At 26.3% G+C, this 72,089-nt stretch overlaps 5 protein-coding genes across 5 annotated transcripts in view; 2 read left to right on the forward strand and 3 right to left on the reverse strand.

The window, feature by feature from the left end:
• LOC100211376 (mitochondrial dicarboxylate carrier) overlaps window positions 1-6,880 on the reverse strand; it is a 26,192-nt gene extending 19,312 nt beyond the window's left edge. Inside the window, exons 1-4 of the mRNA XM_065803367.1 lie at window positions 6,723-6,880; window positions 6,533-6,652; window positions 3,078-3,147; window positions 1,941-1,985 (exon numbers count right to left, since the gene is read on the reverse strand). Of these exons, the coding sequence (XP_065659439.1) occupies window positions 1,941-1,985; window positions 3,078-3,147; window positions 6,533-6,652; window positions 6,723-6,827 (340 nt within the window). The 5' untranslated portion in view covers window positions 6,828-6,880. The remainder of the gene's footprint in view (window positions 1-1,940; window positions 1,986-3,077; window positions 3,148-6,532; window positions 6,653-6,722) is intronic.
• A 7,660-nt stretch (window positions 6,881-14,540) lies between these two features.
• LOC100202076 (ubiquitin domain-containing protein UBFD1) lies at window positions 14,541-45,895 on the reverse strand. The gene is made up of 8 exons (XM_065803368.1): window positions 45,609-45,895; window positions 45,207-45,242; window positions 35,102-35,248; window positions 32,247-32,281; window positions 30,386-30,451; window positions 30,197-30,302; window positions 21,904-21,986; window positions 14,541-14,901 (listed from the first exon to the last, which is right to left on the reverse strand). The coding sequence occupies exons 1-8, from the start codon at window positions 45,826-45,828 to the stop codon at window positions 14,791-14,793; spliced, it is 804 nt and encodes a 267-aa protein (XP_065659440.1). The 5' UTR covers window positions 45,829-45,895; the 3' UTR covers window positions 14,541-14,790.
• A 4,118-nt stretch (window positions 45,896-50,013) lies between these two features.
• On the reverse strand, window positions 50,014-51,010 carry LOC136083218 (zinc finger MYM-type protein 1-like). Its single transcript, XM_065802622.1, has 2 exons — window positions 50,104-51,010; window positions 50,014-50,027 (listed from the first exon to the last, which is right to left on the reverse strand). The coding sequence occupies exons 1-2, from the start codon at window positions 51,008-51,010 to the stop codon at window positions 50,014-50,016; spliced, it is 921 nt and encodes a 306-aa protein (XP_065658694.1).
• Window positions 51,011-53,158: 2,148 nt separating this feature from the next.
• LOC100201825 (dehydrogenase/reductase SDR family member 7B) lies at window positions 53,159-61,236 on the forward strand. Its single transcript, XM_065803369.1, has 6 exons — window positions 53,159-53,356; window positions 56,431-56,531; window positions 56,842-57,055; window positions 59,444-59,536; window positions 59,771-59,923; window positions 60,578-61,236. Exons 1-6 carry the CDS (start codon window positions 53,215-53,217, stop codon window positions 60,787-60,789), a joined length of 915 nt encoding a protein of 304 aa, XP_065659441.1. The 5' UTR covers window positions 53,159-53,214; the 3' UTR covers window positions 60,790-61,236.
• A 6,705-nt stretch (window positions 61,237-67,941) lies between these two features.
• LOC136083219 (uncharacterized) lies at window positions 67,942-68,940 on the forward strand. Its single transcript, XM_065802623.1, has one exon. The coding sequence runs from the start codon at window positions 67,942-67,944 to the stop codon at window positions 68,938-68,940; it is 999 nt and encodes a 332-aa protein (XP_065658695.1).
• The last annotated feature ends 3,149 nt before the right edge of the window (window positions 68,941-72,089 follow it).

Genomic DNA, 72,089 nt, shown 5'->3' on the forward strand with positions numbered 1-72,089 from the left:
ACAAAATGATGATTATTTTTGAAATTTTTATACAATTTCACTTTATTTGAGACCCAACAAGACATACTTTAAAAAAAAATATATTGTTATTAACATTAGGGACCCATTAAATGTTCAATGGTCTTGAGGCACTGCTAAAAATATATTTTATTCAAAAAACTTTTAAATCCAGTGTTATTTTATCATATAAAACACATTAAGGTGCGAGCTGCAGATATTTTTCAAAAATATTGTTTTTGAACCACCCTAATTTATGTTGTGAAAAATCTTAAATCATACTAAAGATTGATATAATTAAGTAAGGAACACAAATGTATTATTAATGATTGCACAATTAAGTGCAACAAAATCAGGGTGAAACCAAGTAAAAAAACCACCCAAAATCAAAATGTCTGCTTTGTAGATTTATTCATATTTTAATAGTATTCTACTGGAGAGTAGTCATACAACTATATTGTTGCTTTTTACCTGTTTTTTTTGTTGTTGTTGCTGTTTTTTTACTTTAAAAAAATGGTTCAAAAAGACTACTCATTCATTTTTTTAAACAATTGTTACAACCCTCCCTCACACTTTAAACTCTGAAACTGGAGCCTTGATAAACAAAACTGCTACACAAAAAAACAATTTGAATATGTACCACTAGGAGTAAGGTGGGGTCAAACTCAAAACTTCTGACTAATGAAGCAAGCGCACTACAAATAAATTATAATAAAAACACTGCAACATTTATAGGTTATATGATATATATATATATATATATATATATATATATATATATATATATATATATATATATATATATATATATATATATATATTTTTCAACAATAATCAATTTTTTTTCTGAACAATCAAATTTAATTTTTGTAATTTTCACCTAAATTATGCAACTGTAACACTTTATGCATTACAATTTTTGAGCAATATTTATAGGGTCATTATAATTTTTTTTTTAATGACCCTATAATTGTATAACATTGACCCTATAATTTAATATTGTTATAAAGCCTGATAATCCACAAAAGACAGTGATTTAAAAAAATTATTATTTAAGAATTATCTTTTAATAAAGATAAATTTTCATATTTTTAACTTTAAACTCTCCATTAATCTTTTCACTTTTCTGTAAAGTTTTTTTTTTAGTTTTAATACACCCAAAACAAATGATTGTTTTTCAGCAAACCGCTTTTTTTCTGACTTTAAAGTCAGAATGAAAAAAATGATCTCAAACTACGTTTATTATGCCAATCAAAAATATTTGGCATTAATTATCATTCTGCATTTTTGCTAATTCAATATTTTTGCACTATTTTTATATTGTAAACTAAGAATTATTTTGATCTCAAAAACATTGCTAACATAATAATTTAAACTATTTGTGTTTGAAGGTATTTAAATTTTTAATACTAAGTTTGCCTTGCGACTTTTGCCCATCAAGTTTGATTGACTAGAATTGATATTGAGAGATCAAAACATTATTTTTTTCAAAAGTAGATGATCTTTAATTGCTAATCAACTGTTATTTCCAGCGCTAAATATACACACACACACACACATATATATAAATATATATATATATATATATATATATATATATATATATATATATATATATATATATATATATATATATATATATATATATATATATAAATATAAAAGCTAACAACATAATCCTTAAATGGAGGGGAGACCTCATATTTAAATTATGTCTCAATAGAATTAATATATTTTTTTAAATATTTAATCAAAAAATATATTTAAAGCCCATTCTAAAACTTGTACAAAAAATAAAAATAAAACTTATTTTTATTTGCTTTTTAAATTGATGGACTTGAAAAAGCAATGTTGACAGATGTATATATTAATATTGGTTTATGAAACTTGATAAAAAAATATATGAAATCAAAAAAAAATTATGAAATGAAATTTTAATTTACCTGCAAAACATCCCACTGTGAACTTCTGATAAAATGGTAAACAATCTATAAATGTATATATATATAAATATATTATATATAAGTGTGTGTATATATACATTATAATGTGCATTTAGATAACCACTCTGACATCATACTTAAATAGTGTGCTGATAGGTAGTACATGCAAAGAGTGCTGCTACATTAACAAAGGGTTTGCATGGCAATTTTTTCCATTTTTATTGCTTTATTTTTTTCTGAATAAGGTGTATGTAATAAAGTAACCAAAAAAAGTGGACTTTGGTATATCTATATATGCTGTAGCATATATATATATATATATATATATATATATATATATATATATATATATATATATATATATATATATATATATATATATATATATATATATATATATATATATATATATATATATATATATATATAGCTTAGTGGACACCTGGTTTACATAAATTTTACCGACTTTGGTAAAGCAAGATTCATTCAGATTGCAGCAAGATGCAACTCAGATGCAGCATTATTTAAAATATATTTTATTTTGAAATTACATGGATGTGGGACATAAAAGAACAAAAAAGTCACATTAACAAACATGTTTTAGTACTATGTATGGGTACCTGGAACTTCTAGAACAGTCTCAATTTTTTGCAGCATTGAAGCAACGAGAGACACATTATTTTAGCATGAAACCAAGCTTTCATTGTGGTTCTTCTCAATTCTGCTATTGAGGTTCTGTTTAGATATTTCTGCTTTTAATTTTACCCCACAGTTTTGGATGGGGTAATAATCCAAAACTTTACATACAAATTAAGTGAACTTCCCATTCACAGGACAAAAAAACTTTTATTTCACAGAACCTATGCTTTTTGTGTTGCTTTTGTGTCACATGTCAAAGATATTGCAATGGTTGCAATATCTTTGACATGTGACACAAAAGCAACACATCATATTTGCAACTATGTTTATGTTATAACTATAAGGCTATATAATAGTGGATGTATGTACTGAAGGTCCCTGCAACAGGCTATTTCAGGTTAAGCATTAGCATATTTAGAAATTTACTATAAATAATAAACAATAATTTAAAAAATAAAACCAAAATTAAAAATACTTTTGCTAAAAAAACAAAACTACCATCTCGTCCTTCAAGCAGTTTCGATGTGATAACTTCGTACAATCCAAAGCGAATGGTTGTGTATGTCATCTAAAGTTAATACAAAAATTTTTGTTTTTTAAGCATTTTAGTTTGTTCTGCTTACAAAAACTTTTTTAAAGTATACTAAAAGTCAAGATCTTTTCACATTGGTATAAAAAAGGTTAATTTATTATACTTTTTATAATTTTTTTTTTTAATATACCTTTATAATTATAAAGGTAAATAACTTGATATCATATACTCCTTATAAGTTTTCTTTAAAATACCTTTATAATTATAAAGGTAAATAACTTGATATCATATACTCTTTATAAGTTTTCTTTAAAATACCTTTATAATTATAAAGGTAAATAACTTGATATCATATACTCCTTATAAGTTTTCTTTAAAACAATTATAAATAACTTAAATAATTTTTTTAAATGTGAACAATTTTTTAAATAAAACTAAAGCATGATTATAAAATGAAAATGTCTTGTTTTCTCGAAAGATTTTTGTATTCCATTTTAAACTCTTTTCTTCAAAAATCATAAATTTTATGTGATGATTCCTGAAAACAATATAAAAACACTAAAAGTTTAAAAAATTGTTAAAAAGTTACTCAATTGTTCATGCTCATTTTGTTTAAAAAAAAAAGCCTGTTATAAATAACTTTACCTAATTATAATGCTTTCACAATCAACAGTTTGTATTAGAAGCTTATTGATCCTAATACAAAATTTGTGTTATAATAAATTGGTATTAATTTTGTTGTTGTTTATGTTGGGTGTATCTTTTTATTATTCAATATTTTAAGTACCAAGTAATTTTTATTTTTTACTTTAAATTATATTGCTATACTGTAAACAAAAAACAACTATTTTTAAAAACAATAATCTTATCACCTAAATGTGTTTTACACATGAAAAAAAACACACTGGATCTTAGAATAAAAAATATTTTTAGGGGCTTCCCAAAGTCCTTGGATCACTAATACTATTAAAAAAAATACTTTTTATAAAAGCAAAATTAGATAAAAATTTCAAAAATTTTAACAAAAACTTTGAAAGCAGAAAATCTATATTAAAAAAACTTAATAAAAAGGCACTTGATTCATTTTTAGTTTGAAAGGCCAATTTTTATGCAGTAAAATCTAAAACAATGACTTTTTAAAAATTGCTGCTTCTTGAGCCACCCCAATGTATATATATATATATATATATATATATGTATATATATATATATATATATATATATATATATATATATATATATATATATATATATATATATATATATATATATATATATTAGGGCGATTTAAAAAACAATTCTTTTGAAAGATATCTGCAGCTCTCAACCTAATGTGTTCTATATGATAAAATAACACTGGATTTAAAAGTTCTTTGAATAAAATATTTTTAGTGGCATATAGAGCACATTAAGGTGTGAGCTGCAGATATTTTTCAAAAATGTTGTTTTTTTTAAACCACCTTAATATACTTGTAATAATTGATATCAAATTTTAAAATTGTTTGTCACAAAAATAATTTTATTAAAATGTACTTATGTTTTTAAAATGAATCATGCAAAATATATAATATTTTCTTTATTTTTGTATTATAAACTTGCTCAATCTTACTTGATCGCAAAATTTGTATTTTTAAAAAAAATTCAATTACATTGGGTTTTTTCACCAGTAATTGAATTAATAAATTAGCTCAGTAAGTAATTTTTATTGATGAACTAAATTTAATATTATTTTTTAATTTTTAATATATAAATATATATATATATATTTTGACTATTTTGAGATATTAAAGAGTTAGAAAATATTATAAAAAGTAAAAGAAATCACTTCAAGTATTTGTCAACTTTGTCAATTGCAATTGTCAATTTGGTAAATGATGGTCGTTCTACCAGATATATTCAAAAATTGTTGAAAATACAGCAGTCAACAGTGATTGATACGATTCATCGATTTAAATGTACAATTACAAATAAAGATAGGAAAAGAAGCAGATGGCCTTATAAACATCAAAGGCTGAAGACAAGTCAATTATACTCTTATGTAATTATTTCAGAAAGGACTGTACAATAAACAAGGACAAAGCAGCTTGAATAGTGTTGGCTCAAGTGGTAGAGATTCAAAAACCTCATTTAAAAGCAATTAATTAAAAAAAAAAGCTTCAATATGCACGGGCTCATATAAGTTGGACAAAATAGACTGGCAAAATGTGCAGTGGACAGACAAATCTAATTTCATTGTTTTCGGAATGAAGCCATGGATCTATGTGTGACAAACAGCCACTGAAAAATTTCATCCACTGTGTACACAGCCTACCGTCAAAAATGGTGAAAGTTTAGTAGTGGTATGCTTCTAATCAGGTTGGTAACCTTGTGAAAGTAAACTGATTTCTTGACAAGAAGGGTTATCAAAAGTTATTATCATAGACCGTCCAGGTCCTATTTTAAAAATCCGGAAAATTGTTTTGGTAAAATATCCGAAAAAAATCTGGAAAATATTTTCCCTTATTTTCCTCTTAATTTTACTTTTAGCTAAGATGTTTTTAATGTTTTTTTCTTCAAACTTTTCTTTATTTTTTTATGAGTGATGAGTGAAAAAGCTTAAAAAACAAATATGTCACAAAAATTATACCTAAACTTGTATGTATAGAAAATGTTTTGAATATCTGGAAAAATTAAAGGTTGAAAAAAATATCTGGAAATCCACAAATATGCGGAAAAGGATAATCCCTGTATTATGTAAAAATGCCATATCATGTGTAAAACATCTAATTAGGAGCAGATTCAACATTCAACAGAATAATGACCTAAAACACACATATAAATACTGTAAAAACTATTTGGAAAAAGAAAAAAAAAAGAAGCTTGCAGAGAACTCAAAACTATGATATGGCTGCCACAATTGCCAGATCTCAACCCAATTGAGTTGCTATGGGAATAACAGGATTGTGATGTACGAAAAGAATGTCCTACATCAACAACTCATTTGTGGTCAATTTTACAACACCTGTGGATAGATATTTCTCCAATTTATTTAGATAATTTAATTGAACATATGCCAAAACTTGTATTTGGAGTAATGAAAGCCAAGGGTGGATTTTTTAATAATAAAAAAAAGTTATAATTATTTTTTTCATAAACTTTTAAACTTTTATTGTAGGTTTATAAAGGTAGATTTGTTTGTAATGAAATTTGGCTTAATGTAATTTGTTTTTTAACAAATTTTTTATTTTTTCCGAGTTTATTTGAATTAGTTTATTTGTTTTTTAACAATTTTTTTCATTTTTGCCACATGACCGCAAACTTTTGTCAGGTGGTGGAGGTGTGTGTGTGTGTATGTATATATATATATATATATACATATATATGTATATATATATATATATATATATATTATATTGTGAATAAAACTTGTATATAAACAAACCTGTCTGAGGACAGAAGCACTAATCCCACTATAAAAACCCATAATACCATCTGTCTTCATAACATTAGATGCTAAATTAAAGATGCCTTGTGAAGATTTATTTTGAGTTTGCAAATGAACCTATAGAAATATTTGAAAATTATTTGAAAACTATTTAAAAAAACTTAATAATTAAAAAATTATAAATTACCTTTATTAAGTCAAGTGGATGAGTCACAACAACAGCAGCAGATCCAGCTAATCCACCAAGATACCATCTTTGCTTTTTAGGTTTATTAGCAACACTTCCAGACATGTTTTAATACTTAATACTTATATAATAATAAATTGGATAAAAACTATTAGTTATAATAAAAATTTTATTATTTTTGTGAGAGTATAAATATATAATGTACGAAAACAATACTCTCATTTAAGACATAAACTATTAGAAGAAACATGAAATTATATATATTAATTCTGGTTTAAGTTAATACAAAACACTACTGATGGAGACATTTACAAAACACAACTGATAATGTCATCAGAAATAACAAGGCTAAAATGAGAGTACATAAATTAACTGATGGCTTAGGGTGAGGAGAGGTCTATACATAGAAAAGATGTGTAGAAGAAATGAACTAAAAAATTAAAGTAGCTATCAAATACTAACAGCAACATACAACAATCAACATAGTGTCAAATTATAATAATGAACATTGCGTTAACCTATAATAACACAATATGAAAAATTTTAAGATTTTTTTCTGAGTCTGGGGAATGGTTGTGTTTATTGATTTTTATATTTAGAGTGACAACAAAATGTCAGTAATGCTGTTAAAGGTTGCTTTTGCAGCCTGTGTCTAGCAAAAACCTAGCTTTTGCTAGGAACTATTATTTGAAATTTGAATACTTTTCAATTATATCATATCATAAAGTACATTATGTGATACATATAATCAGTGCTTGACCGTATATACATATGACTCCAATAATCACATGCTTGGTTTGGGGGTATACTTACACATCAATTGGGGTATACTTACGCATCATTTAATGCTCATTACACTAAGTGGCTTAGCTCTAACACCATTGACTCCGCTGGTACTAAACTTCATAACTTCTGTATTTCTCAATCTCTTACACAGATAGCCAACTTTGTGATTTGTTTTCTAGATAACCCTAATCACTTACTTTCACTCCTTAATTTGTGTCTTGCCTCTGACCCTAGTTTGTGTTGAATTTCTACTTTTTCTCCTTTAGGTGGTTCTAAACATGCAATGATCTCTAGAAATCTTTTATCTGACCATGCAATGATCTCAATAAAACGCCATCTTTGGACTCACTCTACTACTACCATGACTACTTGACTACCATAACTACTACTACCATGACTACCTACTACTCACTAATTACTACCATGACTGACTAGGATTCTTTTCATGATTTTCTTTGACAGTCCTTGGGGTGATTTCTTTTATCTTGCTACTGATAAATGCGCTTCCTACGTAACCTCCTGGATACAGGCAGGTTCCAAGTTACATGCCTCATTCTACTCCATAATTTTCACTTTCTTGTGTAGCTGCTATATCTAATTGCAATTATTTTTTTCATTTTTTTCAAAAGAACAACTCTCTTGAGAACAAACACCTATTTATGATTGCAAGAAATGTAAAAAAGGTGCTGTCTGATGCTAAGCTCCATTATTCCCAGTTTACTAAACCTCGTACCTTATCTATACCTTATAAGAAGTTAGACAATTTAAAAAAATCTTCAACAGCTTCATTAACAAAGAAAAGTCTAACATAAAATCTCTAATTCATTGAATTGATCTCATTACCTCTCCCAAGGATAAGGTAGAACTATTTGCAAAGAACTTTTTTTCTAATTCGACTCTTGAATCTTATAGCCATACTCTTCCTGCCATTCCAGTTAAACAGGTTAATCCAATGATAGACATTCAATTCACTCTAACCTCCATTGCTAAAGTCATATCTTAATTAAAATCTTCTACAGCTTGTGGTCCAGACAACATTCCTATAATAGTCTTAAAAAAGTGTTCTCCAGACCTCTATTCAATTCTCTCTAAACTATTTGATAATGGTTGACTAAATCTTGTTTTCCTGCATGCTGGAAAACAACATATGTGGTTCCAATTTTTAAAAATTCTGGAGAACATTCTGACCCTCCAACTATCGTCCGATTAGTCTTCTTTCTGTTATTAGCAAGATATTTGAGTATTTGATCAACAAATTTCTAATACCCCGACTTGAATCAAATAAATACAGTAGACAATAAATACAGTTTTAATCTTCTTGCTCTATGACTGACTTGCCAACTGCTGTGACTGAAAGGTTCTATTGCGCAAAAGATGGAGATGGCAAGGCAAGGGCTATTGCTATTGACATATCTATAGCTTTTGATAAAGTTTGGCAGTTTAGTTTTCTCCATAAGCTTGGTTCATGTAAGGCATCTGTAAAAATTAATTAAAGTTATCTCGAAGGCCAACACACATCTTCATTTCCAGTAACTTCTGGAGTACCTCAAGGTTCTATCCTTGATCCTGTTTTGTTCCTTATCTACATTAATGACCTTTTGGCAACTTTACATCTAAAGTGGCTCTTATTTGCATACAATTCAACTTAATATTCCTGTCTTGACAAAAAGTCTTTTTGATTGCTAAGAACAGGATGTTAATCTTGAACTTGACCTCACTTCTGTAACAGATTGGGGCTTACAGTGACCAAAGAATATTAACTCTAAAAAATGTTTTTTGCAGCAAACAACTATTGCTATTATGTTGACATTCCTATATTAATAAATAGCAACCCTCTCACTGAGTCTTCCTTTTTTACGCCTTCTTGGATTATTGTTCACTACTAACCTCTCTTAAAAACCATATATATAATTGATTGAAAAGTTAGCATCTGCTAAGGTGCTATCATCCTTCTACTGCATCTGTTCCTGCATGCTCTAAAAACTTTTGTCTAGTTCCTTTCCCTGCACTTTTACCCTTTGGAACTCTCTCCCATCTTCATGTTTGTTCTGACTCATAAAACTAACAACTTTTCAAGGCTTCTGTCAACTGTTTTTTTTGTTTCGTTTTCTAGTAACTCTTACCTTAATAGTGCTTGCTTGCAGACTTGTTGGGAGTGAATTAAAATTAAAAAAAGAAAAAGAAAACACTATAATGGGTGTAATCAACATCATGTCTACCTACAACACTATTTTGTGAGTATTCAATAACAATTTAGTTGATGTAATTAAATAATACAACACAATGTGTAAAAAACATTATATATTATTATTGTTATATAAATTTTTAGTTTAAAAAGCTAAAAACGTTCAACAAAAAAAAATTATTAAAAAAGTTTTTGGTGCTTATTGGAAGTAGTTAACTACTTCCAATAAAAATAATGTTTTTACTTACAAATGTAATTTTTATTTAAAAATTTAATTTCAAAATCTTGGAAACATTTCTACAAAGAGAAAAATTAACCAATCAATGGAAAAAGAGAATTTTTTAGACAATATTCAAAGTAAACAATAAAGTAATTTAAAGAAATCTTTTTTTTTTAAATATTATTAAAACAATACGTTTAGGTACTAACAAATACTAAACAATATATTTAGGTACTAACAATATATTTAGATACTAACAATATATTTAGGTACTAACAATATATTTAGGTACTAACAAATACTAAACAATATGTTTAGATCTTAGCAATACATTTAGGTACTAACAACTACTAACAAGTACTAAACAATATATTTAGCTTCATATCTCTGATATTTATTTCCAATATTATTTCCAAAAAAATATTATGGAGATATTTGTTTTCATAAAAAAATGTTTAACAAAATTCAAACTTCTTATAATACCACAAACATCGAATTTTAATACACAGAGAAAACAATTTCATTACTACCTGAATGACAGGATTAATAAAGACACTGACATATAAGACAATTATACATTATAAATACCAAAAAATCTCAGGCTATTCCATAAGCTCGTTGAGTTTTATTTCATTATTATATAGTGCTTTTTCATACAAAAGCATATCTTCATGTAGACTGTGTTCTTTGCAATATTCTACTATATATTTGTTACGAGTAAACCCAACCATATTTCCAAATAAAACTCTTGCCTCGTCATCCAATGCACCTAAACGAGTAGGATTATAAAGATGATCTCGGTTTGTATTCAACATCACTAAGTCTAAAACCTTAAATTCAATGTCATTTATAACTTGAGAATAAAAATTTAAAACTTGGTAAAATCCCCCTCGCAACAAAACTTCTTTTTCTTGTTTAAATTGAGATATTTCTCCCACATAAACAGCACATATCGTACTAACAACACTTTCTGTATACTTTTTGCAATAAAATTCTAAGAGTTTTTCTTCCAGATTCAAAACACGGATTTTTAACAACAGCGGTACATTTTCTAAATTCTTCTGGAGTTCATCTTGAATGAAATTAATGGCAACACTTAAATCATAAGTAGCTGACCATAAACCTAATGGAACTGATATATATCTATTTTCAATTGGCTGACAAGTAAACTTTTTAAATATATCAAGACTGTCCTTGGAACACACCATGCCTCTGTAGACAACACCTTCAAAATTTTGGAACTGCGGATACTTTTTAACATAATTATAAAGATCAATATTAATCAGCTCAATAAGAAATACTGCACTTAAGATTTTGTCATTAATATTGACTGATAAATCATCTTGAAATATATTATTAATACCCTTAAAAACTTCTTTGAAGCCGCTAGATGTTGTGTACGTGTACAATACATTAAACTCATCTTCTGGGTTGGAGAACGACTCCTCTTTTTCAGTGAAAAATAACTTATCTTTTTCTTCAACATCGCACCAGTTGCGTTTCCTTCTAAACATATGCTTCACTGAATCAGATAGTCCTCCAAATGGCTCAGCCTCCTGAGTTAAAAAATCTATTAATTTTCCCATAAACTGATCAAACATATTCCAGTTTTTACGAATGTAATAAATTGACTTCCTCACTTCTTCTGTGCGTTTATACACCAAATCCCCTTGATAAAAGCAACGCAGTTGAGTGAGATTAAAGTCATTATTCTGACTTAAACTTGTGTCAACAAATCTTTCCGAGTGACTTTTTAAAACATTTACTTTTTTGAAATCAGAATTTTTGTCAATGTCTTGCTCATGGTCAATCATGATCATAAATGTAACTTTTCTAAAAGTAATGTTAGTAAATATATTTTTTACTCTTCAATTTTTAAAAATTAAAGTAGAATAGAAGTAGTAGAAAAGTAAAAACTTATATTAGAAATGTGTATGTGCATAATTGCTTATATATGATGGATACTCTGTATCCATATGGTGGGGCTGTGTATGCTATAAGATTTGGAAGCTGCTAAAGTGCTACCCAAAATTTAACTAAAATTGTTTTACTAAAAAAAGCAACTGTATACACAACTGAAAATTTTAGTCTACTACAGAGTTTTAAAACAAAAAAGGTTAAAAAATGTGAGTATTTTATAGATTTTTACTTATAAAATATATACAATAAAAAAAGTATTATCAATAGAAATTATTATTTAATTTAACACAATATTTTACTGAACAATTTTTCAATGCTATATTGCTAAGAGATAACCTTAAACAACAGAGTGGACAATTTTTTAAAGATCAGTTTAGTTTATTACCTTTTGTACATGAACAAAGATAAGCTCAATTGACTGTCATTCTAATTCATATGTGTATATATATGTGTTTTATTTATATAAACATAACGTATTATATTTTTATACATAAATTATATATATATATATATATATATATATATATATATATATATATATATATATATATATATATATTATGTATATATACATATGTATATATATATATATGTATATTATATATATAAACATATTATGTTAATATATATAATATATATGCATATGCACATTATATATATAAATATATATATACATATATATACGCATATATATATATGTGTATATGTAAAATATATATATACATATACATATGTATGTATATATATATATATGTATGTATATATATATATATATATATATATATATATATATATATATATATATATATATATATATATATATATATATATATATATATATATATAATTTATATACAACCCTCGGAATTAGGGTCTGCATTCGGCAATGCCGACCTAACTGTCTACCTAAAAGTATTTGAGGTTGGCAAAAAGTTGCAACCTCGTTTCTGTGTTTTATGGTTAGACCTTTGTATCGAATAATTTTTGCCGACCTGATGCCGACCTGATGCCGACCTCAAAAAGATTGAGGTTAGTAAATTATTGCCGACCTCATTTTTCCTAATTCCAAGGGTTGTATATATATATATATATATTATATATATATATATATATATATATATATATATATATATATATATATATATATATATATATATATATATATATATATATATATCTTGGCAATTGACAAACCAAATATATTGTTTTAATTTTAATTGTATTTTGAATATATATATATATATATATAGGTTTAAGAAGATTTTAATATATTATAAAAATAAATGTTTTTATAAAAATAAATTGTTTATTTTAAAAATGTTAATAATAAATGTTTTTATAAAAATAAATTATTTATTTTAAAAATGTTTAATAGATGTTATTTTCATTTTAAATTCATAATATAAACATAAAAAGGAAAATGATATATTTACTACAAAATAAGTTTATTGTAAACAATTTTAATGTTTTTCAAAAAAACTTTATTCAATAGCAATTTATGCAATTATGATATCAAACTCATTAATCCAAAGTTTAAATACTAATAATTTTTCTTTCTCTTTTATTTTAAATTTCTAAGCAAAGAGCAAGTGACACAATAAAAATGTGAATGTTTTTTAAACATACAACAAAAAATGTGAATATCTTTTAATGCAACAAAAATAGTTCTTAAAACTGTAATTTGTCTTGTAACAGCTCAGGATAAAAAAAAAAAAAACTTTTTTACAGTTTTATATTTATCAAATGTAAAACTATATTTTGTGCCTGCTGAAGTTTTTAACCTGCAGTTTAGAAAAACTAAATAAAATAAATAAATTTTATGTATTAAGAGAATTTCCTAATTTTTTACTTTTGTGCAAGTCAAGTACAGTTTGTGTAAACCAGTTTAGGGGAGTGTGTGCACAAGTGAGAGCTAAAGCTTTTCACTTTCGCCAAGGTTATATATATATATATATATGTATATATATATATATATATATATATATATATATATATATATATCATTTTTTGACATATATATCATTTTTTGTTATATATACATTTATATCATTTTTTTTGTTAGATTTTAAACTAAGTAGGGTCTAATACTTTTATATAAGTTTGTTAGAAAAAAACACACAAACTGAAGTAAATTCTAAATTGTATATCAATGGTTTATATCCTTTTTGACATCAATGGTTTTCTATCTTCAATTCATTGACTTAAAAAACACAGCTGTATAGTCAAAAAACTTCCTTTTTTAAACCATACAAAAGTTCAATAGGTCTCTTAGACATATTGAATCAATTTTTTTTGTTTTACATTTATCAGTCGTTTTAATGAACTGAGTATTAGTTTAATAAGTAGTTGAATGACCAGTGAGCAATGAACAGTGATCTCTTATTACCTCATTGTGGTGAATGCATGTTATGTATGTATGTATGTATGTATGTATGTATGTATGTATGTATGTATGTATGTATGTATGTATGTATGTATGTATGTATGTGTGCATGCATAGATGCGTACATGTTTGTATGTATTAACATACACACATATGTACACACATACATACATACATACATACATACATACATACATACATACATACATACATACATACATACATACATACATACATACATACATACATACATACATACATACATACATATACACATATTGTTAATCAATACAGCAAATTAGAAAGAAATTAAAAAACTTCAAATGAAAATTAAAAATTTGTAATCATGTAATAAAATATATGAAAATATTCTTATTAATATATTGTATAAAAAATATTTTAACATGGAGAAGATATTGTCTCCTAATAACTATTTCATATAACTCAATATTTGTCTTTTAAACTGTGAAATCTGGTTAATTAAATATTTTCTTTAATTTGATCACTCTTTGTTGAAGTGCACCAATATCAGACCTGCAGAAAACTTTACTTTGGAAACGGTTTTAGGTTTTTGTTATAATACCTGCCATTTTCCCAAAATGGTGTCTTTCACAGCATCAACATATTGAGCTGGAAACCAGTACATCCAGTAGCGTGAAGCTTCAGTTGGCCCCAATTGGAGAGCCTAGGAAAAAAAAACTTACATAAAACATTGAAAGCACATGAAAAAAATAAGTTTTTATGCTTCATCTAATTATTTTTTATAAACTTAACTCAATGCACAGTGCCTAGCAAAACTATGAACCCAAAGCACTGCACAGATATCAGTTGCATAACTTTCATTTTATTAATGAGATCTCTAAGTGCCAAGACAAGTTGTGTTTATATAAAAGAAAATGTTTTAAAAAAATGTTTTGGCTAAATTTTTTTTTGATTAAAACTAAATGATAAATAAAATATCAATAAAACAAAAACATTCATTTTAGTTGAAACTCATGTTCTCCATTTTTTCTTGGTTGTCAGAGTCTTTATAATATACGCTGCAATCTGCAGACTGCAAAACTTATTTTACGCGTGTTTAATTCATAACAGTTTCAGTATACGATGTCATTGTGGATTTTTTTTAAAGATATTGAAGTATTTTTTTTGCCACAATCAGCAAATCATTTTTATTTGTATAATTTTTTACCAAATCCCCAAAAAAAATTTTGCGATACAACTAAAAATAAAATAATATACTCGGTTTTGAGATTTCAGTAGTACAACTTGTTTTTAACAATTGTAAGAATAAATCTTTATCTAAAAATTAGCATCCTTTCACAATTGTTGAAATATATATTATTTATCCTTGTAAGAATATATTATATCAAATTTATTTTGCAAAATTTGTATTATATCTACTTGAAGTTTTCAAAGTGACAAAATTTTGTTTTACTTTTTAATTATTATTTATCCCTATTAAGTCAGACGGTATATGTACACTTGACTGCGACTACCTTAATAAACTAATATTAACAACAACACAATGCAATAATTTAAAGTTAACTTTTTGAAGGCATTCATTAATCTTTTTGGTCTATGATATTATCACTATTCCAAAAAATTTATATGAAATTCAAAAAAAGGCTCAAAAATTTCAAAAAGATTTAAAACAATCCTATTTTTACCTAAACTCTGTAGCCTCTATCTGATTGGAGTTAATGTTAACTGAAGTTCTAAAAATGTTAAAGAACTATATGATTGGAGTTCTAAACTCTGTAGCCTCTATCTGATTGGAGTTCTAAACTCTGTAGCCTCTATCTGATTGGAGTTCTAAACTCTGTAGCCTCTATCTGATTGGAGTTCTAAAAATGTTAACTGAAGTTCTAAAAATGTTAAAGAGCTTGATGTTAAGAAAAAATTGAAGTGATTAAAATTAATTTAATGATTAATTTAAAATAAATTTTTCAGCTTCAATTATCTAAACTCCTTTAATTTTAACTTATTTAATTATCAAAACATGTATATATATATAAGCATATATATATATATATACATTGATTTTTATTTTTCAAATGTAATGTTTTACTTTGTATTTACTTATTCGTTACATTTTTTATTTCAGATTTATCATATGATGTATTTATGAGATATAGAAGAACAAAATATTATAAATTTTTGTGAATTTTTAATAATAAATAAACAACAATATTAGTTAAAAAACAATAAAATTTAAAATTAAATAAAATAGTTTCTGATGAAGATTTGAACCTGCTACTTAGACAGCCGCACCTCAAAATTAGAACAATAGAACGCGCACTGCAATACACTAATTTTATATCTACTAGGTAAAATTAATCTAATAATGCTTATTTCAAAAAAACATAGCAAGTTTATAAATTTAAATATTTTTTATAAAATCTTTTTCTTTATTTGTTTTAAAAATTATCTTTTATAAAAGATACATAAATTTTAAAGTAATCTTGGCAATTGACAAACCAAATATATTGTTTTAATTTTAATTGTATTTTGAATATTTTTAGAATTTGGTGAACAATTATACAAAAAAATACTTTGATATCTTAAAAAAATCCACAACCATGCCATATACTGAAACTGTTATGAGTTAAATGCACATGAAATAAATTATGCAGCCTGCAGATTGCGGCATATATCATAAAGACTCTGAGAACCAAGAAACAATTGAGAAAACAAGCTTCAATGAAAAACAACAACTTTAGTTTTATTAATATGAATTTATTATTTAGTTTTAAAAAATTGTTTTTTAAACATTTTCATTAAACAAAACACATTTAAACATAATTTGTCTTGGCACTTGGGGATCCCTTTAAAGTATTTTAGTTTTAATTCAAAACATGTTCATTAAGTTTTGTAAAAAACAAATAGGTATTACAATATTTATTTTTTTTAAACCTAAGTACTAAGTTGTAAAAAAATATAATTGTTAATGTGTTTTTGACAGTTTGTGCTTTTAAAACAAAATTAAGGTTAAAAATATTTTTTAATTTTTTTTTTTTTAATGCTTTTCTGTCAGTAAGTGTAGTCAGTAAAAAACCCCATAGCCTGTTTTAGCATGTTTGTTCTGAACTTCTGCATTTTTCATTTTTACAGACTCTTTGGTGTTCGAAACTTCTTAAAATAACTTTTGTTCTTGCAAATATATATATATATATATATACTATTGCATGAACATTGAAATTGGTTAACACCTGGGTTTGTGCTAGGAGATTTTGTTGTTGACAGTATAACTATTCAAATTTGGAGCTAATCTAAATAAAACTCCATTTTTTAATGTAAATAAAACTATGTTTTGTTTTTAATGTAAATATAACTCCATTTTGTTTTTGTAAATTCTCTCTAGAGATTCAAATCAATAAATAGTTAATGAACTGTTGCTTATATATGTTGCTTAGATATTTTTAAGTCTGTAGTATATTATGTATTATTTATAGTGTATTACTTGTAGTACACTTATTATTTAATATTAGGTATTATTTATAGTGTATTACTTGTAACACGCTTATTATTTAATAACTCAATATTGTCTGTAGTATTTTTTTAAATCGTAATATATTTTTAAATTGTAGTTTTTGGCTACTTTATTAAAACTAAACTATTTTTGAAAAAATTTTAACTGACCACTTTTATATAATTTGATTGATTTTAAATTTTTTGCAATAAAATAAAAATAAAAATAATTTTAACTAGATCTTAGTTAAATTCTAGTAATTATTTATAATAATAGTTTTAAACTTTTTTCAAATAAAAAGATAATTTATAAATGTGTCATTGACAATTTGCTCCAAAACTTTAGTTTCTGTTTCTCTCTGAAGAACCCTTTGTTAAGTAAGTTTGTGTTTTGGAGTTTTTAACTTCTCTGAAATTTGTTTACTTAAATATAAATGGCAACTTTAATTTGAAGGATGACATAAAGCTTTCTGGGATAAAATTGCAACCTAAATTTTTGAAAAATGACATAAAGCTGCTAGGATCATTGGTTGGATAAAAAGTTATTCCATCACATAAGGGATATGTCTTTCTTAGTAAAATCTGCACATTAAACAGAGAATTAGTCTTCTTAAGACATAAGATACTAATATACACTACCATGATAATCATAGAATCCATAACTACATTTTTTGCCCCGATTCTGGTAGTGGCGTCATAGTAGCTTATTTGTGTAGCATATTTATTATAGCTTCACAGTAACCAGTATTTATGATAAAGACCCACATCTGTTTGTTGAGTATAGAAACCCTAACTAAAGAATTAATATATTTAAAACCATAATTATAATTGCCCTATCTACAAAGTAGGAGATCATTACTTTGATTGAAGGCCCTAAGGTTATAGAGCTTCCAAACTTAGTTTTAATATGTAGATAGGACTTAGATATACATAGACTCATCATATACATAGAGCTTTTGTTATTACACTGAAATACTACATACTGGCTGGTGATAATACTTTGAGAAAGTTTGTTTATGTAAAATTTTAAATATGGATTTAAATTTAACTAATTTACTTACTACTCTTTAGTGATTTCATATACCTAGTGATTCTTTACAAAACAAAGCTTAATATCTGTATATAGTTACTGTTACTGTACATGTTGGGATTATAATTCAAATAGGAGTTTATAAATGTAGCACATATTTACAGCTGGTTGTTATTTTATAACTTTTGTATTACTAGCACAACATTTTGGTTTTTTTCCTTCTAACAACTTATTTGCTACACAAATAGTTTTAATTATGTGAACGTTACATTTACTTTATTTAATATCTACAAAATCTGCTATACTAATAATTAGTGTTTTCCTATCTCTTTCAGACTAGTTATGAATATGCTAAACAAAACTTATTTTAGATTAACTCAAACAACATCAGTGTTGTTGACCATCCAGACATCAAAGTGGAACATTCGATTGTTGTAAAACCTTCAAAAAAAACACCACAAAATATATCCTTAGTGCCATTAAACATTTAGACAATTTTATTGAAGATTCGCCCAGAGGAAACATTCAGATATCATTGTGCATGTAATGCATTTGCTTGGTTCCATTGAGTATTTAGACAACACTATGGGAAACTCATCAAGTGTTGTTGAACATTCAGACACTATTATGAGCACTCATTGGACATTTAGACATAAAACAGTTTCTTGGTAGCACAAGAAATGTTGAAAAACCAGTTTTTCCAGGTGCAGAGAGACTGCAAGTTTAAAATGTTATCCATTAAAGCACCTGTTCCGAAGTATATACATATCATAATGATGATACACAAAATACAGAAAACAAACACCAGTGATTAACTGCTCGGTTTTTCTTGCACACTCAATTAGCAAACTTAGAGGAAACTTGCTTATCAAACGAGTCTTTCCAGAAGAATAGAATTTTGAGTTTGGAAGCTGATCTGTGAGGAACTAAAACATTTTAAAAATTATATAAAAAACATTGGTGATGTAAAAAATGTAATCATTATTTAATATCAAATTATAAGGGGGTTTTGTTGAAATTAAGCCAGTAATGTCTTCTGAGCAATTCTCCATTTGTAGGGAGCCTATTGGGGCCAAAATGTTTATACAAAACACAAGAAAATCAAGTCTCTGCTTCCATGCAGTCTTTAACACGCCACCAATATCTGTTCTCAGTGAAGTGTGACACTTTTTGTATAAAGACATTTTTTAAAATTAACTAATATAATACGAAAATTTAAAATAGTTTAACAAACAATTGGATCAAGTTAATAGAACTGTTTATCAAGATATAGTATGAAGCTATCTTTTGTTATTATTGCTGTTATACATAAAAAATAACTATAAACAAATTTTACTAGAAAAAGTTATAACATATCCTGTTCTTTATACTATATCTATAATAATTTTTTATAATATAGTAAAACCTAAATAAAATATAAGCTAACTACTTTATAATTTAATTCAGGTTTATTATAATTGAATAGACTAGTTAAGACTTGATTTTTTGAACAAATATCTTGATTTCTACTTTGGAACTTAATTAATTACATTTCTTAGACACACATAATTAATATTTATTGTTAACCACGATTGTTAAAACTTTGAGTTCATGGATATTAGAATTTTATCTTAAAACTTATTTGAAAAAATAAAAATAGATTCGCTAAATTACGCTAAAATTCTATTTGTGCTCTTTACAAGATTTTCGCAAAGGTTTAACGAAATATTTTCCCACTGTTCTTGAACTCGTTCATATAACACATTAATGGATGATGGAGAGTCAGAATAGTTATTAACGAGCGCTTTTTTTAATTGTGACCACAGATTTTCTATTGGGTTCAAATCAGGACTTTGTGCTGGCCATTCTAGCACTTGAAAGTCCTGCGAAGCCAACCAATTCTTAACCATTTTAGCAGTGTGCTTTGGCTCATTGTACTGTTGAAAGATGACTTTATTTTTTGGGTAAGACATATTTTCAACAGTTTCCAATAATTTGTGCTGTAAAATATCAAGATACATTTCCTTATTCATGTTTCCAACTATTCTTCGAATTGGTCCCAATCCATAAGCTGTCGTACAACCCCATAGTTAAATACTGCCTCCCCATGTTTTACTGTCTGAATAAAATCTTTTTGGGTTAATGGTTCACCTTCTCTTTTCCAGCTCCATTGGCGGCCATCAGTGGTATACCGATTAATTTTAGTTTCATCTGACCAAATAACTTTCTTCCAATCATCTTCGGTAAAGTTTTCATATTTTTTTACAAAGTTTAATCTTGCTTTGATATTTTTTTTACTAAGTAATGGTTTTTTTTTCTTTTCAATTGCTCGAAATTTACTTTTTTTGAGATCTCGCTGCACTGTCCACCTGCTCACATTTTTTCCTATATCACGTTGCAAAAGTTTAGCTGCATGAGATGTCGATTTTGCTTCTCCAGTAGTCAAATATCTGATTACTCTTCTACTGTCTACCGCACTCAACTTCTTTGGTCAACCGCCAACATTTTTTTTTAGAATATGTCCACATTTTTTTCTAATTCGTTGCACAGTACTTTGACTAACTTTTAATTTAGAAGCAATTTTATGAGTTGTATTTCCTTCTTCGATCATCTTTTTTATTAAATCACTCTTTGTCTTTGAAATTCCCATTATATTAAAAAAAAACTATCAAAAACAATAAATTTAAACAATAAAATTTATGAAAATAGAAAATTATTTTAGATATAAATATAGTCAATTGATTTGCACACAAAATTATTAAATTAATTTGAGAAAAATAATAAAGATATTGCCATCATCAAGTATGGTGCAAAACTGAGTCAAAAGATGTTTGTCACTAGATAAAAATACTTGTGCATTGGGGTAAAAGGAGGAGGCGTAAAAAGTCGTAAAAATTAGCACTTTACGACTGTATACTGTATTATTATATATATATATATATATATATATATATATATATATATATATATATATTTGTGTGTGGGTGTAAATATTAAAGTTAATATTACTTAAAATTATTATTAATTTTAATATTTAATTAACTGTAGGATAATGTCATCCAGTTATATCGTAGTTGTAATTACTAACAAAAGATAAAATTATATCTTATCTTATATTACTTTATATTATATTACTTGATATATGTTATCTATCAATATATCTTTACATTCTTGAACACTTGAATAATTTTAATTTTCAATAACTCTTACCAATATGTGATATTCTTCATGGCCTTCAATAGGCTCAGATATAACATTTCGAATAGAAGACATAGGTAGTTTTTCAGTGCGTTCTAAAAAATATTATCAATTTATAATCTGCATAAATGATCAATATTAATTTATTAGTAAATGATACTATTTTGCTTTCAATTTTATAGTTATTATATATATGTATATATATATATATATATATATATATATATATATATATATATATATATATATATATATGTATATATATATATATACATATATATATATATATATATATATATATATATGTATATATATATATATATACATATATATATATATATATATATATATATATATATATATATATATATATATATATATATATATATATATATATAGTATATATAAAAAAATGATTTTTTACCTTAACGTACTCCCAAAGGCAACAATTTATAGAACTATATATATATATATATATATATATATATATATATATATATATATATATATATATATATGTATAAATATATATATGTTTTTTCTGTATTTTGTTGACGCAAAAAAAAATGCAAGACCGGAATTTTTTTATTTTTATTATTTGATAGACTGCCTGCCCCAACCAAACCCTCAGTCAATGTAGCAGCACTCTGTTGCGAGTCAGGCTATAAGATAGTCAATATAGCAGCACTCCGTTGCGAGTCAGGCTATAAGATAGTCGATGTAGCAACACTCCGCGCATGATTTACAGTAAAAAAAATACAAATAAAAACATTTTATTAAAAAAAATAAAAAATAAAAACATTGTTTATATTATTAAAAACATTCAGAATTTTTTTAAAAACATTCTGATCAATTAAATTTGCATTTTCGCAGTTTTTTTTTAAAAAATAATTAATTTGTAATTAAATTAATGGTTTTAGCTTTCTGATAAGACGGAAATGTTGAATGAAAGTCAAAAGTAAAGTGACATATTTGCTGGCAAAAAAATGATTTTTTACCTTAATGTACTCCCAAAGGCAACAATTTATAGAACTATATATATATATATATATATATATATATATATATATATATATATATATATATATATATATATATATATATATATATATATATATATATATATATATATATATATATATATATATATATATATATATATATATATATAAATATAATTTATAGAACTATATATATATATATATATATATATATATATATATATATATATATATATATATATATATATATATATATATATATAAACATAACGGCTATTTATTTAAAATTAAATAGCATTACAAGTAATGAGTTGTACAACTTTATCTATCATTAAATACTAAAAAGAAGATTGCCAAAAATGCATGCAAACATTTATGTATAGAAAAGGTAGTGGAACTGCCAATGTTTCGTGGCAGGTAGAGGTCGGTCCATCACGAAGAACAGACATATTTTTGAAAAAAAGATTGTTGATAGGCGGTGAACTTTACAGTGTTCAGACCAAATGGGAATCTGAGCGTGTCCAATTTGCTTAAGGCATTTGAGTAGATATGGTACTGATTTTATATCGTAGTGCACTTTAGTCCATTGTTCATCCCAATCAAGATTCTCATTGAGCATGATTCCAAGGTATTTGTGGCTGTTGAATTTTTCAAGTTCAGTATTGTTGAGTACAAGAGAAGGTATAGCATGAATTTCAGAGCAACTAGGATTAATTCTAATGATTTTATATTTAGAACTATTAAGCTTCATTCCATTGACAACAGACCATAGTGCAACACCATCTACAATGGATTGAGGAAAGTTGGCAGGATCTTTATCATAGATTATATAAGTTAGGATGTCTCCAGCATATTTTTGGAGAATGGTTTCAAGTGGGAGTGGCAATAATGTCAGAAATGGCGTTAATGCCAAAAAATTAAAAAAAATTGGACCAAGAACCTTGAAGTACTCTGGCTTCAATTCAGTGGGGAGATCATTTGTTTTAACTTTTTGGCAACGGTTAGATAAGTAAGCTGCAATCCAGGAAGTGAGTCAGCTAGGTAGAATATTTATTAACATTAGCAGTAATTTGTCATGACTGACAAGATCAAATGCTTTTGCAAAATCAAAGAGTATTGCAAAAATTGATATGTTATTATCTTTAACATAACTCCAGTCCAGTACAATTTGAATAATAGCATCCATTGTACAATGTCCCGGAAGAAAACCAAACTGTTTGTTTGAGACCCATATGTGCTTGATGTGATGGATAATGAAACTGGTAATAATGCGTTTTATCTGTCTATCTGTGGACATTTTTATTGTATTAAAAAAAAAAAAAAGAACATTGTTTAAAATTTATCTGTAAGGGATCTTAGCAAAAAAAATTAAAATTAATCAATTTAATATTGATTATTTTTAATTTTTGAAAAAAATATGATCATTGACCCAATTTATTTGACATTAATTGATGTCAAATTAACGTGTAAAACTTTCAACTTTAAATCACAAGGAGTATCTATTAAGATGTTGATATATATGTGTATATATATATATATATATATATACACATGTATACATGCATATATATACATGCATATATATATAGACATATATATGTATTTATATACATATATATGTATATATATAAATATAGATGTATATGCATACATAAATGTGTATATGTATATATATAAATATACATATGTATGTATATATATAAATTTATATATATATACATACATATGTAATGTATATATAAATATATATACATACATATTAATATATATATATATATAATATATATATATATATATATATATATATATACATACATATTAATATATATATGTATATATATATATACATATATATGTGTATATATACATATGTATATATATAATAGGACTGTACCGGATTTACTTTTTCCAAATCTGGCCCCGAAGCTGGGCTTGTCAGATTTCAAAACAAAATTACAGGAGCCAAAATCCTGTACACCCCTACTTGCTATTGATAGCGATCAACAATGTTGACCATTCTCAATACCAAGTGACAACTGTTTTCTGTTAAGCTTCATTGGAGTTAATAAAATAGAAGTACACAATTTCACATAACATATTATAAAAAAATAATTGATAAACGATAGAAACTTTTAAGTTATTTTTTTAAAATGTCTTTGATTAGTTTCAAATTGTACTTTAGAAATATTAGGCGAGCTGCATTATGTGGTAGGAGTGAGTGTTAATGCCTGTTCGTAACTGTTATTCATGTTGCTCAGCATGCTCAGATTGACTTCGATACCCGAAGCCAAAATCCGGTACAGTTCAATTTAGATCAACAAATATAAATTTTTTTGCCAAAAAAGGTGATAAAGCAGTTTCAGCTAATTATAGACAAGTTTCCCTCATTTCAGTGATGTGCAAGATGCTTGAAAGTATTATTCTAAACAAAATTAAAACTTATTTTAATGAAAACAGTTTGCTAATAGAACATCAATAGGGATTCATAAAGAATAAATCATGCAAAACAAATGGTTTTAGTGGTGTGCTACAGGGTTCAGTTATTGGACCATTCCTTTTTGCTGTCTACATTAGTGATTTCCCAGTAATTAATGATTGCACAAACTATATATATATATATATATATATATATATATATATATATATATATATATATATATATATATATATATATATATATATACACACACATATAGGCCTCTGCGGGAAGCGAGAGCTTTAACTCTTGCTCTCGCCTACACTACCCTAAAATGGGTTATGGGAACAATTTATGGCTCTTGCAAAAGTATATTTTTCTCTAAAAATTATAATTATCATTGTAACTAAAATGAAAAACATTAAGTCATTTTTATAAAATAAAAAAATTAATTGCAATGCTTTTAAAAGGCACAGTTGTTGCAAAAAAAAAGGCGCTGATTTAAATGCAAATGCTTTTTATTAGATTAGACTATATGATAAATATAAAATTATTGCACTCTAAATTATATTGATAAAATGTAAAATTATTTAACTGATAAAATTATTGCATAACAATTTTTATTTTATGTAATGAATTATATATTTTTATATACTAAGTACTTTTAACATATTATTCACTTCTATTGTGGAATTTTTGATTGTTGTAATAATTCTTAAAATGCCTGCATTCTATTACAGTAAGAAAATATAAAACATTTTTTATAAACAGTAAAAAGTTTTATAGCTCTTTGTCAAATTTTTTAGCAAATAAGTAATGCTGTTAATAAATAAATAGATAGCTAGTGTGAAAATCGAAAAACGACACTCATCATTTTCAATGACACTTGTTATGTATATACTCTTGCAACATTAACGTTACAAACATATGCTTGTAAGAGATATAAAACCAAATTTTGTATTTAATAACAATTTTTTTATTGAATAAACGGATGGCTTGTGAGAAAACCAAAAGCTCTCGTAAGAAGCTGTTTAGAGGAGCAGCTTGCATAGCTTGCCATAATTGTATTAGGAAAGCTTTTCTCCGCTTTTGCACTCATTTACTCCCACCAAGACCTATATAGTAAGTAACCGGGGTTGATATTTGACCAGGGCCAGGGTCAGGTTTGATAAAATATAGCCGGTGCTGGGTTTGTGACCCAGGCTGCATAAACAATTATACATCCTAAAGTATTTTTTTTTATTCAAAATTCATGTTCAATTTTGTATGTATATGCATATACAAACATTATTATGATCAACATGATCATCATAATCATCATTACCATCATGATCATTATTATCATTATCATCATCATCATTATTGCCATCATCATCAGGCTTTCTTCCTTTATACTGGCCTTCCTCTTTTATGCTGTTTCTCTACTATAAACAATCTAGAGCATTTTCTTTCCTTAACTAAACCTCATTCATACAATATATAAGGCACTCTCTTCAAGTTTTCTTTCTTCTTACCACATACCATTTTCTCCTGAAGCTGCTACCTCTCTACATGCTGATACCTGAATCATTTTATTCTTTTCTAACAGACATTGTCCGATAAGACATTTTTTTCTAATTTGTCTAAGACTATGCCTCTTTCTCTTGTGTGAGAGTCAACCACACATCCATCTAACCATCTTCTCTTTCAGCAAATACTACAGCATATAAATACTAAAGTTTATATAAATATGAAAGGATATTGTTTGCCAGCATCTAAATAAATAGCAAACATATATGTTTATACCCATAATATATTTGCATAAAGCTCATCTTGGAAGCTTCTATTCCTTCTCTCAACCCTCGGAATTAGGAAAAAAGAGGCCGTCAATAATTTGCCGACCTCAATCTTTTAGAAGGCAGCAAAAATTATTTGATACAAAGGTCTGACCATAAAACTTTTTTGCCAACCTCAAACACTTTCAGGTCGGCAGTTAGGTCAACATTGCCAAATGCCGACCCTAATTTCGAGGGTTGTTCACTTTAATATTAAGTCAACCCTCATTCTACTCTGCATTTTTTACCATCTTGAGCAGTTGTTTTTATTACTTTTATTATTCCAAGAAGCAAATGTAAAAAGGTCCTGTCTGATGTTTAGCTCTGTTATTCTCAGTATACTAAATCTTGTTTCTTATCTCAGATGTTAGGTTCTAGAGACTTTTTGTTAGTCTTTAACAGTGTAATTAACTAAAGTAAGTCTAACATTTAATCTCTAATTCAAGGGTCTGATCTTTTTACTTCTTCCCAGAATAAAGCAGAGTTATTTGCAAAGAAATCTTACTCTAGTTTGACTCTTGAATCTAATGGCCATACTTATCCTCCCAGTTAAATAGATTAACCTATTGATAAACATCCAAATCACTTGGATTTCCAATGCTAAAGTTAATTCTCAATTAAACACTTCTACGATTTGTGTTCCAGACAAGATTTCCATCATAGTCTTAAAAAAGTGTTCTCCGGAATTCTCTTCAATTTTTGTTAAATAAGTGGTTCCAATTTTTCAAAACTCTTTTACAACTATCTACAATTAGTCTGCATTCTGTTATTAGTTTTTTTATATAAAGTTTTTGAGATCATTAAATTATTTCTCTCTAACTGCAGTATTAAAGTTATTCTTGAAGGCCTACACTCCTCTTTATTTCAAGTAACTTTTAGTACCACTTATGATTTTATTAGTGGTACCCTTAAAATTTAAATCTACAATAACAATCTACAATAACAACCTTCATGAAAATTTTACATCTAAAGTGCCTCTATTTGCTGATGACTCAACTTTATACTTGTCTTGACAAAATATCTTCACTTTTTAATTGATTAGAGCCGGTTTTTAACCTGATTTCTCTTCTGTAACAGCCTAAGGCTTGCATTGGCTTGTGGATTTAAATTCTGGACTTGTGGATTTAAATTCTGGACTGAAGTCCACAATATTTTTAGGCAACAAAACTCATTTACCTACTGCAAAAAAATACTGCAATACTGTAGGCATTCCTATATTGACAAATAACAAGCCTCTTACTCTTTAACAAAGTCTAAAAGCACATTGTAAATGTTGTTAGACCTGTTTTATTTGCTTGATTCACTCTCTCATTGCTGTAAGGTTGCTTTCTTTTTTCTACAAATACTATCATGATCAATGCTCAAACAAGCTATTATCTCTATTACGATAAATCAAAACTCATTCTTACTTGGCTTCTTATTCAACAAGTTGCATACTTTTACTGTATCTGTCCCTTTGTGCTATAAAAACTTTTATTAACCCAGTTTCTTTTCTTTCACATCAAAAAAGTCTTATTAGACCCATCTACACGATTTCCATTTTAATACATTCTACAACTTTTAAATTCTTCAGTTAACCATTTTTTAGTATCTTAACTCATAACTTAATAGTTATGAGTTAGTACTCATAACTTAATAGTTGTTGCTTGCAATTTTGTTGGATATAAATTTGAGTTTAAAAATATATAAATAAATACCAGTACATAATAAATAGTAAATGTAGGTATAAAATTATAATAAAAAAAGTATTATAAATTTTTTTTTAGCCCTGGCTATCAACTCCTGTTAAATCTTATAATTTTGCTGGGGCCGAGTTTGCAAAAAGTCTCATTTTTAGCAAGGGCCGGGGCCCTGGTCACTTACTAGGCCTGTATGTGTATATATATATATATATATATATATATATATATATATATATATATATATATATATGTGTATATATATATATATATATATATATATATATATATATATATATATATATAACAGAGTGTATATATACACATATTTATTTATATCTTTTTTTTAAGATTGAAGATAATGAAAGATAAAAATAGAGATTTCCAGATTTAAAGATTCAAAAAAGTGAATGGAGATGATACATATAAAGAAAATATACTTTAGATGATACATACATAGAAAAGGGTTAGAAAAAAAATAGTAGTATTTCATTATGCCATTATTATGACAACTGTGAATTAAATAATCATTGTATTTATCAGTTTTAGTTTCAATTTGTTTTTCCGCACAGCGGCCTTGTTCGTCAAGATTGTGTTTCGGAGTTATAGAGTTAAGAGAGAGTTATAACCACAAGTAGCCTCCTCATCTGTAGTGGCCTTCTCAGCCTTGGGGAGGTGAATTACAAAAAAAAAAAGAAAAGTTAATGAATAGTTATTATTTTTTCAAAGATATTTTCCAAAAGTTTTTCAAAATATAAAGTATTCATTACAAAAGATCAAAAACTTTTAAAACCTAACAAAAGACAATAAGACAATTAGGCAGTCCCAGTTCACCTTCAAAAATGTCTTTTTCTTCACAGTATTTAACTTTAAATAAAAGGCTAAAGTAATACAGATCAAAGCAAGAGCTGTGGAACCAGTTGGTTGCCAAATACTTTGAACAAGATACAAAAAGTATTAACAAGTTTAGACTGTAATTATAGAATGGATGAAAATATTAACTTAAATTTACATGACATAGTAAAGCTCCAATCATGTGACTTTATTTATGATCATTTCATATTCCTCCATGTTGTGCAGCAAATGATGATAGTGGGGATGTAACTCAGAATCTTATAGATAAGAATGAAAGATGAGCTAGATTAATTTTGTTAAATGTTCAAAACATTTTTTTTTAATTATCAAGTTGTTGTTTTTTAATACGGGTATAATATATTGTATTGAATATGAGCTATTGAATAAAATGAACAGTTAACTATTACAAATTATTTTTTGTATAATTTAAACAAATTTGAATTAAATAAAATAAAATTTTCTGAAAACAAAAGGGTGTGTATTCTATTAAAAACAGCGAAAATTTTAAGGAAGTAAAAAAAAAAGAAAGTAAAACATTACCTTTTGTTCCTAACCAAAGTTGATCCATTTCTAATTTAAAAGTAAGTCTAACTTTACCACCAGCCTTATTGATAAAACCAGAAAGTGGAAACTCTGGCAACTTCTCCTAATCAAAATACTTGTTGGTTACATGCCAATTATTTAAATAAACAAAACTAGAACAATTATTTTTTAAAGAAATTTTTTTACCTTTAAACCTTTAATTCCAGGAGGAACATCATCAGGCTTTCCTTTCTCTAGTACTTTTAAATGCATCTAAATTTAGTTTATAGTAAGCCATTACTGCAATGTTAATAAATTACTTTAGATGTTTTGGTGTGCAAGTGTGTTTTAAACAACATGAAACTTCTTTGTTGTTGTAAAGTCAGGACTTTTACAACAAATTTATAATATCGAAGTTAAGTTTTAATATAGTTTTCCTATTCTATATGTTTTATTCTTTTCTTATAGTGTTACTAAAGGTAAGAGCAAAACAAGTGTGCTTAGAAGAAACCAATTTAAAGATTAACATACAATTTATATACAGTTTTTAAACGTGTGCATATATTCTTTATATATGTATGTGTTTTCATATGCTTTGTGTAGTGATTGTACACAATTTTTTTATATTAAAACACCATGATTACAACAAATAACATGCCAAATTTTTTATCATTTTTTTTTATTATTATTAAGTTATTTAATAAATACATATAGTTATAATTTATCAATGTATAAATTAAAGTGCATGTAAATCAATTTATATAAATTAAATTAACAAATTAAAAATAAATTTTGTTTCATATTATTTTTTATCAAAACATTTTAAACTCACAAGTCTATTTAAAAACATTCGCTTTAGGGATATGACGCCCCAAAAAAATACTCTGCCTTTATAAGTTAAATCATCACTATTAATTTCAGGTCTATCACATCCTGAAGTTCTAAAAAAGTTGAGATTCATGATTACTTTAAAGGGATCCACAAACCTCCGAGACAAGTTGTGTTCATATTAAAGAGAATGATAAAAAAAATGTTTGGGCTAAATTTTGTTGATTAAAACAAAAGAATAAATGAATACCAAGAAAAATTACCTTTTTTTAGTCGAAGCTTGCCTTCTTTGTTCTATTGTAAGCCTAAAATAGGATAATATATGCCGCAACTGTCAGGATAATATATGCCGCAATCTACAACCTTGATAATTTATTCAAGCGTGTTTTATTCCTAAGAGTTTCAGTACATGACGTCATTGATTTTTTTTGTTTGCGTAAAAGATCGATATGTAAACAAACAAAAAAATCAATGATATCATGTACTGAAACTCTTAGGATTAAAACACGCTTGAATAAATTATCAAGTCTGTAGATTGCAGTGTATATTATGCTGACTTTTTGGCCGACAATAAATTGGAGAAGGCGAGCTTCGACTAAAATAAAAAAGTTACTTTTTGTTGGTATTCATTTATTCTTTTGTTTTAATCAAAAAAATTTAGTCCAAACATTTTTTTAAGTCATTCTCTTTAATATGAACACAACATGTCTTGGAGGTTTGGGATCCCTTTTGAGAATCTGGGAACATTTAGGATAAATGAACAATTTAGGAAACTATAAAAAAGCTGGAAAAATAATAGATTCCAAAACTTAAAATCCCCTCTTTTTTTTTCTTAACGCAACCTATAAATTTCTCAACACTTGTCAAGCTTTTAAATAAAATCAGAATCTTTTTTAAGAATTCACATCTCGAACTTTTACTCATTATTCTTTATTATTTTTTAATGTTATTTTTTATGCTATTTTAAATGCTTTTTTTTAAAGTTTAATGTCCATGGTCCCACAGTTAAATTTCTAAAATATCGTTTTCTTTTTTAAATATAATATTATGGAAAGCTGAAGCAATTTTTACAATCCGATTCTCTTCCTAAATTTACTTTCATCATAACTAAGATGTTTCACCAGCCACAATATAACATCATATATAACACAATATAAGATCATTTTAACATCATGACCAAGACATAAATTTATTTTAAATATAGAATATATATATACAGAAAAGAAACAAAAAAAACAACCTTTTGTTTGCATAAAGGCTCTTTACTTGAAGCGGCTAAAAAATTTTTTAAAAATGTTAGTAAATATATCGTATAAAAACAAGGTTAATGGTTAAAAAACAAGATTAACAAGATGCTAAAAAGATTTTAAAGATTTTAAAAAAATGATGATGAAAAAAAAAAGGATGAGATCCAATATTTTTTAAAAAAAAGGTAATATATAAGCCAATCACAACTCTAACAGTACTTTGAATACCAAATATGTTAGATTATAGATAATTAAACTTAAATTTAAAAAAAAAAGTAACAAAATGTATCTAGTACAACATATACAGTGTATAGTATATACATAGATAGTAAGCAAACTTCCATGAAATATTTATTATACTTTTTAGCAAACAATTGCAAATTATTGACGAATCAGAAATCAATCTTATTCATATCATTATCTTTAATTACACTCAACTACTATTGTTAACACTAAAGGGAGTTGGTTGCTAACAACATACTGTAACTAGCCGTGTAACTTTTAAGATCACAAACTAATTATAAATCTACTATTAAAACTTAAATGAAAAGTACTTAACAGTATTAATAGCAGATTAATAGTAACAACAGATTAATAACAAGTTTATAAGAGGTAAAAAATATGATGTGCTAAAAACCCTATCTTTTACTTTTGAAAATATAAACAACACAAAATGTATAAAAACAATGACAGTGATTAAGTAATAGTAACACAATTGCTTTAAAGTGTTTAAAAAACATTAAATTGATGATCTAATGAGTTCTGCTGTTGATAAAAAAACTCAATTTAACAAAGAACTCAATGGGAATCTGCTGAAAAGTATGCACAATACTGAATGTCAGCAATGTGCATAAACTAACTTAATCAAAGATTGTAATAACTACGTTCAATGACAAAATAGGAACTATCTTAAAAACAAAACTGATTTATTCACTTTTCAAACAAAGAAAATAAAAACCTTATTAACATAGTAACACAACACTATTAAATTCCTTTTAAATTCATACCAACCTACATCATTTTCATCAAAACTGTAGTTTAGAATTATGAATTAATGAATTAAGATGATAAAATCCTATACAAATATGCTGATAAATTAAAAGTTTATGGTGAGAAAATGCTTTCCTTTTAAATCAGTCACATTGCATTCTACTTGGCATTACATTATCCACCTGGGTAAAAATAATCTTACCTCTCTACTAAATAGACGTTTACGCGACGATCTCATACAAAAATACAAAATCAAAAACAATATTGAATCAGTTAGCTGGCATAATGATCCACCAAACATCCCACCAAGCTACAATCATCACAAGCGCTTTCATCCAGAAATAGACAACAACTGCCTTGTTTGCTACAACTTCTTTAATAACCACGTCCCTCACCTATGGAATGCACTACCTAACAAAGTTGTCAGTGCTATCAGTGCTGACCGCTACAAAAAAAACTTGATCAACTGCCACAATTACTACAGCACATCATCTTCTGTGCAATTTCGCATGAGCTAGCATGGCTAGCTGCTGCTGGGTTTATAGAACACGCCTGTTCCGTATAATTTAACTTAACTAACAAAAATTGGTGGGTGCATAGAAAAGTGGTGTGTGGATATAAAAGTGGTGGGTGCATAGTTTAAGGAACTAGAAGATCCTTCAATAACAAAAAAAAATCTAGTACATTTGAACAGATGATTTTACATTATCTATTTTTGCAGATAATTTGATTGCAATTTAAAAACTTTAAAATTCAGGTGCTTTTGGTAATCTCAGATTTTATCATTGAAATTAAAAAAAAAAAATTTGATTGATAACTTTATAATTTTTACGTGTACAAAAATATTTTTATCAAAAAAATATTTTTTTTAACTTAAATTACATCTGAGTTTTTGTAACAAAACTCAATTGTAAAACAAAGAGTTAAAAACAATTGTATAATGTTTTTTTTTTTTAATTTACATATAAGTTGAAACTTTTCTGTGTAAATCATTTAAAACACATAAAATAAACTTTCTCAGACTCAAAACCAAAACCTCAAAATATTTCTCCTCATAATTTTAAAAACTAAATTATACAGTTAGTGGTTATACAAGGTGAGGTTATGTGTTGCATGTGCTTTATATGATAAAGAAGGAGTGACCTGTCAAACTATAAAAACTATATAAATCTGAGTTCATCATGACTTAAGTTACATGAATCTTACATGGATTGACTTTATCTGCATGATCTTATAAACAAAACAGTTCAAAAAAATCTTTACTCTATGACTTGCAACTTGATTCTGAGTTTCTCTTAATTCTTACTAAAGTAGTATTGATTGTGTTTTGATCTTTTAAGGGCTTTCAACCCATTCTCTTTTGAGATATTTAAAATATTTTAGCTAAAAAAAACTTCATTTCATGATATTCTATGTTACATTCATTAGACTGATAATTTTATTTCTTTTCATACAAATAAACTTTTTATGTAAGCTATCATTCATGGATAGAGAAATGCAAATTTTGAAATTATGCATGAAAATAACTTTTAATTAAGATGAAATTTACCAATCACTAAGCAAAAAAGCTAAGTAGTTACAGATCAAGATGCATTGATAATTAAACATCCTAAACATTGTTTCAGAGTTACAGAGAAAAGATTGTGTTTATATTGTTCTTTAAGCAATCAAGAAAAGTAGTTTTTTTATCAAAATATGTGTAAAAGTTATCCTTATAAAATAATTATGCAAAAAATCATATTTATAAATTACCTAATTTCAAAAAAATATAAACATCCTATTGTAACAAACAAGGTTTTATTATAATAGTAGATAATAAACACAACACAGTTGTGTTTATTACGTAAAACGAACATACCATCTGCCTGCTGTACTTGAATGATCTGGTGTGGAGATATAGTTTTTATAGTTTCAATATCATGTGCAGTAGATCCAACAACCATAAATTTTGAATTGTTTATAACATTAATGTCTTTCAATGTTGAAGAATCGTCTTTGACTAAACCTTGATCAAAAAAATAAACAAAATCTTTAAAATGGATATTAAGAACATTTTTTTAATTTAATTTTTGTTCATTTGTTTGGATAAAAAATAAAAAAATTTAGGAAATTACCATGATTTTTTGCTATGCTATAAATTAAACCATCTAAACTTAAGTAGTTAAAGAAAAATGACTAAATGGTCAACTGAGATTAGTGACTACATCGTAGCTGGGCTTAGCGGTTACATCATAGCTGGGCTTAGTGGTTATTAATATTGAGGTTATTAATATAAACATTTAATTTAGAGTTATTTAAAGACATAAAATAACTCTTCTTGTAATAAATAGTATAAATTTTCTTGTCATTGGTAAGTTAAATAGTTGTTAAAAATAACATTGGTATCCAAGGCTAATCTTCTTAATTGTTGTTTATATTTGTTTTGTTTCAACATTATAACTCCAAAACATAAACATTGACATACAAGGCTTTTGTGCAGAGAAACAAGTTAAAATTAAATACTGTTAATTCCTTTAAAAAACAACGACAACAATTCATATACTAAGTCACACAATATGTTTTAATGCACTCAGGGGCCTGCTAGCTCCAAAAAGCCCATGCAGGTTTTTTTAAAAAATGCTTATTCATGCGGGATTTTAATATATATGCTTGATTTGAAGGCCCATAAATATATAAATGCTACATTTTATACCGGCATGTAACTTAGTGTAAATTAATAGCATTAGATTGCTTTAAAAAAAAAGCTGGTTTCTATCAACAATGACAGCATTATTGTTTAAATGTAATAATTATAGATTTCAAACGAAGGTCAAATGTTTAGAAAAGTGTAAAGAAATTAATGTATAAATTTTTAGAATGTAGAGAAATCAATTAATTGATTTTTTTTAAATAAAAGAAGAAAAGTTATACTAGATTAAATGGTATTTAAGTTTATGCATTCATACAAAACATTTAAAAGCACAAAATAGATTCTTTTATTTTCCTTCCTTTAAATAAATTTTCATGCTTTGAAAACAGCTTCTTAAAGAACTTTTTATGTGGTAACTTGAAATTTCGATTAAAAAACAAAACTTCAATTAGTCTCATGGCAATTTTTTTTATTATATCTATTAGTGATGTACCGATAGCACTTTTTTTGACTGATGCCGATACCAATGTTGATGGATGGGAAAAGGCCGATACCGATGCCGATGAATTAACTAACTATTAAAATTTTGAAAATATAAAACCATACAACTTTAAATCATGTAATCTTTTTCATGGAATCAGTATTGGTAAACAAATACTTGGACTCAAATTAGAGTCAAACCATTATTTTAAAAGACATTAGAAAAACTCAGTTAAAAAATATACATTTTTTAGTTTTTTTTACTATGAAAAGTAAACTTTCAAAAAATAAATACAATTTTCGAGGAACCCTTTTCATTTCTTTTTTAAAAAGAAAATGGTACTATCATAAGCAGTTTACTTAGAATTCTTTATTAATTTAATAGGAATTTAGATATTTAAACAACAATCATGTGTTGTTTAGATATCTAAACTATTTTTAGGTAAGTTATTTTTATAATTATTTTATTTTGTGATGTTCTATCCCTGCCATGTCCCTGGTAGTACCACGCTAAACTTGTTTCTCGACGCAGTGGCCTTTATTGTCAAGGTTTGTGTTTTGGAGTTATAAAGTTGAGAGGGTTGTAACCATATCTAAAGTAGCCTCCTCGATCGCAGTGGCCCTTGGGGAGGTGAATTGAAATAAAACAAAAATAACAAATAAAAATATAGAAATATAGTAGGGCTATACTTGAACACATATAGATAACAATGCTTAAATAGGTTACTTTTAAGTATAACAATAGAACAACACAAAATAAAATTATTCTAAAAACAACACAATGGTAGTAAAATTATAAGTACATTCAGCTGTTAAATTAAAGCTTATAAACATCATCTTAAGAATAAATAATATTGCCTGTAAACAAAGTCAAAATAAAAATTTATCAAAAAAATTCTAAGTAATGCATAAAGTTTAGTTTATTTATTATTTAATTATTATCATAATGCAGGATAAAGATATTAAAATGCTATCGGTTGGAAAATTGGAAAATTAGGCCGATGCTGATACCGATTATGCAAAAAGTGGTCGATTAAGCCGATGCTGATACTGATGTTGATTAACTGGTACATCACTAATATCTATATCATTATTTTTACTATATATCATTATATCAGAACGGTACTGAATGCTTTCTATTTACTAAAAAGATTTAAATGATCTAAGCAAGTAAAATTTGCTATAAAAAAATGCTAACTACATAAGATCTGCAAGCCCCAAGTAATCACAAGAGAAAGATCACATTCAAGACAAGCTGCTTTTTCTTAGCAATCAAAATGATGACTTTTTATCAAGACTGGAGTATATAGTTGTGTTTGTTAAACAATTCTCAAGGATTTGTATTAGTAAACCAATAAAGTACTTGATTCATCACAACAAAAATCAAGGAGTGAAAAGTGATTAGGGTTTTCTGGAAAATAAGTCGCTATGTTAACTATCTGAGTAAATGATAAATAAGGAAAAATATTTTGAGCCTTAGTGTCAGCAGTGTCAGTACAGGCATTGTTTTAAAGTGTTACGCTAATAGCAATTTATGTATGCGTTAAGCTATTTTACATACAACTATCTTGATATCCGTTAAGCAACTTTTTATCATTTTTTAACTTTTAAATTAGTCTATAAGCGGTAACACAAAAACAGCAATTAGTTTTATAAAAAACCATTATGTAAAAAAGTTTGTTACAAAAGTTTGAATGACAACTATGTTGGATATAAGTGCAATATTTACAAATAAAAAAAAAATTCAGATAAAATTAAAAACAAAAAAAAATTTATTATCAAAGTACATACCAACAGAAAACAAATTTATTTAACTTTTTTTTTTTTGTATACAAAGTTATTAAACATAACTTAAAAAAAGCCATTAAAAAAAATATTTATAATAAAAAACTTTAATTTATCATCTTGAAAGCACAAGAATATTTATACAATTTTTTAAAGCAATAAAAAAAAACATACTAAAATTTCTACTTAATAATAAAAAATAATTTAGTAACAAAAAAAGTTATGTTTTATTATCACTGTTTATGTTATTTTATTTTTATTTTATTTTATGGAAATGATTGCTTTTTTCACTTGAAAAAAGCAAATATTTAACACAAACAAGCTTGAAGTAAACCAATATAAAATATCTAATAAAAACAAGATTTTGTAATGCCATACTTAATATTCAACATTTATTTATTATTTTTTAATAAAAAGTTATTTTAATTAATCTTTTAATTTGTTGATAAAGGTATGTGTTATATTCAGACTTTCCAATTAAGTTAGCACTCAAACTAAATGATCTTTATCTGTTATATTTTTTAATAGAATATATATCTACTTGCTTGAGTTTTGCATTACCTTAAATATTACTACAATTTTTGCTTAAGAAGTAATAAAATGGATGCAGACAACTAACTGTTATTCGTAACATTTAAGTGATATTCTGTTAATGCTCTTCTTCAACAAGCAAAAAAACGCCTTAGCAAGCAAAAAAATAAAATAAAATGAAATTAAAAATTTAAGATATAATAACAAAAAAAAATTAATATTTTTAATAATAAATTAATATTTTAATACATTTATACTTATGTTGAGAAAAGAAAAAAATTAGTTTATACTAAAAATTTTTTTAAATATAATTTTGAATTTAATTATTTAATATATTAAGAATTTAAAGAAAATAAACATTCCATTATTAATTCTATTTCTGCATTGTGTTTGTTAATTGAGTTAATTGAGCAAAAACCAATAAGTAGAGCCAAGAAAATCCAGGGTTCATCAACCTAGGTAATAATGTAACACAAGCTTACATCTATGCTACTAGATAAAGGGTACAAGGGTGGTCAACAGAAACTATCTGTCTACTCCTAAAGTTTTACATTCCATTCTTCAATTATTAATGACTTTAAACTGTTCATTTATTATGTTTCTTCAAAACAGAAAAACGTGTTCTACATTAAAGCAAGTGATATAATATTTTATATCAGTGATTTGTTAATAGAGATCATCTAGGTCATTTTCAAAAAATCCGGAAAACACTTTGCTAAAAAAATCAGGGTAAAAACTGGAATTTATTTCCATTTTACTTGACCTAATTTAACTTTAAAATAATGGAAGTCAAAATTTCAATGTTAAATTAAAAAAATTTTATCTTTGCCTAAAATTTTTTTATTAAAAGTATTTTATAAAAAATCAATTAAACAACTTTTCTCCCTCCAAAACTCTTGAAGAAGCGTGATTTTATATTCTCATTATATCTCAATATTTTAGAAGATTTGGCTGCGCAAGCAGATAATGTTCCTGGTCATGTTTTGGAAAGAGTGCTAAAAAACATAGTCGTAATGTTTAGGATGCTAGAGTCCAATATTAAACCCAGTGGAAACAATCTAGTCTAAAATTAAAAAAAACAAACTAAAAACTTGAATCAAAATCTACCAGTATATAGTACTGAAATTGTAAAGCAAGAGACAAAATATTTAGAAAGTATTAATATTGTAACAAAAAAATACAATTTTAGGAGGTGATTATGGATGCGCTGTACAACATTTAACCACACATTTCACAACTTTAAAAATGAAAGATGTCTAAATTTGTATTTAACAAACTGTCACAATGATTTTCAATAGATTTGTTTAAATTAAATTTTTTTTCAATCAATTTTTGTAAGTAAACAATTTATGTTTCATTAATTACTCATTGTATCTTTGAGTTTTTCAAAAAAAAAAATTTCTGTTAAAAAAACTACCCAACAGATTATTTGAATTCTCCATTAAACTTTAAATAAATGACAATACTAATTGACACCATATTTTTATTAAGCCAAAATAAACATTCATAGTCAAATGGCAAATGTCTTGTTTGATTTTTTTTCATTTTATTATTACTATTGCTTTGTGTGCCAAACAAAGCTGTAGTAATAATAAAATGAAAATTTCAATACTTAGCTGTATTGAAATTTTCGAAAGTAAAAATGTTGCACCTCCCAACCCCTGATCCTGTTCCAATCAACCAAATAAGGAGCTGTGCAAAATTTCAGCTCAATCAGACAACTGCAAGGTGACCCTCAAACGCCTTTAAGCTGGAACATAGTATGCATAATGATTAATTTTGTTCAAAAGCGACATACTCTTGTCTATATCAACCATGTTCTTATTTACTACACCAAAAAGCTATAAGGCAAAAGCATTTTCATGTACAACAATAACGTCCATAGAATCAAAACATAATGTGAACGAATGAACCTTGAACATTGCTGTTTTATAAGACAGGATTTAGTAGCAGTTGGGTACTTTTTACGGTCTCCGGCAACGATCTGTAAAACAAATTGTTTCTCAGTTTCGTCTTTGGTGAGAATGTTAACTAGTATCAGAGGTGGTTGGAAAATTTCTTTGCAGCAGCCTTACTGACTTGTGGATCTGTCTCGATAATTAATCAGTTGGCACATGAATAGGAAATCATGATATGGTGCTGTAATCGCTTCTGATGATAGAAACCAGGCTTGAACACGCACTCGAGCAAGAAACATACATATTCTTCTTAAAGAATTCTTCTCTGTATGTGATAACTGAAATTGATTTTGAAACAGGTATATCTTGAATGCATAAATTGCCTTTGCCATCCATCTAGCATGACTTACAGCTCCTGGTATACAAAACGATATTCCGTTCTTAGAATGCCACGAAGAAAGATCATTGTTAACTCCAACAATTCTCAGTAATCATCTCTCTGCTGTTTTTGTGTAGAAAAGTGGTGTTCAACAAATCCAAGAATGGTAGAGCGGACATCATCAGACACTTCATTACCACCAGTTATATAAGCGTTCTTGTCGAGTTTCGTCCAGGCTTCTCTAAATCTTTTGAAAAGCGTCATGTCCGGAGAAGAAGTTGCACCCATCAGTTACTCGAAACAGCTCCTTAAAACTAACTCAAAAATGTGGTGACGGCAAGAAAGGTACAATAAGTCACGATTGAATAATTTTTCTAGGTTTGTACAGGCACCATTTACTCGATCTGTGTTGCTTGCTGTCGTATCACAGCAAATTGCCTGAATTTTTTCGGTTAAACCCCACTTCTCCACTGCTTGATAAGCAGCCATAGCTTGCTCTTCACCTGAAGATGTTTGGGTATCAGGGACTCCCAACAATTGCTCCTTGCCTTGAAAAGTTACTATTATTGCCAGTCTATCTACCTTTTCAACACCAGTGAGTGCTGGGAGCAGCTTTCCATCCCAGTGTAGCACTAATTTTTGGCAATCATTTAGGTTAAAGTTTTGCTGAATTTCTGAGTGTCTTAATTTTTTTCTAAGGCGTTGAAAAGAAGTGCGATTTATCACCACGTTTTCAGTATCACATCTGCAGCAGCCATTAATATGTAAACCCCATTTCTGTCAGTAATTTTCTACCTATCAAAAACTTCTGCGAGACGGGGAATGATATACCTCGTGTTGTTGGAATATACCTCAATGGAATATACCTCAATGGAATATACCAATATATCTCGTGTTGTTGGAACTTTTGCTGCTGCTGTTGATATTTGCTGAATGATGGCAGGTGAACTTTCACTGTCGTCACTACTATCAATGTCGTCACTACTATCAATGTCTTCACTGCTTGATGCTGAATAATCAGTTTTTGATGTAGAAAGCTCATGAGTACCGAAATGTTGTTCCATTTCTTCATAAGTCCTTTTTCTCCTGGCAGCTTCCATTGCAGTGCCCTTTCTTCGTTGTGTTTTAGTTTGTGATCCACACCAAGTATAAACCCTGGTCGTCCTTTTTGGCGCTGAAGGACTAAGAAATTCTTATCCTGTTCATTTTTCATCTGTTCCAAAGCTTCTGAATGAGCTATGTCAAACAGATCATCCATATTGTCTACAAAGATATCTCTTTTTTCTTTGTCTTTGCCTGCACCTCTCGTCAAATTCTTTTGTAAGCCTTTCCATTTATCATACAGTTTCAGTAACTTCTCAACACAGTGGTCAGTTCTTTTAGTAGGAATTCGTGCTTTTTGCAAAAAAAATGGAAACTTCTTGAATCACCAGTATTGCACTTTCCTTTGTTGTAAGCTTTACAACTCTTACATTGTAGAAGAAAACGCGTAAAACTTGCCGGTTCCAAGGCAATTTGGCACCAACAATTTGATTTGAAATGTAGCCAACAAGACAGACATAAAAATCTTTTCTTAACTTCTGTGATGAACTCCCAGATAAACTTGATGCCATTTTACTGTCTAAAAAGAAGACAATCTAAAAGTCACTTTACACGAGCAGCACAAACAGTTTTAAAAACAATTTTTAAATTTTTCACTTAAAAAATGACTCTCAGGGCAAAAATTTGGAAACTTCATGGACAATGAGGATCGACTTACAGTTGTCCGATTATGCTAAAATTTTGTATAGACCATTATTTTCATGATTGGAACAAGAAATGGGGTTGGGAGCTAAGCAATTTGAAAGTTTAAAAATAAGGGCCACCCTAGTGTGCATGTACACGCATGATTATATATGAATATTAAAGCATATGTCACAAACATCAAAAAACAACTGACTTTTGCAATTATGAGTTTTTGCAACCTTATGAGTTTTTAACTACATGCAAACTTTAAGCAAATATATATTTTACATTTATTAACTACAACCTATATAATATCAAATAATGTCTTACATTTTTTGTAAATAGGTGACACTCTTTACTCCTCTTACCCTTGCATTACAATAAAAATACTCAGTCATGGTCTGTAAAACAGGTAAATGCAAGGAAAGGTTGTAAAGATTGCTTCAACTCTTCCATAATGTAATATTCAAATAAGAAAATAGCCTTATGGAAATACCACACAAAAGGGTTCAGGGTAACAACATCAGTTTTGCTATGTCTAATAACATCTGTCTAAGAACATCTGTAAATACACTGAGGTATAATAGCATCTGTCCAACAACATCTGAAATTTCATTGATGTCAAATAACATCTGTGTAAAAAGTATAAAATTACTACAGATGTAGTAGCATCTTTTCAATTATCTAAGTATAACAACATCTGTGCAGCTAAATCTGGAGACTTTGCAGATTCAGTTACATCTTTTCAATTATGTTAAAAATAACTACATCTGCACAACTACATCTATAAATTCTACAGATGTAGTTGCATCTTTTCAATTATATTAAATATAACTACAGAATTTTATGAAATTATCAAATTATAATGCGTTATAATAACCAGATGAAGTTTCATAAATGGTTTTCTTTTGATGTACTTACATCCGGAAAAAAATATTAAATATATATGCATTATTTTAACCAGGTATAATTTTAACGATATTTTTTTTCAGATGAAGTTGTAAATTTCCAGATGTAGTTACAGCTGAAAATCTACATTTGGAATCTGTACATTTCCAGATGTAGTTTTATCTGGAAGAAAATGTTTAATATAAACATATCATTATAACCAGATGTAGTTTCAGATGTAATTACGTCTGGAAGAAATTCTTCCAGATGTTATTGGACTTGAAAAAAAATTACCAGATAGTTACAACATCTTCCTAAAGATATTGTTAGGGGTCATTGAATTTCCAGATGATATTGGACAGATGTTGTTGGAGTAAAAATAAAATACAGATGATCTTGAACAAAATTGTACAAATGACCTTGGACTACTCTTAAGATGTTGCTGAACAGATGTAGTAATCTTTTACCAAATTAGAAGACAATTAATTAAATTAAATAAATTAAAAAAAGACAAGTTAATTAAAAGACAAAACAATAAAGAAAACAAAAATACCAAACTTGACAATTATATGCTGCCCTTAAATTTAACAAACAAAAAAAAATTCATGTGTATATATATGTATATATATGTATATATATATATATATATATATATATATATATATATATATATATATATATATATATATATATATATTATATATATATATATATATATATATATATATATATATATATATATATATATATATATATATATATATATAAATATATATATATATATAAATATATATATATATATATATATATATATATATATATATATATATATATATATATATAAATTAGTAGAAAATCACTTGACAAAATTTTTTTTTTTTTTTAAAGTGATTTCAGTGATTTTCTAATTTATAATAGCTCTGTTCTTTTAAGAACATTGAGCACTCTATTTTGTAGAATACATTTTAAAATTATTTAAATATATATATATATATATATATATATATATTATATATATATACATATATATATATATATATATACATATAAATATATATATATATATATATATATATATATATATATATATATATATATATATATATATATATATATATATATATATCTGTATGTTCATATGTGTGTGTCTGATTGTGTGTGTTAATTAATAATTTGGTCATAGTCATTTAATCAATTTTATTCAAACAAATAAATAGTTACAAACAAATTATTCAAACAAAAAAAAATAGTAACAAACAAACAAATTTTTATTAAAAGTTTATTAAAAACAAGCATTTTACTTAAGTCAAAAAACAAAACATTGTGATGTCATTAATTCATTTAAGAATAAATTTTTTTTTTTTTAATTGTCTGTTGTTCTCTCTCTCCTAATGTTTTTCATCAATATTATCACATTGTTATTAAATTTAAAAAACTTTTTTTATTTATTTTATTATTTTAAAACATTTAACTTTTTTTCCTATTTTATTTAAGATAAAATTTTACTTAAGATAAAAAAATTTGGGTTATTATTTCCAATAGTCCTAACTGTGACAAAAATTTTATTAAAACTACTAAATTATCTAGTTATAATGAAAAATACACCTATTTAATTTATAATAATTTTTTTTTACTGAAAAATATATACCTTTAAACATGAGCTTTTGGTTATCTATAGGTATTCCTTGAAAAACAAAAAAGGAACCAATTAAACTAAAAAACATTAAAGTTTCTTCAACTTATATATAAAATTTAATTAAAAACATATAAAACTAAATATATATATATATATATATATATATATATATATATATATATATATATATATACGTATATATATATATATTTATATATATATATATATATATATATATATATATATATATATATATATATATATATGTATATATATATATATATATATATATATATATATATATATATATATATATATATATATATATATATATATATATATATATATAATTTATCTAAAATCAATATTATTGAATTAATCTAGAATTGTATTAATACAGAAATAATTTTATACCTGTTTTCTCCTTTATTTTTTCTCGTAACTCTAAAACTGAATTAAGCATGCCAAGTGAATCTATGTCATACGTTTGTTTATTCCAAACAAATTTAAGATGAAGTGGATCCCCTTTTATATTAGAATTTTCATTTTTAGATATTGTAGGTTGACGTTCATCATTGATAATATCAGAGCATATTATATTCTCTTTATCGTAACAAGTGTCTATTTCCATCATTAATTTGAAACTACAAGCAATTAAAAATCTTCTTTTTTAAGTTATATTATTATTAATCTAAATGAAATTTTCTACATTAATTTACTATTCAGTTTTTTGCTCAAACTTTTCTTTTTTTTTTTTTTGTATACTCAGAATTTTGCTTTATTTAGTAAAAACAAGTTAAATTTAGAATTTTTTTAAAATACTTTCAAAAAGGTGCATTAATATATTCAATATAAGTTTTTAAAATTGGATTTCACTTTTGTCGTTTCGATAGTGTCTGAACACTGTAGTGTTTTTAAATTTTAGCAATTTTTTTTTTGTTTTGGATCATCGAGAGTTTTTATTTACTAACATTTCGTTGCCTTGATTAAGCTAAAGTCGTAATAGATGAGCTCTCGAGAAGTGCAACGAAGATTCCGACGTAAAAAAAAATTGAAAAAAAAACTTGTCTTTATTAAAATACAAAAATTGATAACAATATTAACTAATATTTTAAATGTAAAGTCAAAGTTAAAACAGTTTTTATAAAACCTTCCTGCCAAAATGCGGCGCATTTAGGCAGGAAATTATTGTTGCCTTCCTAACCAATGTCGCTTATGTAGCGCAGATATAGCATCAAACCTCGGATCTCTTGCATAAACCTTTTATTTCAAACCCGTCTTTTAACTTAACGAACTGCAGTTTGTTCGATTGAGCCTTGTAAAGTCTTAAGCGTTTCGTTAATTTAAAAAAGTAACTCTGTTTAACATAGTAAAAGTTTGCTTAGCTAATATAGAGAAAACAAGTTGATATATTGCGCAGTTATGATTAAAATTGTACTCTTTTAAATTTGATTTTAAAAAAGACAAATTGGATAAGTAAACAATTTAATGAGAAAGAGAGTTTCATATCTTAATAATTTTTTCGCAACAGAAAAATATCAGAGCAATGTTATTACGTTTGTTACATTGAATAAGTTTTTGGGCATGACATCCTATAGAAAAGCGAGAATGAGCAATGTTAAAAATTCAGAAAAACAAAGATCGAAAAGGTTGTATATAGTTTTGCATGTCATTATAAAATCAAATTTTATTCTACGGCACTCAGGAGATTCAAGATTGAATATTAAGTCTTTTGGAATAATCTTTACATGCAGAAAATTCTATTAAAATGTTTCTGAATTTTTTATCCAACATAAGGGTTCTACGCTGCTCCACCATTCCGCACTGATCCAACCTAAAGGTTTCATCACTTAAAGTTCCACACTGAGGTAAAAAATTCTTATACAGGTCAAACATAAACTTTGTTAGATCCTATCAATAGTTGAAAATCGTACTGATTTTAAAAGTTAGTAAAAGAATTTGCCTTTTCTGCAATAAATAAACAGTGATTGGAAAACTTTATATCTAAAGACATAATTAAACCGATATCTTGAATAGATTTAATAGACTCAATAGGTATATCCATGTTCATTGAGTATAAATGTAATGGTAAAGAACTGTTTTCATAGCGTAGATAAAAACAATTTTTGGTAGCTATATTAAGTTACCAAACATTTGACCATATTAAAATATTTTTTAAGATATTGACAACTTGATACAACTTGCTGTCGTTTGCAAACAGCTAATTCAATTTTAATGAGTAACGGACAAACTTTGTAAGATTTTGGCGAAACCCTCGGCAAGTTATTGAAATGTTTACGTGAATAAAAATTTGATCAAAATCGCTCAAATTTTTATTCACGTAAAAATAAGCAATTTACACCAAAAAAGGCTGAGTTATTGCTCAGCTTAACGTGAATAAAACCTTAAGCAAAATTGCTAAAGTATTTATTTACGTAAAGCTCACTGATTACTGAGTAAAAGCGATTGCTTTATTATATTCACCCGGCCTAATCAATTAATTTTTTTATTCTAAAAAGATAAAAAGAAGCATGTTCAAAATTTTGTTTCTTGCAATAATGTATTTGCTTGCATCAAAACAGACCCAGTTAAATGCTACTTTGATTGAAAGTCTTGCGAACAAACTTTTTTTACAAAAAGTTAAGAAAATCTTTGATGTTATTGTGTCTATTACAAACAAAGTCATGTTTACAAGACGTTGCGTGTACTTCATCAACTTTTTCTCAACAAACATATAAGGATAATAGCTTATAAAGTGGCACATTGTATCTCAATCTAAGTGCGTTTTTAAACTCTTCTTTATCTAGATCTAGTTTTTGTTCTTTAATTGGTAAAGTATCAAACCAACAACTGGCTTCTTTGTGGCAGGCTTGTTCAACCATTAGTTTAAGATTTTCTAGACTTGCTTAATTACTCTTAATCTCCTCTTTTTTTAATTAATTTACCAATGTTTGCTTTCATTTTTATTACTGAAAGAATTTTATCAAACTCATTTTTTTATTTCATAAAATTAAACTGTTCAACAGGGGTTCCACGTGCAAATTTGTTATTTTGTTGGAATCAGAATGTCATTCCTTTTTTTTTCATTTTGTTCACCTCTCCAAGGCCGAGAGGGCCACTTATTGGTAATTATACTTAAAGACTCACTAGGCATACGTTTTGCTTTTTAACTTGTTCATCAGATTTTACAAATAACCAACATTTTGATTGATTTACATAGCATTAATAAAAATTTCCGATTTTCTTAATGCACTTATACCACCTTTCTAACTTCTGTATTTTTACTGTTGCGTTGGCACCGTCTGCTAACCATTCTTAGTTTACTTCAAGCTCTACTAATTTATATCTATTTATGATTGTCACAGTGCTAAGAAAGTGTAGTGGTTCAGTTGCCTTTTTAATTTTTTTTACAATTATAATTTATAGTTCTACCTAAAATTCTCCGTAACACTTCTCTAATTCCTCTTAGACGAATCCTAGTTAGTTCCAGCAACTTCAGATTCAAAGCACTTTGAACATAGAACTTAATGATAAAGGTCTGCATCCATTCTAGAAGGACCTGCTGATCATTTAGTCTGTAATACTGCGAAAATACTTATCTCGCCCAGTGGCGGATTAAGACTTTTCGGTACCCGGGGCTATTTAAAAGTAGGAGGCCCCGTTCCACTAACAACGACAAAAATGAGTAAAACAAAGATTTTCTTGAAAAAGCTATCACTGATATTTATTTATATACAACTTTTATATTTATTTTATTGAATTACGTTGAGTGATTTTTTTCTGCTTTTCTTCCCCGCAAACTCTGCAATCACATCGCTGAAATCAAAAGTTTCTAATAATTTTGACTCAATAGTTAATCTTGCTATATTACTTAAACGACTATGGACCATTGTTGATCGGTGCATGTTCTTAACTCTTATAAGAGTAGAGATTGATCTCTCAGCCTCGCAATTTGTTATGGAATAGTTAGAAACAAGCGATATGCTATATAAACATTTGGAAATACATCAATAATATCGGTTTCAACAATCCAATTTAAAACATGCAGAGGAATCAATGTGTTTTCAGTCTCAGATTTATCTTTTTTATGCAAAAAAAAACCCGAAGGCTGCAACTTTAATAATGTTACAAATTGTTCTATTTCAAATATTAAACAATCTTCTAAATCATTTGAGTACACTTCTACAATTTTTTTCGCGCTAACTTGCAATTCCATGGTACTAATAGTTAACAGCTTCGATAGAAATCCAAATAACTTATTTACGTGGTTGTAACCATCACTTCTTATAGTTTATTGTGTCACTAGTTTGTCAATAATGACAAAAAATGTATTCACTCGAAACTTGTCGGATACGCATAAAGAATCAACTTGGTTTTCTCCGTTGCTCAATTTTTTAATTACCTTTCTTTTGTTCTTATCCGAATAGTCTTTTTCAATAAACAAGCTAAGTTTTTTTAATTCATTCTCAAATTTCGTAAACTTGTTTCGTAAGTTTTTTAGTGTTCGTAAGTCAATTAGTGAAAGTAACATACTGCTTGCTGTATGCAAATCTAATTCAGCTTTTTGACGAAATTTGCTAACTGCATTAAACCTCTTAAGTATGTGATGCCAAAGTACAGCCATGAATGCAAACTCTAGCTTAGTGATCTTATTTAATAAACACAAAGCTTCATGACGAGTATCAGATTTTTCTTCTGTATCCTCAGCTATATGACATAGCGCTGCATGAATCCCATCAAAATTTTCTACTAAATTTTCTAAGGCATCTGACCTACATGACCATCGTGTATCGGCGCTTGAGTGTAGCATGATTTCCTTTCAGTAAATCCCATCTATGTGTTGAAGCTACAAAAAATGAATACAAACTCTGGAGAGCGCCAAAATAGTTGATAGAATTGGTGCACTCACTGACACTGCACTGCCCTACTAAATTTAAAGAATGTCCAGCGCAGGAGATATAAAAAGCTAATTCACTCCGCTCTTTTAAACGTGCTTGTAATCCAGAATATTTACCAGACATATTGCTTGCATTATCGTATGCCTGTCCCCGACTATTGGTTATATCAATATCATATCTTTCCAGTAGATCTAAAATGTCAGTAATCAAAGATTTACCGTCGTGGCTTTTAATTTGTAGAAAACAAAAAAATCGTTCATACACGTGGCCATTTAGATAATAACAAAATATCACAGAAAGTTGATCCACGTGAGAAATATTAGGAGTCGAATCTACGATAATTCCCCAGTATTTTGCTTTTTTTATTTCGGTAATAATGTGCGTTAAAACCTTTTGAGACATAATATCAATTAGCTCTTCACAAATAGTTTTAGACAAATAATTTACATTACCTTTGCCTTTATTTGCAAAAGTGTCAATGTGTTGCTTTAAAACTGGATCAAATTGAGTCAACAGTTCTAACATGCCTAAGTAATTTCCGTTATTTGACGATCCTATAACTTCATTATGGCCTCGAAATGCTAAACCTCTTCCGGCTAAAAAACGAATAACCGCAACTATTCTATTTAAGATTGCAGACCAATAATTAAATTCCCTTTTAATCTGGCTTACCATATATTCATCGACATGAGTATTTTGTTTTATGAATTCTATCCACTTAATCATACATTGAATATATTCTTTGCTGTTTTCGTGGCCGAAAATAGTTTGTTTGGCTTTTTTCCAATTGTAAAAGCCTCTTTTGACAAATACGTTGTCGTAATCGGTTGAAAACAACTTGCAAACATAACAAAATACACATCCAATAGATTCAGAAAACATTAACCATTTTCGGTCGCACTTTTCGCCATTATTCATCACTTTTTGAAAATACTTAACCGAATAATATCTGTACTGGTTTTTAAACATCTGCTTCAAAGATTCGAAATTAGAGTCTTTATTTTGAAAAAAAGCATACCCCTTGTTTAAATACTTCATACGTTCATTTTCCTTTAATTGTAATGGCAGGGTCTTCGCGTAGAATGGTATCTAGGAAAAAAAATCATGATAAATATCCTAATAAAAAAATAATAAGTGACAATTTATAGAATAAAAATATTAACTGTCTAAAAAGTAAATTGTTTGTTTAGCAGATGTTAGAGGTGTCATCAAAGATAGTAAAAATTGGAGTACATGAGTCAAGCTCATTATTATGCATTGTAGATTCAACACTTTCAACTTCTTGAATTTCAAGAAGTTGAAATGTTACAGTACAAATGTTACATTCAATTATTGCTATAAGGCGCTGCTACCAATCTAGTAATTTTTTTTTTGTAGAAATAGTTGCGCTCCTTCGTTGTCAAAGACCGGAAAAAATATATATTGCAGCGTTTTTGTTGACAGTTATTTTATTTTTGTGCTTTTGTTTTCAGACAATTTAGTAAATTTAACTTTGGCTCATTTAAAAGATTTAATTTTCAGAGTTAATAAAAAATTATTTACTTTGAATCGGGGCCCCTAAAATTGTAGGGCCCAGGGCTATAGGGGCCCTAGCACCCCCTTGATCCGCCACTGATCTCGCCAATGGCATCAAAAAACCGATTTGGAATATTTTACAAAGGGGCATTTCGTGCTAATTATTCTTCTGGGTTTTTACTTTTTTTTTCTTTTAAAACATTTTTCGAGCATTGCACGATTAAAGATGACTATCTCTAAAAAAAGAAATCTAAAAACTTTAGTAACTTTACTTTCCATCATGAGCTTTACAAATATTCTTGAAACATCCTCAGATGTTCTTTGCTTTTTTAAGTTGTTAATTATGCTCTGAATGTATTTGATTTCCCGTATCAATTCACCACAGTTCCCATTCTTCTATAACGTCTATTTGTCTCGATTAGTTAATTAATAGAAATGTATACTAGAACAAATTAAACCAGATAAAAAGTTTATAATTTATAAACCTATTGCAGATGGTATCAGATACAATAAATCTAAAAATTTCAAAAAGTATATAGCCACAATTAAGGGATTTTTTATAAACAAATTTATAAAACCAGATTAAAAGTTTGAAATCTATGAACTTAATTCAGGGTTTCATTCAACCCCTCCACTTCAAAAACCGTTTCGTCGGCCCTGTAAGTAAACGATTTTTTTTGATTTCAAGTAAATAAAACTTTACCTCAAACTTGCGCCATGTGCTCCACACTCACAAAAGTTTTTCCATTATGCAGTTTTTCTGTCTTACAGATTCCGAGAAAATTGCAAACGATTCTAAATTTTTAGTCCATTAGCGTCCGCATGTTCCCCGGAGAGTCCTTGCTTATCAGACTTTATGCAAGGCAACACTTTGAGTATATCTATTTCAGCGATTTTTAAGGGCTCATACTGCTAATAAAACGTTACAAAAATTTTTTAAATAATAATTAAAATTATTATATATTTAATTCTTCAAGACAAATTATTTTAAAACTATCATAACTGTTGACATAACTTTTTATAATTTTGAAAAAATGTTTTTATTTTTTAAAACCTTTTTTCAAAATTATAATATAGTTTAAATGTTAAAGAATGTTATCAAACAACAATTGTTATTGATTATTATTATTATTATTATTATTATTATTATTATTATTATTATTATTATTATTATTATTATTATTATTAATAACAATAAATTGTTATTGATTTTTTTTTTTTATAATATATAAATTTTTTTAATTCAGAAAATTATTATAAAGTAAATTTTTTTTTTAATATAAATTTTTTTTTTTTTAATTAAAAAAAAAATATTTGTAAAAAAAAACCTAATTAAAAAATTTAAATTAAACGGTAAATTTTTTTATCTATATTTAACTTTTTTTTTTTTTTTTCTCTTGTTCATTTTATAGTTACTTATTAACAGGATGGTTAGCTAATATATATATATATATATATATATATATATATATATATATATATATATATATATATATATATATATATATATATATATATATATATATATATATATATATATATATATATATAAAATTCTAATTGTGCTAAACTATTTATTTTTAAAAGTTGACAATTATTTATAAGTTATGTTACCAGTTTTGTTTCTTATTATTCCTTGTTTGGTTATGTCATACTTGATGTGGCTGTATAAAAAACTGTTTCTCAAACCAGTCAGTGTTCATGGAAAAATTGTACTTATAACTGGAGCTAGTTCAGGACTTGGTGAAGGTATTTCCATATTTGAGATTCAATTAATTTGATTTTAGTTTTAAAAATGTTTTTTTTATTATTGCTACTAAAATTTTTATACCAAAATCATTTCAACGTTGTTAAATTAAGATAAAAGTGTATGAAATGTTTTACTCAGTTTGGTTTAGGCTAAAAGAAATAACAAATCTATATTTGGCCTAATAGCTACTCCAAATAAGTTAGCAAATTCATATGCAACATATAAATCTATTTTGATGGTTTAAATTTAGAAAACATTAAAAAAGTAGCAAATTATTTTAAATAAGCTGTCAATTCTAATAAGCAGACTAATTCAAACAGACACGCACACACATATCTATAAATTTTTAAATTTAGTATTTTACTATAAAAGTATATTTCTTATATCTGTTTTTGTTATTTTTATTTAATTGTTATATATTATATTTCTTTTTTTATTTATTCCACATACAAAAACCATAGTTTGCAGATATTTCACACTTGTAAAAATATTATCAATGAGCGCTCTGCATCAAGTCTTTGAGAGTAATATTCAGAGTTGGAAATTGGTTCCCATGGGGTCATCCATAAGTTATGTATGCAAGTATGGGGTGGGGGTCATCCATAAGGGTACCAATGCGTACAAGGAAAACAGTGAATGATCTTTTGTTATAATTTATTTTTCACACAAAGTCTGGGAAATTAGACAATGACAATATACAATACCATAATGTTATTCCTTTATGCTTCTAGGTACACCAGACTTCTTAAATGTTGGCAGCATGCTTAGAAACTTGTTTCTGGCACCAAAGACTTCTCTGGCATCTAAATTTTGCAGAGTCTATTGCAGTTTCTGCTGACAATAGCTTCATATCTTTTAGCACTGCATTCACTACAAGACAAGTGTCCCTTTTACTAATTTTGTATATACCTAAAGCTTTGCATAAATCTGTATAATGCTTCAAGTTTCTGGCTGCTACAGCATCATCATCACATTTGCCACAGAATATTTCATTGTCAAAAGCTTTATCACCCATGTTAAGTTGCAGTTTTACATCATCACCACCATCATTATACTTATGTAGCTGTAGATGTAATTCATTTTTGTCTTGTATTTCATTTTCTGATTAAATTTCATTTAATTTCAAACATTTTACTGCTCTTATCTCTTTCTTCTGCAACTTAACTGTATATATATTTTATCTATATCTATATTATCAATATTATCTGTATATATAGCTTATCTATACAGATAATATTGGTTCAACTAGAAGACCATTCTGTTGGATATATTTTATGCAACAGTAGACGAATACATTGTGAATTTTCTTGTACACCACTGTCAACACATTTACAACCGCATATATCAAATGCAGTTTGTAATGATTTTCAGATTTCAGTTTCGGTAAATAATGGGTGTTCTCTTAGAACTAGGATATTTACCAAGACCTTAGACTTTATCAATCGAATTCTTTATACAGTTGACTACACTCGTAGTAAGAATGAAAGTAGAATTTCCTGGGCTACAGCTGTTGCTCTCTTCTGCATACAGACATATTTTTCGAGGTTCAAGTATTAGTCATACATAGTTGCAAAAAAACGCGTTCTTTTCCTTTGGTGTTTTTTGGTCAAAAAAATGTTGTTGTTTTTTGCATTCTCTTGGTTTTTTAGCGTTTTTGCTGTTTTTTATAAGCAATTTTTTAGTTTTTTTATTAAATTTTGGAATAGTTTACCTTTATTCTAGTATATTTTTAGCGTTTTTGCTGTTTTTAGTTCATTAAATGTACAATTAAATGTATAAACAAGTTTAACTTATATTTTTAATAAAAAATTATATTAGCTATAAGTTAGTTATATCTCTAGGCATACAGTATGGGAATGTTTATTTTTCATGTTGTACTTCCTGACAACTGTGATACTCTTATTATATATAGAAACTATTCTTATCCGCTAAGAAAGTTATATATATTTAGTATATATATATATATATATATATATATATATATATATATATATATATATATATATATATATATATATATATATATACATATATATATATATATATATATATATATATATATATATATATATATATATATATATATATATATATATATATATATATATATATATATATATAAATATCGAGATTATTTATTTCTTTGAACATATGCATATTGTATAGTAATTTAGTCTTACAATTTTTGTTTGTTATATTTGGCAAATAAATATTTATCGCTAGTAGGCCCTTATAAATAAAAGCCATATAGTGAACATAATTTCAAGGAAAATTGAGTTATTAATCACTGAGTTTCCCAGACCATCTATATCGGATGATTCATAATTTATTTGTAATTTATTTTTTTATCTGCATTTTTTTTTTTTCGAATTATTTATTCTAATTAATTTCTGTTCAAATTCAATTTTTAGACATAATGTTATGGCAAAAGGAGCATTTAATTTTTTCCATTTTGCTAATTTGTTTTAGAGGTTTAAATAAATGGGCAACTAAGGTTTTATTTCTGTCCCCTGTTTGTAGAGCCTAATCATAATTGATTACCAACAAGAAGAACAATAAGAAATCACTCGATATTTTAAAGATATCCTTTCTCTATATATTTGTATAGATATTACGGTGCCTTAAAACCCCTTAATCTTTTGTGTTAATCCTTTTCTATTGGAGAAAAACTACAGTTTTTATATCAAAAATAAAAAAAATTCTAAAAGTTTTTGAAATATTTTTTCACAATTTTTTTTTTGGATTTATATAAAATTTTCTTTCATTTGAGTACTAAGTTGATCTATTTTTGAATAAATTTTTTTAAAACAATATTAGGGACCTGTTGAATAAAAAATGAGCTTGAGCATAAACTAAATATTGGACAGTTAAACTTAATTTAATCACAAAAGATAACCACAGGACATTAAAAAAACTGATTTTTTATCTAAAGGAGGGTTAAATGGGTTCCTTTAATTACTTTATACATACAAAGAAATTTTATGCAAAATAGACCATTACTTAAATGTATGTGTATTTTTTAAATAGCCACAGTTTTACCTTTATTCTTTTTTTTTTACTTTTGATAAATTAGCTTGTGCAAAAAAATTTTCCTTTGAGGGAGCTAAAGTCATTCTGTGTGCAAGAAATATTGATGAGCTTAAACGTGTCAAAAATGAAATCTGTAACAATGAAGTAAGGTTAATTTGTTTATTAATTATTGTTTTTGTGTTATTTACTTTTATGTATTTAGAGAGGCTTTTCTAGACCATTTTCAACAGTGTCGATCGTATTTGGGTGCCGCCAAAATAAAATTTGAGGACCTTTTTTTTTTACACTCTTTATGATAGATATTGTTGTTTTCACGAAAAAACACAGATTTTCCGCTAAATTTTTTCTGGGATGAAGGGTACTGCCATCCAAATTTTATTCCTAATAGCCCCTGATATATTATGTGTTGCAGTTTTAAAAAACAAAATTGAAAATGCAAAATGTTTGTTTTAAGGACAATGTATGGCCTGTTATCAATCAATTAGACATTACAAATCCTAATGATATTATTCAATGTGAGCAAAATATTCGCAACAATTTTGGTGGGATAGATATTTTGATTAGTAATGCTGGAATGAGTCAACGGGGTTCTGTAATTGACACAACGGATGATGTCTATACAAATCTAATGAATGTAAACTTTTTCGGACCAGTCAGGTTAATTAAAGGTACTTTTTGTATTGTGTCCTTTACTTTATTCGATTTTTCTGTAAAATTTGATATGAAAATAATATAATTAATATTAATTAATACTAAAATTTAATAATTTTAATAAAATTAAATACTATATTATATATATATATATATATATATATATATATATATATATATATATATATATATATATATATATATATATATATATATATATGTTCAATACTGATACTATACTGGTATTGATTTCGGTATTGAATGCACTACCTTCCAGCTACAAGGAAATTTACATCGACTTTACATCTTACATCGTCTTAGCCCTTACATCGACTGAAGGTTCGGTGGGGGCAGGCAGTCTATCAAATTAAAAAAAAATTTCAAAAAAAGGTTTTTAAACTTTTTCTAGTTTTAAAAATAATTAAAAAAAACAACATAAAACTGAACTGACAATTAAAAAAAACAACCAAGAGTGTGTGTGTGTGTGTGTGTGTATATATATATATATATATATATATATATATATATATATATATATATATATATATATATATATATATATATATGTATATATATATATATATATACATACATATATATATCAGAGGCTATTCTAGGAAAATAATTTGAAAAAAAAAAAGAAGATATTTGCCATGAAAAAAAAAAATTCTTAATTTCTGAACTTGGGTGGCGCCCAAATACAGTCAGTGCTGTTAAAAACAGTCTAGAATAGCTCCTGTACATATATATATATATATATATATATATATATATATATATATATATATATATATATATATATATATATATATATATATATATATATATATATATATATATATATATATATATGTATATATACATACTTCAAGAGTACTCCATATTTATTTAAAATTTTATGAAAATAAACCAAAACATAAGCTTTGTTATAACAATACTATTATATTTTATTAAATTTGTTTAAGTTTTATTAAAAAATTTAAGTTTTAAGTTTTTAAATTTAAAAGTTCTGAACCAAGGTAAAACCCACTAAACATAGCTTTAATTATATTTCTCAATTTATAAATAGTTTTCACACTATCTCCTATAATGTCCGCTAAAGTATCTGCATTCTTGAATGCTCTTCTGGCTTTGTAACCTGTTTGAGGAGCCATAGTCATACTTTGACATATCAACAGTAAAACTGGACTCAATTCTATACCAGTTCTGAATTTTTTGCTCGATGAAAAATGCTTTTGTTCTTTTAATCTTTCCTGATATTTTTTAATTTTTATTTTGTATCTTAAATGTAGCACATACTCAAACAGTCTCCAAGTTAATCCAACAATATAAAGTAACACTTACAGTAAAAGTAACATTTTTTTACTTTTTTTATCAAGTCTTATTCATGCTCAAAATATTTTCATTTGTCTACTTTTTTCTCTTTAATCATTGTTCTATGGAGTTCCCTCCCATCTTCATGTTTTCCTGACTCAGTTAGCAGTTAATAGTTTTTCTTCTGTCAACTTTAACTTATTATTTCTGTTCTTTTCGATGGTTTAGTGGTTGCTTTCACTCTTGTTTTGTATAAATTTGTTTACAAAATAGAGTTATCGTTGTTGTCATAGCACCATGTTAAAGTTTTGTTTAATAAAATTCAAAATTTGCTTACAAATTTTTTGCAAAACTCAGTATTGCTCTATTATCTTCTTCTATTGAAGCAGTATTTTATTGTTCGGATATCTTTTGTTCCTTATATCTTAATGTAACTATATTTTTTATACTAAGATAACAGCTGGAAAATTATATTTTTTCTATAATAATAAATTATTTTCAAAAAAAAAATTTTCAGAAAACTTTGCAAATTTATACAAATTTAAAAGGGAAAGAAATAGATCCTTTAACTATTGTAAATAGTTTATCTTGATTTGTAGAAATAGCCTTGAAGATTATCAGAAAAAAACTTATTTCCTATAAACAACTTTAACAACAATAATTTAAAGGAAATCTTTCTTTATGGGTAACATTTTAGGAGTACATAAAAGCACAAAAATTGAATGTTTACTGTGAAAAACAACAACTTGTTCTTATTTTTCTAACAAATAACCTTCAACAATACTCATTTTTAAGCAGTTATTTTTTTATAACTTTTTCCACTAAATATGAAGTTTTTTTTAAAATTTAACATACTATATATTGACCTTGATAAAAATTTAATCAAATAAGTTACTTTTATTATAATTTTTCCTTTTTATATTATTGTAGACATTTTTTCCAATTTTTTGTAATCATTTTAAAGATAAATTTTTTTCTTTGCAGATTCAAAATTGAAACACCAATCCACCAATGAAATATTTATTATTTATTACTTTTTAAAGTTTGAAAAAAAATTTTTTTTCATATATTTTTAAATTTTATTTCTGTAGCATTCTTACCAGCTATGCTTCTAAAAAAACAAGGCCACATTATAAGCATTGGAAGCGTTCAGTCATTAATTGCAATCCCCTTTAGAGCAGCTTGTAAGTGTAATGATTTTTGCTTTGCTTTGGATGATTTTAAAGTTTGTTTAAGTGTCTAAGCTTTTTATTTTTTGACAATAAGATAAATTTTGTTAAGAATTGTTTTGATAAGATAATCAGTTAAAGTTAATTTTATTTTGACCAAATAAATGACTTTGGTTTACCGGAAGAAAAAAAGAAATTAGAGACAAAACATATAAACTGGTATGCATACAAAATTTTCATTTATTTTAGATTCAGCAAGTAAACATGCAAACAATGCTTTTTTTGATAGTCTTCGTGCTGAAGTAGCTGATGACAACGTTAATGTTACAACAGTAAATCCAGGTTATATTCACACAAATTTATCTATAAACGCATTAAGTCCTGATGGAAAAAAACATGGAGGTATTTACATATATATATATATATATATATATATATATATATATATATATATATATATATATATATATATTTTCTTTGTTTTTTTTTTTTCTTTAATACTACACTTAGTTATGCTTACAGACTTTTTTAGTGTCTTATAACTAATGTGTTTTTTTAACATTTAAATCAAACCCTGCAGATTATTTTTTTTTAACATTAAAATTTAATGGATGATATAATTTTGATCTTAATAGTTAATGTAATTAAAGCTACGTACTTTTACTACTTTAATTATATAGCTTTAATTACGTTAATTATGTAGATTTAATTTTGTTAATTATGTAGCTTTAATTATGTTATTTATGTAACTTTAATTATGTTGATTATGTAGCTTTATTTATTTGCAAAGTAATATGAAAAGATTACTTTGCACATCGATGTACACATTGTGTATGTAGATTGTTACTGATTCTTATTGTTACAATATTGATCAAATATTCACCATACCTCCAAATATTCACCATGCCGATTAATATTTATAATGCCAACGAATAATTATTATGGCGAGGAATATTCACTTTGTTATTACAGAATATATTTTTATACTTTTCATGCAGTTTTTTAAAATGATCTTAAGATGAACTTATTGTTGTGCATAGATTTTTTTTTTTTTAGTTATGGACAAATCGACCCTATCAGGAATGGATCCGTCTTTGGTAGCGTGTGCTATTTATGATTCTGTTGTTTACCCAAATAATGAGCTGAATTTAGCAGATTTGAAGTCTAAGTTTGCTATTGATATTAGAACATTGTTTCCTAGTGCTTACTTTATGATAATGAAATTAAGAGCACGCAGTGAAAAAAAATCAATGAAAAAATCATTGTAAAATGTTGTAACGAAAGCAATAATAAACTTTAACAAGTTTTCCACAGCGCACAGTGGACACACTAAGGTGGACAAAACTAAAAAAATCCATGTCTAAAAACTTAAATTTCTTTAAAACAGTTTTTAATTAGATATATTGAGGACCTCAAAAATAATTGAATTAAATTGAAAAAAAAATATTCTCAATAAAAATTCATTTCAAGAAAAATTTTTGCACAAAAAAAAGGCGATAAAGTGAGAAAATGTAGTTTTTTACAAAGCATAAATGTATAATAAATTTGTGGTATATTGGTTAAATGTTTTTATTAACTTATCAAATAATTGTTAATATATAAAGTTTATAAAGAAAAAAAGTTTTTTTAAAATTTTAAACTAGTTTTGGATGTAATTTTTGGTAGCAATCGTACTTTTTTTTTGAAACTTCTTTTGAAAAGACAACAAGGAAAAATTTGTGCTCTGTTTTTATAAAATTATTTATTTAGCTGCTATTATCTGCTACTTTTTAAATACTTATTGTAAAATGAAAAATGTTTCTTTTGTCGCAAAATAAGTATATATATATATATATATATATATATATATATATATATATATATATATATATATATATATATATATATATATATATATATATACACATACATACATACATACATACATACATACATACATACATACATACATACATACATACATACATATATATGTATATATATATATATATATATATATATATATATATGTGTGTGTGTGTATATATGAGTAATATTATCTTTCGCTTACCTGAAAATATATATCTTTTAAAAATATATATAAACAAATGACTATACTAAATTATCACCATCCTAAAGAATTGTTTTCATAGTTGGTTTCTATAACTTCCTGTTTACAAAAAAAATACAGAAAATTTTTAATTATAATAATAATTAGTATATATATATATATATATATATATATATATATATATATATATATATATATATATATATATATATATATATATATATATATATATATATATATATATATATACACACACATATATAATACACTTACATGATATATATATATATTTATGTATGTGTATTACATATGTATATATACATATATAATATACATACATAATATATTAGTCGATCATACAGCAATACGCCAAATACAGTTGCAGAAACAAGTTATTGGTTCAATGAATGATCTTAAAAGACTAACATTAGATTCTAAAGTTGGGTTTTATGGATTAACTAGTTAAAGCATTTATACCTAGGTAACAGTTGAGAAAGAAAAAAGAAATCTCTTAAAAGAAGCTAGTTTATTTATTTCTTGTTTTGTTCCACTTCAGTTATTAGGATGCATTTATGATAAAAAAAATAATAGTTCGGTCTAATCCAAATCCATCTTCAACTTTATATTGCAGGCCAATAAAATTTTCATTTAAAAAAGAAACCTTGAAGTTTTGAAACAAGAGAATCAGTTTATTAACAATTCAATTGAAAATTTGTCTTCAATATTTTGTGAAAACTTAACAATTTTTCATAAAATTGAAATAACGATGGTAAATGGCAAAGTTGCTACAGCATTATCTACATCAAATACACCTCAGTGTTGTTCTGTTTGCGGATGCAGTTCAACAAAAATGAATGATCTTAATGCAGCTAAAAATATGCCATTGATAGAGATAGATCTCTGCTTCGGTCTTTCAACTCTCCATGCTTGGATTAAAAGCATCGAATGTCTTCTTAAAATTAGTTATAAATTGACGGTGAAAAGGTGGGCAACAAGGACTACATCTAAAAAGAAAATTATTCAAGAACAAAAACAGAAAATCCAGATTAGGTTTCGTGATGAAGTTGGATTGGTAATTGATATGCCAATGTTACTATTTTGCATTTTATATAAACTTCTTTGAAAATTTTTGCTTTTTTCTCTCATTTTTAATTTTAGTTATAACGTATTTATATAAATGTCTAGAAAAAACAAAGGGACTTGGTGATAAGACAAACCTGTCTTCTTCTCGTCCTTGCCATTTTTATATATATTATAAAACTTGGAACTTACAAATATTTATAACGGCAAAATAAATGAAAAAGAAAAAAACATTTAGTGTCTTCACATAACGGAAACACTGCGAGAAGATCTTTTTTAGAATGCAGAGAAGTCTGCTGAAATTCTTGAACTTGATGTCAATTGTATTTGCATAGTTTTTTTTCGCTGGTGTTTAACCTATTAGTATTTATTATTTATATAATAAAATAACATATCTTATGGCAAAATATGTTTCTTTTAATATTGTGATTATAAAAGTTTTTTTTTTTATATATATATATATATATATATATGCTATAAAATTTTTTGTAGCTCTAATTGTATGAAAACTTGTTAATTTTTATTTGGTTGCTAAGGTTATCTGAACTATACAGTTAAAATTTAATTAACTGTTTCTATAAACCCTTAGAGTTTAGATTGTTTTCAAAATTTTTATTTCATTTTTTAAAGAAATTTTGAATTAAGAAAAAGTTTCAAAAAAAATCACTAACTGGTTTCTAAGAGCCCAGAACTGCATAACAACACCAAAAATTAGTAATTTTTTTGTTTGTTTTGTCATTCAAATACATAAAATAGCATTGTAGCATTAATATCAGTTTAGTTTATAAATTTGACGTTTTAAGAAAGTCTTTTAATTTAGGTAACTATGCAAAATGCACTGTTGCTATGAAATATAGATATCTATAGCAACCAAATAAACAATCTAATGGTGCCATTAGTTTTGTTATATGAAATATACTCAAGCGGGTAATTATGGAAAAAAAACTGAAAAATATTTTAGTTATTATATAAAGTTATTACTTTTGTCCAGCTAGTAATGATTTTGACCCACTGTGCAATGGTTAGAAAACTATCAAAAAAACGAAAAAATCAGTTTAAAATTTTTTTCTTTTTCAAATTAGTTATATTATTTAACAAATTTTAATCTATTTAATATAAATTATATATATAAATTTTTTATCATAAATATTTATTTAAACACTATAGTGTTTAAGCCACCTTAAACACTATAGTGTTTAAATAAATTTAAACACTATAGTGTTTAAATTTATTTAAAATAAAAACTTACTTGGGTGAAAAAATAGTAAAAATTGAAAATTTTAAAGAGAATGGTTTTAAGTCATTTGAACTATGTAGAAACGCCTATGTAATTTGTTTTTAAAAAAATAATAAAGAAAATATCTAACTTTCCATTTTAAAATAGGCATTAGTAAACTCAGAACTCAAACTTTCATAGCGATGCCCCTATTAACCAATTTTGAATCACTTAAAGCCTCTAAAAGTATGTTTCTTTATAATTTAGAATCCCAGGGTTGGTTGTTGGTAAGTCATTTAAGTACTTTACAGAATTTTAAACTGCCATGCACAAAGTCACCAAACTGATAAACGTTTACATGAGGTTTTCATTGAATAAAATTTTATCTCGAAAAGTTGGATGAAGTTGTATGTAAATCAATATTTGTTCATGTTTATAATCATTGTTTATTTAGTTTCGTTAATTAGTTTTAATTGAAATGACTTTTTATCTGTTATTATTATTGTTTAAATAACTTTTTATTGTCATTTACTTTAGTTTTATTAAACAAAAAAATAATAATAATAATAGAGCTTTGTCATAGTTAACTTAATAAATAAGTTAACTATAACAAAGATTTGCTACTTTTATTGTTATTAAGTTAATTGGTTTTCACGTGCTTCTTATTTCTTTTGTTATAGTTAATGATAGTGAATAATAAAAAGAAAAAAGTAGAGCTATGTTGTAGAGAAAGTCTGGCCATTCGAAGGCATTTTCTAGACGCTCGTTTAAAGGTAATCACCATACAAAAAAACAAGAAGAATCACATGAGGTTCCTTCATCTAACCCACCTATTTCTTCTTCAGGAAAGAAAATAAACCTATCATATCTATCAACAAGTCAACCACTATATTCTAAAATCACTGATAAATCCAATCAAATTAGCATTGCATTGTCCTTGCCCAACAATGACACCGATTTTTTACCCTATGTAAATTCTCCAAACTCAACTGTGTTTAATTTGTTTTTTCTACTTTTTTCTACCGATATTTTTATAAAAATTACTAGTTTAGTAGCTACATGCCCTGATTGTGAAAAGAAGACTATTAGTCTAACATTTGACGCTTGAGAAAGCAAGGCTTATCAATACTGTTATTGTTGCAATGTTCAAATTGTAGTTGGTGTGCAACCTTTCATTCGAGTAAAGAATGCAAACGGAAAAGCAGTCATGGTAAACCTCCATTTGAAGTAAATTTACGCTCTGTTATTGCAATGAGGGAAATTGGAAAAGGTCACACCGGTTTAGAAAAATTGTGTGGATATTTAAACATGCCACCTCCAATGAATGATACTGTGTTTAATAAATTACAAAAAAATGTATGTAATTCATATATTGATGTTGTAACGTGTTCTGTAAATCAAGACACCAAATGTGCCCACGAACTGCTGATAGTTGGTGTAAATATCAGGCTGACAAAATAAACGGTACAGCAAAGTACAACCATAAGGTAGGATTACCCTTTGCTATCCTTGAAGAAATAAACCCTGTTTTTTTAAGTTTGAGTGATGATAATTTGTTAAAAAAATGTCTTCATGGCAAAACGCAAAATACCAATGAGTCACTAAATGGAATGATTTGGAAACGATGTCCAAAAGATATCTATGTGTGTAAAACTACTGTTGAGTTGGGTGTAATTTCTGCAGTTATTAATTTTAATGACGGTTCAACTGTAATTTTAAAGGTTTTAGAAGGATTAGGTGTTGTTCCTGGATTTTATTCAAAAGATTTCTGTGTTTCAAATAACGACCGACGAATAATGCAAATGGAAAGAAAATCACTTGATTCAGTTAAGAAGAGGAGAAAGCATATTCGAGGAGTGCGTAAAAGTTTTACAAATACCAATGAATCAGAAGAAGATCTTTTTTTTAATTTTTTTAATTTATTAATTTTTTTAATTTATTTGATCTGAAGCATGGTTATGATTTATATTAGTTTATATTATGTTTTATTTCTAATCATCAATCATAAAAATTAGTTTTTTTGAATATATAGAGAAAATTTAGTGATTTTTTAGTGAGTTCTTACTTAAATTGCATTTATCTCAATATTAAAACTTTTGGACGGTGCGTCATGTAACTTTTGATTGGTTTGAGCTTTGCACTTTTGAAATTTTGCATAGTGGTTATTTTTTATTAGATGCAGGTTTTGAACCAACATTTTTTGAAAAAATATTTTTGGACCATAATAACCTGGGCCCAAAGTTTTATTTTCAAGCCTTATTACAAATAAGATGTTAAAATTTTAATTATCTTAGATCTAGTTATCCAATCAGGCCAATTCTGCTTCCATACCTGTAAATTTATACTAAAAACAAGTTGTAAAAATTCCAATAGCATACTACAAGTGTTTTTTTCTCTATTTGACGCACCGTAAAGTGACCATTTTGTGACTTTTGGGCCCAAAAAAGGACTTTTTTGTAATTTTTTTTTCTTTCTTTCAAGTTTTAGTTACCTATATTTAATAAATGTATCAAAATATCAAATTAAAATAATAAGAAATAAAGAATTTGAGTTTTTCACCCAAGTACCACCTTAGATAAATATTTATAAAACATTTATTTTACATTTTATACTTAATTAATAAAATAATATAATTAAATTAATATATTTAATATAAATAATTAATAATAATATATTTCAATTCTTTTCAATTCAATTCGTTTTTTTTCTTCTATTTTTTGCGGATTTGCGTGCAGATTTTTTCTGACTGATTCTAAAACATCCAGATCCTTGATTTGTGTGTGTATGTGTGTGTGCAAATTCACGTCTTCGGATCCGATGAAAATAAAAGTGTTCAAATAGTATTCTAGATCACGATTTGAAATTTATTTTACTAGCTTATGACCAAATAAAAGAATTTTACAGCCAAAAAGTTTTTTTTACGTTCAAAACTACCACACCAAACCAACACTGCAGCGGAAATAATTTATTTGAAAGAAAAATGTGCACCCGAAACGATTTGCATTTTTTAAACTGGGATACAATCTAAATTTTGAATATATTCAGTCAGTGTCTTTCAATAAAAAGAGGGTTAAACGGGTCATGGAGTTTTGGTGATCAAGATAGGTAACTTCTAGATATGGTGCAAGCTTTATATTTTCTAATATTGATACTGGTGTCAAACAAGAATACTTTCCAAAAAAAAGGAAAGCATTCTAATTTGGCACTTAAAAAATTGATACTTATTCTTACGGACAGTATCAATATTATAATTTTTTTTTAGCCAACACTTAAAATCCAAATTCGAAAATAATTTGCTTTTGCTATAAAAAATAAATTTAAATTCTAGCATATGTAAGTAGTATCGAGTGTTCCGGCCTGGCCTCACTATCCTTTAATAGGTAATTAGCCGCCATGATGGTTCACAAATACGGAACTCGTGTTTATTATGATTTTGTATTCTGATTTTGTACTAATAACTGTTGGCTTAATTTTATTATCATCCAAGTCATGGTTTTTTGTTGTGTGTTTCGCTGCACAAATCGTTCTGAAAGTTGCACAAAGTCATTTTTTCGAATTCCAACCATACTTTTACATCACGATGAGGAAACTAAGCAACTATCAACAGAAAGGAAAATGAAATGGTTTAGTGCAATAAAACGTGAAAATATGAATATTAACGCAACTCATTATAGAGTTTGTTCCGATCATTTCATTACAGGTTTAGTATTTAACTTAAAAAAAAAATCATTCAGTAAACATTAAATAATAATAATAATAAATTTCTTTAGTTTTATTTTTATAAAAAGAAATTCATATAGTTGTATAAGCAAGTTCAAATTTAGTTAACTTAAGTTTAACTTAATTTGTTCTTAAACTGAACTTAATTAATTGAATTAACAAAAACTTAAATTATTAAAGTTTTTGGTTAGTAAATACTGAATATAAGTTTTTGTTTTATATATTACAGGAAAGCCTTCCAAACTATTTGAGAAATCTCACCCAGATTGGATACCAAATCAATCCATGGGTTACGAAAAAAAGTTAGCAGATGTTACTAGGCATGAGCGTGCTATTGATCGTTAACTCAGACTTATGCAGGATGTTTCAAATGCTATTCCAAAAAAAGAATTACAAGTTGTTGTACCATGCCCCATTGATTTTACAGACACAATTTCACATTCAAGATTACATGATATTGACTTTGAGTTAGTAAGTGAAGTATGTGAAAATAATTTAAAAGATTCTTCCTGTCAAACTGAAATAACAAACAAACATATTGTTTCCATGGATAAAGAAATAACTTCACTTAAATCTGAAATTTGTAATTTAATGTCTGAGTTATCTTTTCTAAATGTTGGTACAAAAGAATGGTTTGTATCAGATGAAAAAGTTCTCTTTTATACAGGTCTTCCAAATATGGATGTTTTTTTTACTCTTTTTAAATTTATAAAATCGTTCCTTTTATGTAAGAGATCAAAATTATCAGATTTTCAGCATCTTTCGCTAACTTTGATGCGTCTTCGGCTTAATTTAACGCTAAATGATTTAGCTTATCGTTACAATATCAGTAGCACAACAGCCTCTTCTGTGTTTCTCAAAACAATCGATGTTTTATATCTGAGACTAAAGGAGCTTATAATATGGCCTGATAGAGAGCAATTATGTAAGACTACCCCAATGTGTTTCCGACAACATTTTGGAACCAGAGTTGGAGTTATTATAGATTGCTTTGAGGTTTTTATTGACAAACCAAAAAATGCATTAGCACGCGCTCAAACTTTTTCTTATTACAAACACCACAACACTGTCAAATTTTTAATTGATATTGCACCTCAAGGCATTGTAAGTTTTATTTCGAAATCATGGGGTGGTCGTGTTAGTGATAAATATCTAACTGAAAATTCAGGTTTTTTATCAAAGTTATTACCTGGCGATGTTGTTATGGCTGATAGAGGATTTAGTATTGAAGATAGCGTTGCTCTATATTGCGCTGAGGTAAAAGTACCATCATTTACTAAAGGAAAACGCCAACTCAGTTCTTGGGATGTTGCGCAGACTAGTAAAATAGCCTCTATTCGAATTCATATATAGTTAGAGTTATAGGAAATATCCGAAATAAATATAAAATTTTACATAGTACAATTCCTTTGGACTATTTGATAAAACAGAACAATGGCCTTACAACAATGGACAAAATTGTTACAATATCATGTTCATTAATAAATTTAAACGACTCTGTGATACCATTTGATTAACCACATGTATATTTATATTTTATAATATATATATATATATATATATATATATATATATATATATATATATATATATATATATATATATATATATGTATATATATATATATGTATATGTATATATATAATATAATATAAAATTTAATATAACTATATATATATATATATATATATATATATATATATATATATATATATATATATATGTATATATATATATAATATAAAATATAATATAAAAATTAATATAACTATATATATATATATTTTTATATGTATATATATATATATATATATATATATATATATATATATATATATATATACATATATATATATATATAATATAAAATTTAAAAATATAATATAAAAATTAATATAACTATATATATATATATATATATATATATATATATATATATATATATATATATATATACATATATATATATATATATATATATATATATATATATATATATATATATATATATATATATATATATATATATATATATATATATATATATATATATATATATATATAACCCAGAGGTGTTTTATACAGTTACTATTTTCTTTTATATTATAAAAAATACGACCTTAAAATATACTTATATAATATAATATACTTAGATATTAAATAAATGCTGTTCATTTTAGCTTGTTATTCTTGTTTCTCAGAAAAAGATGAACACTAACTTTAGTGAAATTAAAAACAGGGATAACGATAAGATAATTTTCTTATAAAACCATATTTTAAACTTTGAAGTTTTTATTCTTCGTGAAACCTTTAAAAAGCTTTTCAAGTTGTTATACACTACGTTTAAAAATTAATATACTACGGTGCATTGTATAATTGAATTAACTAAAAAGTAATTAATAAGTGTTTTCCCACTTAAAACTGTGTTCCCAACATAACAGAAATGTTCTCCGGAGCTATCGTCTATACTTTTAAAACTATTTAAGTCCTACAATTTCTACGAAATCGAGGACTTTTTTTTTTAGGAGACCCAAATGTCATACAAATTAAAATATCAACATCCCCTCCCCACCAAAAATTCCTTGATCCGTCACTGCTAAGGTGGCATTGTTCGCTGATGACACGACCATCTCTTACTCTTTTCTGCAAATGAGCTGGCGTCTCTTGTAAAAAGTGTCTCTACTAAAATTTATTTTCGTGTTACTCGTCATTTAATTAAGTCTCATCCATTTACTACGACTGTTCCTAAGTGCTCCAAAAATTCTTATTCGTATATATTTTTCCCTCTAGTATCACTTCTTTGGAATTCACTCCCTTGATCTTGTTTTCCTGATTCATATAATTTTTTAAGCCGTCTGTTAATCGTTATTTTGCTCTATAATCTTCATCTTTTTTCTTTCAGTAACTTCCAACTTTAATAGTGGTTGCATGCAGCCTTGTTGGAGGTAAATATTTAAAAAAAAACAACTAAACTTAATAAAAATAAGCCGACTTTAATTGAATTAAACAGGCGCGCAAATTAAAATGTTTCGATTTGCGACTATTCTTTTAAAATTGTTTGAAAAAATTACACACCGGACTACTGAATACCGTAACGGACGACTCAAGTAAGATATAAAATATGTTCTAGAGAGGAAACTACACACATTACAACTCTGACGGTAAGGTGAAAATAAAAATGGGGATTTTTGTCACAATAAATTTATCGGGACAAAAATCACCATTTTTATTTTAATTTAAATGAAGAACCTCGTAATAAAAAGGGCTAGCCGTTTTTAAACCAGTTAAAAAACAGAAAACTGATTGAATACTTTTTTCGTGACACTATCACTACGAAGATTGTCGCCCGAGGTATAAAAGCTCCCCATACCTTAACCACATTTTATCATTACAAAATATATCTAGTTAACGGTAAAATAAAAGTCACAAAAAAAGAACACTGTTTGTTTTACACATTTATTTATGTTTATAATTAACATATTTATGTTAATTAATAGTAAGGGGTAAAGAAAGTGTTAAAGGAAAAAATCTCATTATTTTTCTTTTATTCAACATGAAATGATAAATAAAATACATCATAAAATATAAAATATACTAATGTCACTCTTCTTAGTTTTGAAGTAATATTTTACTTGATAGATATTTCCAAAATCGAAAAAATTTAATTTAATGAATGAAAATTAATAACTGTTAATAATTTGTTGTTATTTTTCTTCTAAAGTTCGAGTTATCGGCAAAATATCAGCCACAGGGACAAAGTAATCAGGGGATCAAATTATCTAGTGATTTTTATGAGAAAGTATTAGTGAGGTTTCAAGGGGAACTTAAAGTACTTCAATTTACTGGAAGTAAGAGTTATCTGGGGTTAGAGATATCAGGATTTCACTGTATCTTCAATCTTATCATTTTCAAAACTCCAAATTTATATTTGGATAATATTGATTTTATAAATGCCTAAATGTGCTTACCTAAAAAAAAAAAAAAAATTTTCCCACCCCTAAATAAAATTACACTTTATAAAGTGTTTAACAATTTTTACGACAATCTGGACACAACCAATTCTTTTTTGGTTTACTATTCAATTTTAAACATACCAAGTGGAAAAGTTTAATTTTGCAACTCTTTCCACCACAAGGAAACAACTTACCATTTCCATTACCTTTACAATAACAATACAAATCATGATCAGCAATGGAAACCGAATCTTTTTTTTTGGTATCTCTTGTAAAATATTTACCAACTAATTCTGGTAAGATAGACCTAATGAATACTTTTTGACATTTTGCAACACAAGCTGTCCACGTGGCACTTTCCGGATAAATTCGTTCTAAGTGATAATCTTTAGAAGTATTTACAAATAAATCACAAAAGTTTTTTTTACATACATGTAATTGAGTTTGAATTTGAAAGTAAAATGGATGTGTTTGTTTGAGCTTTTTTTCGGTGTTCATAATTTGGATGCAAAATGTTTTATCGTTACTGATAGTTTCAAATATGAATTT

The sequence above is a fragment of the Hydra vulgaris genome, chromosome 08 (assembly GCF_038396675.1).
Source record: "Hydra vulgaris chromosome 08, alternate assembly HydraT2T_AEP".
Taxonomy (NCBI): domain Eukaryota; kingdom Metazoa; phylum Cnidaria; class Hydrozoa; order Anthoathecata; family Hydridae; genus Hydra; species Hydra vulgaris.

Coding starts and splice junctions, on each gene's coding strand:
- LOC136083219 (XM_065802623.1), top strand. CDS start 67,942: ATGCAGGATGTTTCAAATGCTATTCCAAAAAAAGAATTACAAGTTGTT.
- LOC100201825 (XM_065803369.1), top strand. CDS start 53,215: ATGTTACCAGTTTTGTTTCTTATTATTCCTTGTTTGGTTATGTCATAC. Junction 53,357..56,430: donor TAGTTCAGGACTTGGTGAAG/GTATTTCCATAT, acceptor TTGATAAATTAG/CTTGTGCAAAAAAATTTTCC. Junction 57,056..59,443: donor ACCAGTCAGGTTAATTAAAG/GTACTTTTTGTA, acceptor TTATTTCTGTAG/CATTCTTACCAGCTATGCTT.
- LOC100202076 (XM_065803368.1), bottom strand. CDS start 45,828: ATGATGGAAATAGACACTTGTTACGATAAAGAGAATATAATATGCTCT. Junction 32,282..35,101: donor TCAAGTACAGCAGGCAGATG/GTATGTTCGTTT, acceptor AAAATTTTTTAG/CCGCTTCAAGTAAAGAGCCT. Junction 30,303..30,385: donor CTGGAATTAAAGGTTTAAAG/GTAAAAAAATTT, acceptor TATTTTGATTAG/GAGAAGTTGCCAGAGTTTCC.
- LOC136083218 (XM_065802622.1), bottom strand. CDS start 51,010: ATGAATAATGGCGAAAAGTGCGACCGAAAATGGTTAATGTTTTCTGAA.